At 40.3% G+C, this 72,089-nt stretch overlaps 1 protein-coding gene across 1 annotated transcript; it reads right to left on the reverse strand.

Annotated features, from left to right (window-relative positions):
• Positions 1 to 24,988: 24,988 nt before the first annotated feature.
• On the reverse strand, positions 24,989 to 59,223 carry Akr1d1 (aldo-keto reductase family 1 member D1). The gene is made up of 9 exons (XM_036182339.1): positions 59,131 to 59,223; positions 56,310 to 56,474; positions 52,710 to 52,826; positions 40,061 to 40,138; positions 34,268 to 34,390; positions 31,866 to 31,975; positions 30,929 to 31,094; positions 27,364 to 27,446; positions 24,989 to 25,031 (listed from the first exon to the last, which is right to left on the reverse strand). Exons 1-9 carry the CDS (start codon positions 59,221 to 59,223, stop codon positions 24,989 to 24,991), a joined length of 978 nt encoding a protein of 325 aa, XP_036038232.1.
• Positions 59,224 to 72,089: the final 12,866 nt, after the last annotated feature.

The raw sequence follows: 72,089 nt of genomic DNA on the forward strand, positions 1-72,089 counted from the left end.
TAAGGCCATGGTCACTAGAACTGCACTACGCAATCTGAGTATGCAAAAGGGCTTCAATGACAAATTTTGTTTTGGTGACATTACTATTCATTTCAAATATTTGAAGGAAGGAGAACCAGACCACCACATAGTTCCTAATGTAGAGAAAGAAAAAGAACTCCATTTGGTTGAAGAAGTTTCTACACTCCCTAAAGAAGAGCATTTTGTGGGACAGATGAGTTTGTCAGAAAATAAACATAGTTTCCAAGATACTCAGTTCCAAAACCCAACTTGGTGTGATTACTGTAAGAAAAAAGTCTGGACAAAAGCTGCTTCACAGTGTATGTTCTGTGCTTATGTTTGTCATAAAAAATGTCAAGAAAAGTGTCTAGCTGAGACGCCTCTTTGTGGAGCAACTGAGAGGAGACTAGACCGGACCCTGAAAAACCTCAGGCTGGAAGGACAGGAACCACTTGTGGGCCTTCCTCCTCGTGTTGAGATGGAAGCCAACAAGTCAGTTCATAAAACAACAGGTTTGACAAGGCACATTAGTCCTTGCTGCTGCAGGGGGCCATGTTAGATGTGGATGTCCCTAAACTTGCTGCTGCCAGAGGCCATGTTGATGTCTGTGGTTCCTGATGCCACCAGAGATCATGCTGGGGCTGTGATGATGTCCATGACCTATGCTGCTGTAGGAGGCTATGTTGAGGACCATGGTCCATGCAGCCACTAGAAACCAGGTGGAAGTCCATGGTCCATGCTGTTGCTGGCGGTCATAGGCAAAGAAGCTTCTGTTGCAGTGGTATGGATTACTCTAGACTCATAATTAAGAATGAGAGACATTGAAAGTTTCTCCAACAACCTCCCTCCCAACCAACCCCCCTCCAAAGAAGTAGTCTAGACAGGACGCCATTGAAGACAGTCCTTAAAATTGTGATAAAGATGTTCTTCACAGTTGATGACTTCCAGCAGGGGTGGAGTGGGGTGGGTTGTTTAAGGAGTTTGACCATGCTCCAACGAGTATATAGGCAAAACAAATTGTAATTGGTATATTTTAAAAAAGGCGGGGGGGGGGGGGGGGGGGAGGGTACAAGGGTGGGAAGTGGACCTGGGAGGAATGGGAATTGAGGATGATTAGGTACGTTGTATGAAATTCCCAAATAGTCAATAAAAATATTATGTTGGGGGAAAAATCATTACAAAATATCTTTCTAAAGTGAGGTTAGAGAAATGATACAGTGGTTCAGAGCACGTACTGCTCTTCCAGAGGACCCAAGTTTGGTTATAAGGACCCACACTCGACATCCAACAACTATATGTAAGCTCAGCTCCAGGGTATCCAACTTTCTCTTCTGGCTTCTTCAGGTACCTGCACTCATGCACACTCTCCTTCCCCCATGCAGACACATATAAACATCGGTATAAATAACTAAAAAATAATACAAATCTTTAAAAATACTTTTTAAAAAGACCCTTGCTGTAAAATAATCCTTTTGTACACTGTGAAGATTTGTTACTGTGACTGCTTTAATGAAGAAGCTGATTGGCCAGTAGCTGAACAGGATAAAGTTAGGCAGGAAAGCCAAACCGAGAATGCTGGGAAGAAGGGTGGAGTCAGGAGATTCCAGCCAGAGACAGAGGGAGCAGGAGATGGATGTGCCATGCTAATAAAGGTACCACTACATGGCAGAGCGTAAATAAAGAATATGGGATAACTTAAAATGTAAGAACTAGATCCACCCTGGAACTCCCATCTGGGCCAGAGGGGAGTGGCTGGGGTCACACCCAGAGAGGCCTGCACCTAGGTCCCAGCCCTGGGCACCAGCCATTCTAGGGAAGACCTGTCCAACTTGTCCCCAGGTTCTGGCCATAGGGAAGGACCCCCCAACCCCACCGGGAAGGTTCCCCCTCTCTAAGACCCTCCAGTGGATCCTACAACCTCCACGCCCTGCCCCCACACCCATCTGCCTGAGACCCCAGCCACTTCCAGAGACTTAGAAACCAGCCCCCAGCTTCCATCCTGCCCCAGAACTCCCATCTGGACCAGAGGTGAGTGCCTGGGATTATAGTCAGAGAGGCCCCCCGCCTCTAGGTCCCACCCCTGGGCACCAGCCATCCCGGGAAGACCTGCCCAACTTGGCCCCAGTTTCTGGCCATTAGGTGGGCCCTGTGGGAAGGTCCCCTTTTCCAAGACTGCAATCTCCACACCCTGACCCCACACACATCTGCTTGAGACCCCAGCTACTTCCTGAGACTCAGAGACCAGCCCCCCAGCTCCCATCCACCCCAGAATTCCCATCTGGACCAGAGCTTCCATCCTGCCCCAGAACTCCCATCTGGATAAGAGGAGCTCCCATCTGGACACGATAAGGAGATCCCAGCCACTTCCTGAGACTCAGAGACCAGCCCCCAGCTCCCATCTGCCCCAGCACTCCCATCTGGCCCAGCGCTCCCATCTGGCCCAGAGCTCCCATCTGGCCCAGAGCTTCCATCTGGACCAGAGAGAGGCTCCCTAAATCTGTCAGCTCTGTCTGGACCAAGTGCACTGATAAGACCAAGAACGAATCCACAAGGAGATGGCAGACGTCAAGGACAAGTACATGCAACAGAATAAAGAGCAATACAGCATCACCAGAACCTAGCCCTTCTCCAACAGCTAGACCTGAACATCACAGAATGGAAGAAGCAGAAGAAAACAACCTTATGAATAACATCATGAAGAGGCTAGAGCGTTATATAGAAGAAATTAAAAATGAAGTGGAGGAACAGACATACAAAAAATGGGAAGAACACTATAAAAAACTAGAGGAAAGGACAATTAAAGCAGAAGAAAACAATAAGTCCCTGAAAGAAAATTATGAAAAGGCAACAAAGGAGACGAGGGAAATAGTCCAAGACCTGAAAAGGGAAATAGAAAAAATGAAGAAGATGCAAACAGAGGGAATGATGAAAATAGAAAATCTGAGTAAATGGACAGGAACTTCAGATGCAAGTATAACCAACAGAATGCAAGAGATGGAAGAGAAGATCTCTGGTGTTGAAGAAATGGTAGAAGAAATAGATTCTTCAGTCAAAGAAAACACTAAAACCAATAAAGTCATGATCCAAAATGTCCAAGAAATTTGAGACACCATGAAAAAAACCAAACCTATGAATAATAGGGATAGAGGAAGGAGAAGAATACCAACTCAAAGGCACAGAAAGTATATTTAACAAGATCATAGAAGAAAACTTTCCCAACTTAAAGAAGAAAATGCCTATGAAGATACAAGAAGCCTATAGAACACCAAACAGACTAGACCCCCAAAAATGTCCCCTCGCCACATAATAATTAAACAACTAAACGTACAGAATAAAGAAAGAATATTAAGAGCAGCAAAGGAAAAAGGCCAAGTGACTTATAAAGGCAAACCCATCAGAATAACACCTGATTTCTCAATGGAGACTTTGAAAGCCAGAAGTACCTGGACAGATATAATGCAGACACTAAGAGACCATGGATGCCAGCCTAGACTAATATACCCAGCAAAGCTTTCAATCATCATAGATGGAGTGAACAAGACCTTCCAAGACAAAAGCAGATTTAAACAACACTTGTCCATGAACCCAGCCCTACAGAACACACTAGAAGGAAAATTCCAACCTAAGGAAGTCAGATACACCCTCAAAAACACAGGCAATAGATAACACCACAGCAGTGAACCCCAAAGAACAGAAGTACACACACAGTATCACCAAAAAATAAAAATAATAACAGGAATGAACAATCACTGGTCATTAATATCCCTTAATATCAATGGACTTAATTCACCTATAAAAAGACACAGACTAACAGAATGGACACAAAAACAGGACCCATCTTTCTGCTGCATACAAGAAACACACTTCAAATTTAAAGATAGATACTACCTAAGAATAAAAGGCTGGGAAAAGACTTTCCAATCAAATGGTCTTAAGAAGCAAGCTGGTGTAGCCATCCTAACATCCAGCAAAATAGACTTCAAACTAAAATCAATTAAAAGAGATGATGAAGGACATTACATACTCATCGCAGGAATGATCCACCAGGATGAAGTTTCAATTCTGAACATTTATGCCCCAAACAAGGGCACCCACATATGTAAAAGAAACATTAATAAAGCTCAAATCACATATAAAACCCCACACATTAATAGTGGGAGACTTCAACACCCCACTTTCACCTCAGGACAGATCAGCCAAGTTGAAACTTAACAGAGAAATAATGGACTTAGTTGATGTTATGACTCAAATGGACTTAATCGATTACCTACAGAACATTCCATCCTAACAAAAAAGAATATACCTTCTTCTCAGCACCCCATGGAACCTCCTCTAAAATCGACCACATGCTTGGCCACAAAGCAAATCTCAACAGATACAAAACAATCAGAATAACCTCCTGTGTTCTATCACACCACCATGGTTTAAAGTTAGATTCCAACAACAACAAAAACTACAGAAATCCTACAATCTCATGGAAACTGAATAATGCTCAACTGAATCACTGATGGGTTAAGGAATAAATAAAGAAAGAAATTAAAGACTTCCTAGAGATCAATGAAAATGAATACACCACATACCCAAACTTATGGGACACTATGAAAGCAGTGCGAAAGAGGGAAATTCATAGCACTAAATGCCCACATAAAGAAGTTGGAGAAATCTCACATTAGTGACTTAATAGCACACCTGAAAGCTCTAGAACAAGAAGAAGCAAAGTCTCCCAGGAGGAACAGATGCCAGGAAATTATTAAATTGAGAGCTGAAATCAATAAAATAGAAATAAAGAAAACAATACAAAAAATTAATGAAACAAAGAGTTGGTTCTTTGAGAAAATCAACAAAATAGACAAGCCCTTATCCAAACTAACTGAAAAACAGAGAGAGAGCATCCAAATTAACAAAATCAGAAATGAAAAGGGGGACATAACAACAGACAATGAGGAAATCCAGAGAATCATCAGGTCATACTTCAAAAACCTGTACTCCACAAAACTGGAAAATCTAAAAGAAATGGATAATTTTCTGGATAGGTACCACATACCTAAATTAAATCAAGACCAGGTAAACCATTTAAATAGTCCAATAACCCTTAAGGAAATAGAATCAGTCATTAAAAGTCTCCCAACCAAAAAAAGCCCTGGTCCTGATGGTTTCACTGCAGAATTCTACCAGATCTTCAAAGAAGACTTAATACCAATACTCTTTAAATTGTTCCACACAATAGAAGCAGAAGGTATATTACCAAACTCCTTCTATGAGGCTACAATTACCCTTATTCCTAAACCAAGCAAAGATGCAACAAAGAAAGAGAACTACAGACTGATCTCCCTTATGAACATTGATGCAAAAATACTCAATAAAATACTAGCAAACAGACTCCAAGAACACATCAAAACAATTATCCACCATAATCATCCAGGCTTCATCCCAGGGATGCAAGGGTGGTTCAACATACAAAAGTCCGTTAATGTAATACACCATATAAACAAACTCAAAGAAAAAAAACCCACATGATCATCTCACTAGACGCAGAAAAGACATTTGACAAAATCCAGCACCCCTTCATGATAAAGGTCTTGGAGCAATCAGGAATACAGGGAACATACCTAAACATAATAAAGGCAATTTACAGCAAGCCAACAGCCAACATCAAATTAAATGGAGAGAAACTCAAAGCAATACCACTAAAATCAGGAACAAGGCAAGGCTGTCCCTTCTCCCCATACTTATTCAATATAGTACTTGAAGTTCTAGCCAGAGCAATAAGACAACATAAGGTGATTAAGGGGATACAAATAGGAAAGGAAGAAGTCAAGCTTTCCCTATTTGCAGATGACATGAGAGTATACATGAGTGACCCCAAAAATTCAACCAAGGAACTGATACAGCTTATAAACACCTTCAGCAGCATAGCAGGATACAAAACCAACTAAAAAAAAATCAGTAGCCCTCCTATATACAATAGACAAACAGGCTGAGAAAGAAATCAGAGATACATCACCCTTTATAATAGCCACAAATGATATAAAATACTTTGGGGTTACTCTAACTAAGCATGTGAAGAACCCATATGACAAGAACTTTAAGTGCTTGTATTACAAAAAAGAAATTGAAGAAGATGTCAGAAAATGGAAAGATCTTCCATGCTCATGGATAGGCAGGATTAACATAGTAAAAATGGCAATCTTACCAAAAGCAATCTACAGATTCAATGCAATCCCCATCAAATTACCAACACAATTCTTCACAGACCTGGAAAGAATAATACTCAAGTTCATATGGAAAAACAAAAAACCCAGGATAGCCAAAAGAATCCTGTACAATAAAACAACCTCTGGAGGAATCACAATCCCTGACCTCAAGCTCTGCTATAGAGCTACCATAACAAAAACAGCTTGGTACTGGCATAAAAACCGACATGTGGACCAATGGAATCGAATTGAAGACCCTGACGTTAATCCACACACCTATGAACATATAATTTTGGACAAAGAAGCCAAAACTGTACAATGGAAAAAAGAAAGCATCTTCAACAAATGGTGCTGGCATAACTGGATGTCAATATGTAGAAGGCTGCAAATAGATCCATATCTGACACCATGCACAAAACTTAAGTACAAGTGGATCAAAGACCTCAACATAAATCGAGTTACTCTGAACCTGATAGAAGAGAAAGTAGGAAGTACTCTTGAACACATTGGCACCAGAGATCACTTTCTAAATATAACACCAGTAGCACAGACACTGAGAGAAACAATCAATCAATGGGACCTGTTGAAACTGAGAAGCTTTTGTAGAGCAAAGGACATGGTCAACAAGACAAAGCAATAGGAAAAGGTCTTCACCAACCCCACATCTGACAGAGGGCTGATCTCCAGAATATATAAAGAACTCAAGAAATTAGACATCAAAATGCCCAACAGTCCAATTAAGAAATGGGCTATAGAACTAAACAGAGAATTCTCAACAGAGGAAGCTCAAATGACTGAAAGACATTTAAGGAAATGCAAATCAAAATGACTCTGAGATACCACCTTACACCTGTCAGAATGGCTAAGATCAAAAACACAGAAGACAGCTTATGCTGGAGAGGATGTGGAGCAAGGGGAACTCTCCTCCACTGCTAGTAGGAATGCAAGCTTATACAGCCACTTTGGAAATCAATATGGCGCTTCCTTAGAAAATTTGGAATCCATCTCCCCCAAGACCTAGCTATACCACTCTTGGACATATACCCAAGGAATGCTCAATCATACCACAAGGGCATCTGCTCAGCTATGTTCATATCAGCATTGTTTGTAATAGCCAGAACCTGGAAACAACCTAGATGCCCTTTAACTGAAAATGGATAAAGAAAACATGGTACATATACACAATGGAGTACTACTCAGCAGAGAAGAACAATGACATCATGAGGTTTGCAGGCAAATGGATGGATCTAGAAAAAATCATCCTGAGTGAGGTAACCCAGACTCAGAAGGACGAACATGGTATGTACTCACTCATAGGAGGATACTAGATGTAAAACAAAGATGACTAGACTGCTATACAACTCCAGGGAGGCTACCTAGAAAATGGAACCCTAGGAAAGACACAGGGACCTCCCAATGACAGAGAAATGGATGAGGTCTACATGCAAACCTGGACGACAGTGGGAGTAATGAAGGGCAAGTTTCGAGGGAAAGAAAGCTTAGGAGAGCAGGAGATCCCAGCTGGATCAAGAACAGAAAGGGAGAACAAGGAATAACAGACCATGATAAATGAAGACCACATGAGAACAGGAAGAAGCAAAGTGCTAGAGGGGTCCCCAGAAACCCACAATGATACATCCAGTGTAGACTACTGGCAATGGTTGAGAGAAAGCCTGATCTGACCTAGTCTGGTGATCAGATGGCCAAACACCCTAACTGTTGTGCTGGAACTCTCATCCAATAACTGATGGAAGTGGATGCAGGGATCCTTGGCCAGGCCCCAGGTGGAGCTCCAGGAGTCCAATTGTCGAGAAAGAAGAGGGATTGTAAGAGTGTGAATTGTTGAGACCAAGATTGGAAAGGCATAGGAACAAATAGCCAAACTAGTGGAAACACATGAACTATGAACCAAAAGCTGTGGAGCCCCCAACTGTATCAGGCCCTCTGGATAAGTGAGACAATAGAATAGCTTGAACTGTTTGGGAGGCATCCAGGCAGTGGGACCCAGACCTGTCTTTAGTGCATGAGTTGGCTGTTTGGAACCTTGGTCTTACACAGGGACACTTTGCTCAGCCTGGAAGGAGGGGACTGGACCTGCCTATACTGAATCTATCAGGTTGAGCTGAATCCCCCGGGGAGTCTTGGCCCTGGAGGAGATGGGAATGGAGGGGAGGGAATGGGAGGAAGGTGAGGGTGGGTGCAGGAGGGGGAAGGACAGGGGAACCCATGGTTGATATGTAAAATTAAAACACAAATATAATTTTAAAAAAATGTAAGAACTAGTTAGTAATAAGCTTGAGCTATTGGCCAAGCATTTTAATTAATATTAAGCTTCTGAGTGATTATTTGAGTGTGGCTGTGGGACAGGAGAACTCTGCCTACAAATGGTACCCAACATCCAGGGCCACATACATCCACATAAAGCCTGAGAAAGCTTAAAAAAAAAAAAAGTTTGGGGGCTGGAGAGATGGCTCAGAGGTTCAGATCACTTGCTGTTCTAGAGGTCCTGAGTTAATTCCCAGCAGCCACATGGTGGCTCACAAAGATCTGGTGCCCTCTTCTGGCCTGCAAGGATACATGCAGGCAGAACACTGTATATATAATAAGTAAACAAATCTTTTTTAAAAAGTTCTAAACTCACAGAATCAGAGCCAGATGTTACTTTCCAGTCTTGCATCTCTCATACTGGCTGCAGTATAGACACGCAGCTCCTAGCAACTGCCAGCACACCGTGAGCTAAGCAACATGGTGGGTTCCTGCAGTCTCTCACAGAGGCTGTGGTATAGAGAGGCATCTCAACCATGTGCTGTATGGTTTAGGGTTTTTGCTCATGCAGACAGAAAAGGTTACAGATAGGCAGTAAAGACAGAGTCAGTCGGAAAAAAAGAACCTCTAAATGGGTTACAGTGTGTTTAAAAATATACATAGGCTTGGGAGAGAAAAGAAAAAGGGTAGAGAAACTCTGTAAAAAAGGAAAAGAGTAATAAAAATATAAGCAATGTAAAGATGGAAAATACACAGAGAGTCTGAACCCTATATATTATTGTATTGTCTTTGAATTTTTTGGCTGCTAAGAGACACTGGATTATGCAAACTGCTAGATTAAACCTATATATTTAAAAAATATCTTGACTTCAAAATTTAAATCAAAAGGTATGTTGCTTTGAGTGAGGTTATGCTTATTTCCACAGGAAATAAGAAGCTGTGGACTCATTCTGGGTTAAAGAAAACCAGGTTTGATCGAGGAAGACCCCCTGAAAACATAAGAAATAAACCTAAAAGAACTACAAGATACATGATGTATATTTTACCTGCTCAAACAATCATCCTTGGCTGGCTTATGTACAATGCAGTCTACACTTATATTAGTGCATGTATGTATGTTACCTTTAAAAGTTTATGTATTTCAAAGCAAGGGGACCAGACCAATGAAAATGGATGGTTCAAGTGATCTAGCTTCCAAAACAGCTTCAAGGCTGCTGGTTGAGATGGCCCAGCCTTATAGACTACTCCAGCTGAGACTTCATTATTATCCCAATTTTCTCAAGGTTCCCCCAAAGAAAACAGTGCCCACATATAACAGGAAGTAGTCTAAAGAGTGATGTCCACACTCCCAAAAGATTGGTTATGAATGTTTGTCATCATTTAAGGAAAGTTGGTTATAAATTGTTATTGGTCAAATTTAGGAAAGAAGCTGAACAAAGGAGATTAGATTCAAGGATCTCTTTCTGAAAAGAAAAAGTGTTGAGGTAGCGCCCACGCTACCACCACCCATTCACCATGTCCGAGCGAGGGGCTGTGGATGGAAAAACAGAGACAAAAGACAGCGGGTCATTCATGCCAGGGGATGCTGAATGCCATTTATTGAAAAAGGGAGGGGACCTTAAATACAGGTTTACAGCACAATGGAGGAACCCCGGAGGGCAGAAGTTTGCTACTGAATGTTCTACATTCTTGCATCTAAGCTGTTTACACCAAATGCAGGATATACAAACAAGGAACTTCCCTTAAGCATTCAGGAGGGTTGGAGACCGGCAGGGAATCAGCATAGGGGAGGACATCAAGGTCAAGGTCAGGCAAGCAGGGCAGCAGTTACCCAACTTGGGAGTTCCAGGGCACTACAAAAAAGTGGGGAATATAGAAATGATTGGATGAAAGGGTAGATTATTGAATCCACTTTTAAACTAAAAAAGCAACTAACTAGTTGTAAATATTTTACATTGGCTGGGTGGTGGTGGCACACACCTTTAATCCCAGCACTCAGGAGGCAGAGACAGGCAGATCTCTTGTGAGTTTGAGGCCAGCCTGGTCTACAGAGTGAGATCCAGGACAGGCACCAAAACTACAGAGAGAAAGCCTGTCTTGAAAAACCAAAAAAAATTTTTTTACATTGGTATGGATTTTGGTTTATTGATATAAATTTAAAGTTAATTTTGTTATACTGTATGTATGTTTCTACTATTATTTAGGGTATTGTGTTTATATAACTCATTTAAAAATGTAATATATATTAAGAAATACAGATTAATAGTCATCTATAATAGTCAAACTTATAGTCATGTGACGTATGTTTTCAAGGTCATACACAGATATATTTAGATAGATAGATAGATAGATAGATAGATAATCTTCAAACACTTCAAAGACCTACAAAATATGGCATTTAATATGTTTAATAACCCAAGGCTTTTAATAACAGTGAGATATGTCTGCTCCTGACAGCACCAATATACTTCAGAGATGATGATGGGCATCATAAAAACTTTGTATGGAATTTACTTTCTCTACAGCAAAAGCTAGCTATGTGGGCAAAAAAATGCCCTTGCCTCAATTGCTGACAGTTACTGTCCAAACTAGATCAGCATCACACAAGAAAGGCAACTGTTGAACTTTGTCAAGATAAGGTAGGACAGTCCTTCAAAATTCCTTGCTTCACAGGAAAGACTATCAGATATTCTAGGCCTGTAGGCCAGAGTTGGATGCCCCAACATTGCAGAGAAACTTTGGGTGGCTGTCCAGGCAGCCTGATGTCCCTGTCACTCGGTAACATTTCATCCTTCTGTGGTCTTTGATGGAGTTGAAGACTAGAGAGTTATAGTTCTCCTTAGTTATCATAGAAGGTAAATTAGGTAACTTTATTAGGTAATACTTAACTAGGTAAAATTTGAGACTCATAAAGATAAGATAAATAATAGAATATTTTCTCTAATTTTGTCAAATACGAATGGACTGGATATGTAACTGTAACTCTTACATAATATCTGTTTTTGTTGTATATAATCTTACTATGTTAAAGTTAAAATCTTCCTTTTTAATTTGACATAAGGGGGAAATGCTATGGAATAATCGTTTTGTACACTGTGAAGATTTGTTGCTGTGATTAGTTTAATAAAGAAGCTAACTGGTCAATAGCTGAACAGGATAAAGTTAGACAGGAAAGCCAAATTGAGAATGCTGGGAAGAAGAAGGACAGAGTCAGGAGTTGCCAGCCAGACACAAGAAGGAGCTGGAAATGAATGTGCCATGCTAATAAAGGTACTGCCACCTGGTAGAGCATAAATAAGGAATATGGGTTAACACAAAATGTAAGAGCTAGTTAGTAATAAGCCTGATCTGTTGGCTGAGCATTTGTAATTAATATTAAGCCTCTGAGTGATTATTTGAGAGTGGCTGTGGGACAGGGAAGCTCCACTTACAGGTCATATCTTGTAATGTTGCTTAGGCTGGCCTTAGATTTCTGGGTTCTAACAGAAGATCCTCCTGGTTCATCCTTCCAAGTAGCTGGGACTGTCGGCACATGTCAAGCACCTGGATTTTTACTATATATATTCCCTGGGATGTGAAGCCTGTCCATGCTGATTTCCATAATGTCTGGGCTGGTTCACATACTGCCCCCCCAACCATTTATTCTCATTTGTTTTGTTAATAACTGCCTTTAGGGAGATGGGGGTGGGAAGGAATTTAAATGCACTTTGGATTTGCATTTCTTTGATTGCCAGTGAGGCTGAACATTTTTCCAGTGTTTCTTGGTCATTTGTATTTTGTCTTTTGAGAACTGCCTGTTCATTTCATCAGCCCATTCTTTGAGTTCTTTTTCTAGCAATTATTTTTTGTCAGATGCATGGTTGACAAAGATTTTTCTACTGCTCTGTGGCTGTCTCTCCACTTGATTGATACCTGGCTCCTCTGCTATGCTGAAGCTTTCTAATTTCATGAGGTCCCATCTGTCAATTTTTGATGCTATTTCCTGAGCAACTGGATCTTACTCCCAAAGCCTTTGCCAGGGTCTCTATCTTGAAGTGCTTTTCATTATTCCCCCTGACAGTTTCAATGTCTCAGCTTAACATTAAGGTCTTTGATCCATCTTGAGTTGGTTTTTGTACAGAGACAGAGAAAGGGATCTAGTTTCATTCTTGTTCATGTGGATACTCCATTTTCCCAGCACCATTTGTTGAAAAAGTCGTCTTTTTTCTAATGTATACTTTGGAATCTTTGTGAAAAATCATTTGGCTGTAGCTCACATCTGAGTCCTCTGTTCCACTTGGTTCATCTGTGTATCTGTTTTTGTGTCAGTGTGTGCTGATTCATTACTATGGCTTTGTAGTATAATTTGAAGTCGGGTATGGTGATACTTACACCATGTTCATCCATCATGTGCATGTGGATGTGTGTGTGTGTGTGTGTGTGTGTGTGTGTGTGTGTGTGTGTGTATAGTTCATGTGCACATGTGCACATGTATGTGTTTGTATGTGTATGTAGGCCAGACTTGGACATCAGGTATCTTCCTCAGTTGCTCTCTACCTCATTTTCTCAGACAAAGTCTCTAAGCATGGAGTTCACAGGTCAGGTCAGCAGACTGGCCAGTGAGCTGCAGAGGTGCTGCTTCAGAGCAATAGAAACCCTAAGACAATGAGTTGCATACATTAGTATTTGAGTTTAGAGCAGATGGACAAATGAATCCCAACAGAAATTAGTTAATACAAGAAGGAAAAAGTTATAAAGCATTTCCTTAGAGCAAATTACTCTGATAAATAGCAGGCTGTTACCAAAAGACAGGGGAGGGGTGCAGAGAGATCACTTAATGTTAATGATGAAGATCTTAATGATGAAGATCTACTCCCCTCACCTCTGAATGCTTATTTCTTGAAATAACTATGCAAATTAAAAAGATCAAATCTATGTCGAATTTTTTTAAAAATGGCATTAGGAACCCAGGTCCTCAAGGACAAAAAGAAGGAATTGTATTGGCAAAGAAATGAAAGAAACACTGGGAAAATGTTCAGCCTCACTGGCAATCAAAGAAATGCAAATCCAAAGTGCATTTAAATTCCTTCCTACTCCCATCTCCCCAAAGGCAGTCATTAACAAAACAAATGAGAATAAATGGTTGGGAGGGGGGGCAGTATGTGAACCAGCCCAGACATTATGGAAATCAGCATGGACAAGCTTCATATCCCAAAGAATATATATAGTAAAAATCCAGGTGCTTGACATGTGCCGACAGTCCCAGCTACTTAGAAGGCTGAATCAGGGGGATCTTTTGTTTGAACCCACTATCAAAGTCAGTTAGTCTGTCAAGGGCTCATATTTCCTGAACTTCCTCTGTCCTCTACTCACTGATCAACCAGTCACCTCAGATGTGAAACTGAGCTCCCATCAGTGGGATGAGATGAAGTCACCACCTACATCAGGGATAAAAAAAGTCATTTAGGTTGAGTGTGCTGCTCAATAGCCAGGCTTAAGTTGTGGCACACCCTTTTTGCAAAAAGAAATTGTCTTGCTGAATTACTTCTACTTTGCTGCGTGTTCTTTTGTGTGACACTGATATTCTTTTCCAACAGATGGGCTGTTTACATTAAGCACTGTAGCAATGAGCCTCAGTGGACTGAGTTTTCAGTTACATACAATTAGCAGAAATCACAGTATGGGAATGAGTGCATTTTAACATCTTTTAAGAACTTGTGTTAGTAAAGTGTTGCAGCCTCTGCCTGACTGACATTTGGGGCTTACAATTCCTGTTGTAAGAACTGTCTGATAATTGAAAAAGTATTTAGCAATACTTTTGCCTCTACTTCCTAAGTGCTTGGTCCATTTCTATGTCCTCCAACCTCAGTTGTGACACCCTCACACATTGCTAAATGTCTTCTGCAGGAGGAAGGGACACAACTGCTCCTAGTTAGGAATAAGGGCAGTAAAGGAACGAAATCACTCACTCATTGTGGCTTCTCCAGTATCAGAGGTAAAAACTGATAACACATGATGATATGTTCCTTATATCCAACTTATTCAACTCAAGACTTTAGAACAAACTGCAAATTGTCCCAATCTCATGTTAAGAACTGCTTTGATCCATGATGTTATCTGAATTGAGCATGATTAAAAGTAGCCTATGGCCGGGTGGTGGTGGCGCACACCTTTAATCCCAGCACTCGGGAGGCAGAGCCAGGTGGATCTCTGTGAGTTGGAAGTCAGCCTGGGCTACGGAGTGAGATCCCAGAAAGACACAAAGCTACACAGAGAAACCCTGTCTCGAAAAACCAACCACCCCCCCCAAAAAAAAGTAGACTAAGAACTCAGGAAGATAAAACTCCTGATAGAAAAATAAAGATATTACAAATGAAAATAAAAATAATTTGCAAATAGCTAATATTTACTCTTTTGTTTATTTTTAGTGTGTGTGTGTGTGTGTGTGTGTGTGTGTGTGTATGTGTGTTTGTGTACGTTTATGCCACATGTGTACATATGCCTGAGGAAGCCAGAAGAAGGCATTGGATCTACAGGAATGGAAATTACAGGTGGTTGTGAGCTACCTGATGTGGGGTGCTGGGAACTGAACTCAAGTCCTCTGGAGGAGCAGTAAGTGCTCCTAGCCTCTGAGCCATTTCCCTAGCAATCTGTAAACATCTATTAGTCAAAGAATTAATTAAAATTGGAGTTTAGAAAATGCCTAGAAACAAAACTAAAAACATGTTGGAAAATCTTATTCATGAGAGTACTTAGGAAAAATTCACTATGTTCAGCATCTATATCACTAAGCAAGAAAAAGAAAAACAAGCTAAAAACATTGGTCAAAAGGACATTTAACCTAGGAAGTGAGGATACTATTGATAAGCAAAAGGAAACAGAGGAAAGATACTACAATAAGAAAAATAAATATTAATGAATGAAAACACAGAACAGGTTATATTTTTTCTTTTCTTTTGCAAATTTATTCTAAGTGAAATCCAGAAAGAAAACAAAGGAGAGCCAGGAATTTGATTAGCCACAAATTAATTGATAGCAAACAGTAAGGATAAGAATAGAAAGGGAAAAAATGGCTGTGATATAGAAAAATTAAGTCATTAGAGAGTAAGAATGGAAGTGCTGGGAATCAGATTTTTGTTGTGTTCACTGAGGTAGGCCAAGGAGTTAGCCAAGCACATAAATGAGCAAATACACTTTTCCTACACCATATAACGATAATATATTGTGAGAAAAATATGAATTTGCAAAATTGGTCTTTGATGGAAAAGAAAATGTACAGACTCCATACACACAGAGATAAAATTCTGAGTCAAACATACCTAACATGTTTTTACATTTATTATTATTATTATTTATTTATTTTGAATATGTGTTTGTATTTGCACATTTGTATCCATGTATGTGGGCCTTGCAGAGGTCAGAGGTCATCGTCAATGCCATTCCTGTCCTCAATTCTCCACCTTATTTTTGAGGCAGGGTCTCTTGCTAAATCTGGAACTTAATAATTCAGCTAGACTAGTGGTTGGCCAGCAGCCCCAAGGATCCCCTTGGTTTTACTTCCCCATCAGCAGGATTTGTACTGCAAGTTCATGGTGCTGTGGTAATGGAGATTGAATTCAAGTCCTCATGCTCATGTGGCAAGTGCTCTACTAGCTGAGCCATTTCCTCAGCCGTGGAAATGCTCATCTCTTGATCTGAGTGTCATGCATGGTATGATGTTTTGAAGAAAAATGGCTCCCAAAGGGAATGGCACTATTAGGAGTTGTGGCCTTGTTAGAGTAGGTATGGTCTTGTTAAGGATAGAAGGTCTTATAAGGATGGAAGAAAGGGGCCATGGAATTTGCCTCCTCAACTAATGAAAGCCACTGAGCCAGGCATGTGTCAGGGCTGTCCCTGAATGGAGGCCTAGAGAGCTCATTGCCTGAAGCTGTGAAGTTGAAGCTGAATTGCCTTGGAGACCTCAAGATGTTGCAGATGCCTTAGCCGTGGGGTACCTGCCAAGGAAAGCTGCTAGCAGGGAATGAAACCAGCTCAAGAGAAAGAAGTGTGTTGCAGTCAACAAAGCTGAAAGGAGTTGGAGATCTCAAGAGCATTTTGGCATCAAACATGGAGATGCAGAGTTTGGAGTTTGCCCACCTGGTTTTTAGTCTTGTCCTGGTCCAGCATTTCCTCACTATTCTCCTTTCCTTATGTTTTGGAATGGTAATGTATATCCTGTGCTGTGGTGATATATTGTGTACTCTAATAAAGCTTGCCTGAAGAGCAGAGGACAGAGCCAACCACTAGATTAGACATAGAGGCCAGACAGTGATGGCATACACCTTTAATCCTGTCATTTAGAAGGCAGAGATCTGTCTGGATCTCTGTGAGTTCAACGCCACACTGGAAACAGAGCCAGGCAGTGGCGACACATGCCTTTAATCCCAGCACTTGGAAGAACACATGTCTTTAATACTAGCAAGAGATGGCTAGGGGGGAAAGGTATACAAGGCGTGACGAAATAAGAGCTAAGGTAGTTCAGCTGAGACCCTTTCAGGTAAGAACTCAGAGACTTTCAGTCTGAGGATTTGTGGAAACAGGATTGGCTGAGGAGTTGGTGAGATGAGGTTACCTGTGGCTTGCTCTGTTTTTCTGATCTTTCAGCTTTCACCCCAATATCTGGCTCTGGATTTTTAATTAAAAGACCATCTAAGATTCTAACAACATCTGGTGTCCAACTTGTGGGGCATAAGTTCATGAAAAAGCCACTTGCCTGTGGCCTTGCAGGCCCCCAGTACAGCCCCAAGCTGCATGTGGTTGGAGTCTCCACCCCACATGGGCTGGAATCCCTATGCCACTGGCTAAGTTTTTGTTGCAGCTTCTCTGCAGCAAACTCTCCCAGGGTCAAGTTCCAAACACCCCAGAATTAGCTGCTTTCACATGTTCTCTGGGGCAGAAAGCTGGCTTTGAGGCTTCTTTCCTTTCCTGGTGGGTTCTGACTTTCCTTGGGTCCCCTCCTCAGAATGATGCCACACCATCATCTGAATAGTCCTTATCAGCAGATTTGGTGAATCAATTAAGATTTCTTAAAGGGAGGAATTAGTTAAAAGAATTTTTTTTTCTCCACATTAAAAAATGACAAATATTTTTACAATGGAGAGTGTTTGGCCTCTGTTTGATAATATGATTGATGTTCTGAAAATGGAATAATTAAATGAGGGGATAATTAATGTTGATGGGATACATGTAATGTCAATTATAAATATTGTTTGTTTTATCATTTAAAAAGTTGGTTAATGTGAGTGCTAAGATCAAAGTTTTAGAAAAACTTGTTAAAACAGATCATAGATAAATTCAGACCCAGACAGAGAAATTTAAGGTGAACCTTTCTTAGCATTGCATTATATGGTTAGAAAGAAAAAGCCAAACTTTATCTATCCAGTAACCTTACAGGAACTGCCAAATGCTGAAGAGCTGTGTAAAAGCTGACTGGACTCCTGTGCAAATGTTAGATTTGAGGAGATTCTGAGAAGTTATAGTGTCATATGGTATACATTCCTTGTTTAAGAAGCAGATGTTAAACTTGTGGTTAATTTGTAATAGAATTATCCTTCAAGACTGGAGAGATTTGGTTATAGTTGTCCTAGAAGCTAGTCCACAATTACAGTGGAGAACCTGGTAGAAAGTCAAGGCTAAGATCATTGAACAACCAAGTAGGGCTAGAGGTATGGAAATTTCCCAGGATCAACTTCTTGGAGAGGGATATTATGCTAATGTAGAAAGGCAATATATATATATATATATATATATATATATATATATATATATATATATATATATATGATGAACACACCCTAGCTTTATTCCAAATGGCACCCTTGAATGCTTGGGACAGAATGGGAGAAGTAGGAAAGAAAAGTCATTTACAAAAGTTATACCAGGTCAAAATAAGCCTTCACTGATTTCTTACAAAGGCTGTCTTCAGCAGTAAGTAGAATGATACCAAATTCAGAAGCTAGACAGATAATGCTAATGCACAATGCAAAAGGATAATTAGGCCATTAAAGGCAAGATCAGCACCTTTGGAGGAATGAATCCAATATACAATGAATATTGAATCTCATGACCATGATTATACTTGGATAGGAGAGGTGATTTCCAGAGGTTTGAAGAAGAACAGTAATGTCAGATGTTTCAAGTGTGGTAAATAAGGTCACCTAAAAAGAAACTGTAAACAGGATGTTCCCAGAAACAAAATTTTTTAAGGATAATCTCAACAGAACCCCCCTCCCTTCTAGATTATGCAGAAGGTGTCATAAAGGCAAACATTGAACTAATGACTGTAGATCAACAAGGGATAGACAAGGTAATCCTTTGCCTTTGCTGTGGGGAAAAACCCTAAGGGACCTCTCTCAGGCCCCCATGTCAAATTCTGTTTAGTCATTTCCTGTCATTGTAGAAGAAACTCCTTTTCAGAGCAATTAAAGAACCTACTGCCTATTGTATTAAAACAAACAAACACAAAAAAACCCCATACTGCTCTGGATTATAGAACAACTTTAGACAATAAAACAAAAATTTAAGTAGAAACCATAAATCAAAATTGATGAGATTAGAAAAGTTACGGTTGGGGAAAAGTTTTGTTTTTGTCTTTCAGGAAAATGAAGGCTAAGGAACCTGAAGAACACTGGACAAATGAGACATCTGAAGAAAAAGGACAAATCATCCAGAAAAATTGTCCCACAAAAAGGGTTTTCTGCATTGAATTATGACCATGTCTAACAGTGACTTTGAAGTCTCCCAAAATAATAATAATAATAATAATAATAATAATAATAATAATAATGAGTCCCCGCAACAATTCCATCAGGATAATACCATTAAGCTGACAAACATTACCTAAAGATTGGCATTGGACTACAAACTGTTCCGGACAATTTTGAGATGGCTAACTGAGATGATCCAGCCTCACAGATTATTTGAGCAAGGACTTGAGACAAGCCTTGCACTTTCCCATTGTGTAGAAACTGGGCAAATAATACAGCTAACTTTCCCAGGACTTGACAATTAACTCCAAAATTTTCTTTTCAGGATTCCCTAAAGATGCTTTCACCCCCACACATCAGGAAGAAATTTTAAGAACATAACATCCACATTCCCAGAGGTGGGGTGGGTGATTTTTGGTCATTCAATGGGTTATGGATAATTGTCATTGTTTAGGATGGTTGGTTACAAGTTGTTATTGTTAATGGTCAGGAAAAAGGCTAAACAAAGGAGATTAGATTTAGAGATCTTGTTTGAAAAACAAGAAAAAGGAAAGAAAAAGAGGCTATAGATAAAATAAAAGGTAGATTATTGAATCTACTCTGAAAAAAAAAGATACAGATGTTGGATAAAAGGTAGATTGTTGAATCTACTCTGAAAAGAAAAAAGAGAGAATATGGATATGATAAGATAAAAAGGTAGATTAGTGAATCCACTTTTAGAAAGCAACTACTTGTTTTAAATATTTTACATTGGATTAGATTTTTGCATATTGTACACAAATTTGAGATTATTTTTGTTAGAACATACTGTGCATACATTTCTCATCTTGTTCAAGGTATTCTACCTATGCAACTCATTTAACAACATAATAAAATTTCTAGTCCTTGAAAGTTATTATGACAAATTAATTAGGATATAAAGAAATGCAAGTTAGTAGTTAGTCATTACAATCAAATATATAGTCATATTAGTTATGTTTTCAAGGTCAAACAGATATAATTTGGATAGACAGGTCATCTTCAAACACTTCAGAGATCTACAGAATATGGCATTTAAGATGTTTTAATAACATAGATTCTTTTTTTTTTTTTTAAATGACAATGAGACATGTCTGATCCTGGCAGCACCAATCTACTTCAGAGAAGATGATGGGCATTGAAGAAACTCCTTACAGAGTTTACTTTCATTGTGGCAAGTTAGCCACTGGGCAAGAAAATTCCCTTACCTCAACTGCTGAAAGTATGCTGTCCAAAATGGACAAGTAGGACACAAAAGAAAGGACTGCTACACCTTCCCAAAACAAGGTAGGAAGGCCCTTTAGAAAAATCCTGCTTCACAGCTCCACAAATGAGTCTGTTAGAAATGCTAGGTCTGTATGCCAAAGTTTGAGACTGTTATATGAGACTATGGGGATTTTTGAAGTTGAACTGAATGCATTTTTGCATTTTTGATATGGCTACAAGACTTTGGGAGCCAAGGAGTGGAATGTGGTAGTTTGAAAGAAAATGGCCCCCAAGGGAGTAGCACTATTAGAAGATATGGCCTTGTTGGAGCAAGTGTAGTCTTGTTGGAGGAAGTGTGTCACTGTGGAGGTGGGCTTTGAGGTCTCATATATGCATGCTACCCTGTCCCATTATAATGACATGGACTAAACCTTTGAATATGTAAGCCACCCAATTAAATGTTTACCTTTATAAGAGTTACCATGGTCATGGTGTCTTTTCATAGAAGTAGAAACCCTAGCTAAGACATGTGGGTATGTAGAAATGTGAAAAATATGCCTGAGCTGCATGCTGCAAATTCATGGACTTCATGTACTTTGCTCTGTGTGTGGATATATCCCAGTACGCTGCACTCTAATATGGAGAATTGTATATGGTTTAACACAGAGGCAGAACTGTTGAGGGTTTTAGCATTACTCAGTTTTACTAAGTCCTTCTTTCCCATGAGTTTGTTTGATTGTTGCCTGTGAAGGTGTTTCATGCAGACTTCTAGACATTCTCAGGGCCTCTGCTTGGTGACCCTAAAAGTACTACTATATCCCTGCCCCAGCTGAACAAGAGAACAAGAGGATGGCTTCACTTTGAGATGTTAAGAAAAGTCATCTAGTATTTGAAAAAGAGTGAAAGGAAAAAATGAAAAGTGCTATGGGAGCAGCATGCAGCAGGCTTCCCCACAAGCTACCTGGTTCCCCAGGGAAACTCTTGTGTCTTTGTTAGCTATATGTGCATGTTCATGCATACATTCGTGTGTGTGTGTGTGTGTGTGTGTGTGTGTGTGTGTGTGTGTGAAGTTTGTTTGACTCTATTTTTTGAAGTGGAGTCTCATTTTACAGCCCAAGCTAGCCTCAAGCTCCCAAATGCTGGGATTACAGGTCTGGGCAATCATATCTAGCTAATATGTTAACTACTTGTGGTAAGGGATCCCCGATTCTACCCTCAGATTCCATGACTTATTACAGTAAGGCACAGAACTCAGGAAAGTAGTCATACTCATCGCTATGGCTAATGACAATTCAAGGTTATAATTAGCCAAAGTACAAGAAACACAGGCCAAAGTCTGTGGAAAATCAGGACTGTCTTCTATTGTTTTCTTCCAGTGGAATAGCATATGTGTGTGTGTGTGTGTGTGTGTGTGTGTGTGTGTGTGTGTAGTTTAATTGCCCCAAGCAATTATGTATGACAATTTTCTGCAGTACTGCCAACCAGGGAAATCCACCTGAGCTTTGAGGTCCAGAGTTCTTGGTCTGATCAGCCACTTAGGCATCAAGACTTGGTATGGCTAAGCCTGATGAGTCTCCAGACTCTGTAGGACAAAGTAAGACCATGTAGTTGAAAGTTCCCACATCATCATTTACTACCATAAACCATCCAGTGTGACCAATGACTCAGATATAACAACATACTTCTCAAGAATTGTATTTCAGTGTCCTCTTCCTTGAGTGGTTAAGGGACAGATTTGGCATGTGTGGATTGGGAACATCCCAAACCTCCAGAGTCAGTCACCCAAAAGAATGCTTTGCAGCTTTGTGAGGGCAGTGGCCTCTAGCTGAAGAGCTAGTGGTGATGACAGCAACAGTGCTGAAGGATCTTTATGCAGGGGTAAATGATTAAATATGGTAGGAAAAGTCACTCAAGTTTCACGGTTTTATAGTCCTTGAGAACATGGACCCACCTCCACCACTTCACCTTTCTTCCCACTTCTTCCTTTTTCCCTTAGACATTGAACCTAGAGATTCTCAAATGCTAGTCAAGCACTCAGTGATATCCCAGACCTCCTTTTACTTTCAGTTTTAAGATAAAATCTCACTAAGTTGCAGGCTGGCTTTGAACTTGTGTTCCTCCTGCCTCTGTCTACCCAACAGCTGAGACTATATGCCTGTGTGTGCCATTAGGCCTGGCTTCATGGTAGTTCTTCCATCACCTTGACTGATTCTGTCATTGATTATCTATTGAAATCATTGATATGTTTTCACTTTGTATTCATATGAGAATAATACTTCTAAATCTTTAAAAATTTAGCTTTGATTGTTTTCTGTTATTATTGTATGCAGCTGGTGACCTGTATGTTTAGGGCTGTATTGTTTGGTACAGGGACTCTGACATGATGGAAGCAGTCTGACCCCATCTTAATTAATCATAAATATCATGACCATTTTCAAATAATATCATGTTCTGAGTCACTGGAGTTTGAGATTTCAACATTAACTTTGGGTGGGGCAGGAGGAGACATACTTTATACCATAATAGAAATAGGAGAAGAATTGACATACAGATGTTCATGCCAGGTGATATTTCTTTCCAAACTTCCCTATTTTCTATCTCCAACTCTTTTTCCTCCATCTTTTCTATAATTAAGACAGAAGTTACCCTCTTTTGATTCAGGAATAAGTTCCTTGACAAATGGTGAGGACTCTTTTTTTTTTTTTTTTTAATATCTACCTCTTAGAAATGGTTTGGCAGATGTTAAGTCTAGCCCTGTCTCTACATGATATGCCCCCATGAAGAACCCCAAAGGGCTCTGACAACAGGGATGGGCTCAGATCTCTTATTCTGTACCCCTCTTCTCTTCTCAAAGCAAAAGCACAGCAAGAACTCAACCTCAGGCCCTTTCAATTTACTTTGATGAAGATGCTTCCTCCAACCTTAGGAACAGAATAGAGATCACATAGTAGAGCAAATCATCATACTTTATTAATCTTGTAAATAAAATATTTTTCAGAGAACAGCATTGTTAACATTCATAATGGGAAAAAATGATTCATATTTTTAACTCATAATTTCTCTTTGGGCCATTCAATTTTTTCTATCAATATTGGAAAAATATGATTTTTGAAGAATTCCCTCACCTTTTGAAAGTGATCTGATATAAACAAATACACTATATTTTTCTAGTTAAATTAAAAATAGATACAATTGTAATCATTTAATTTACTTTTTAAAATTTTATATATAATAAAATTATCCATGTTCTTTTAGAACTTGTAACTTCATCAAACTATATTCTTAAGTCTTTGTAAAAGCAGTTTTAAAAGACCTTATCTTCTAGTATTTCTCAAATTCTCCTTTAAAAATTCATTCATTTAAAATCACCATCTTTAGACCATTTTGAGATTAAAAAGCTTTCTTTGTATATGTTGGTTGTTTCTAGCCACTTTACATGATCGTTTTCTTGATGAATGTGGGCAAGAATGATTATAACTGAGTACAAGTATTGCTTACCAGTCATGTGGAAGCTCAGACCCTTAAAAATGTAATAGAGACCATGGGTTCAGAATTCAAGTCTGGTATCAAATGCTCAGCAAGTCTGTGGGCAGTCTGGATTACATGAAACCCAGTCTCAATTCCCCACCACCCTGAATAACAAAAAATTTAAGAAAGAATCAATACTTTCCATCTTTCAAGCACAGTAAAAGCTGAATGGGCATACTGGATGGAAACAAATGAGATAATAGAAAAATCATTATGGGGCTGGAGAGATGGCTCGGAGGTTCAGAGCACTGGTTGTTCTTCCTGAGGTCCTGAGTTCAATTCCCAGCAACCACATGGTGGCTCACAGCCATCAATAATGAGATCTGGTGCCCTCTTCTGGCCTGCAGATCTACAGGCAGGCATAACGTTGTATGCATAATAAATTAAAAAAGAAAAAGGAAAAAGAAAAATCATTATGGTTTTGCTAATTGTCCCCACCCCCACCCTCACTTGGGTCTCCAGCATGCCAGGCAAGCACTCCAGCATGACTCTACAACCCTCGCACAACCTACTGCATATTTATTCTTTAAGACTTTTCTAGACTTCTACTTATCTCTGTACTCAAGGTGCATTAATAATGGCATGTAAATTTCTGTCTTGGCTGTGTCTGTCTTGCAACCAATGGCCCAAACCTTTAGGAGGTCAAGGTCATGGTCAACACCTGGAAGTATGCCAGCTACAAACTTCTTTTCTGTCCAGCTAAAGTCTAAATAATACAGACTTCCTATAACATTTTCATATTCATGAGTTAGATTATATGCCACTTTTGAAGTAAAGTTTAATGTTTTCCATTAATGTTTCAACAACCTATAAGAAATTGACCTTAAAATACTAACAAAGCATTTTCAAAGAGCTTTTTAGATAGATTTAAATCTTTTTTTTCTTCATCAGAGCTAAGCTGAGTTCATACTTTACAAAAATTAAGCATGGTGTGTTTTATTCAACTTCTTCTGAGGATAGTAAGACCTCATATACTTTCATATTTGGAGAGGATTATCCGGCTCAAGCTCCTGAATAAGAGGGGGAAAAACTCTTTTGAAGAACTGTCGATGTTCAGTATTCATCATGAAATGGGTATTCAGGATGGTTACTCCACCTGCCAAGGCAATCCCCCAAGAGGGAGACAGTTTACTCTAATGGTGGCACAACTGTGTTAACCAACATCTTTTGATATGGTCATTCTCTTGCCCCTTTTGTTTCTACTCATTTACCCTTTGTTTCTCCATCTTCTTCCTTCTCATCACCCCTTAAGTCAGCACCTTTTCATGATGTGAGCATGCACATAATAGGCAAGGAAAGGTGGGTTGCAGCTACAACCAACCACAAATAACAAAGGTGAGAATGTCTATAACAGTTAGGAGTGCATGCATTTCTGTCATGGAACATAGCCAAGATTTAGCTCTCTGCAACTACCACAAAAATATAAGACAAACAGGACTCTCCAATGTCAGAGGTCAACAAATGAGCATTAGAGAAAAGTCATGGCCCAGGATCTCTCAAAGACACAGTTTTTTTTAAAATTAATAATCTTTGTATCACTTTGTTGATTTTCTAATTGTTTTCTGCAAGAATGAATCATATTTGCCCTAGTATTGTTAAAACTTGTATTTAGTATTTCAAATGTAAATCAAATAATGTTGTTAGTAAAAGAAAATCAATAGAATGGTAGATTCATCCCATATTATTATTTCTTCTTAACTTAATGATATTTTTAAGTAGAAATAACATACCTCCAAGAGCTATTGATTAATTTAAAGCTTAGTTTCCAGTAAGTTATTATGTGTATTTGTGTTTTCTCATATATTTTGAGGCTGGGTGGTATCTTTACATGCCAAGCAGTTGTCTTCCTTGAAAATTCACATCAAGGAGCTATTTTGTTATAGTAATCCAGAAAATCAATACCAGGTCATCCAGGATGCTTTCTAACTCACGAAGAGTAGTGAGATCAATTGTGTTCCAACTCTATGCATTATCTTAATGGGTGATGTCTAACTCCTTACTTAAAGAGAAGATCAAATGAAGAAAGTGACTGCCAACATGATTTGAGAAATCAGAAAGAATAATGGGAAAGGATGAACAAAATAAAATGTGTGCACACATATACGTGTTGGACTATCTGTGTATAAGCCACATCAGTTCTAGTTAAAAAGACCTGTAATGTTTGGTAATAGAAGGCTTCTTTGCCTTGACTTGAGCTTGACAACATCTTTACATGGTGTGAAAAGGTCTTATAGAAAAGGTAGCTGGGGATGAAGAGATGGTTCAGTGGTTAAGAGCACTGGCTGCTATTCCAGAGGATCCAGGTTCAATTCCCAGTGCCCACATGGCAGCTCACAACTGTCTGTAACTCCAGTTCCAGGAGATCTGACACCCTCACACCAAGGCACATAAAATAAAGTTAAATAAATTATTTTTTTTAAAAAGGTAGCTGATAGGTAGAGCTGAGGTCTCAATCATTTTTAAAATATTTATTTTATTTTTTTTATGTGTATGGGTGTTTTGGCTTCATGTATGTCTATGCATCACATTCATGCTTAGAACCTTGTGAAGCCAAAAGAGCGTGTCAGAGTCCTGAGAACTGGAGTCACAGTTATAAGTCACCATGTAGATGCTGGGAATTGAACCCAGGTCCTTTGGAAGAACAGCCAGTATTCTTTGCCACAGAGCCATCTCTCCAGTCCTATTTATTTATGTATTTATTTTTGAAGACAGGGTCTTCAGTATGTAGCCCTGGCTTGCCTGGAACTCATTAGGTAGACCCAGCTACCCTTGAACTCACAGAGATACCTTCTGAGGGCTGGGATTTAAGGTATGTACCACCACACCCGTTTTATTTATGTGTATGTGTGGGTGTGAATTTATGTGTACCATGTGCATGTAGGTACATTTGCAGGCCAGGAGAGGGCTTTGGATCCCTTGGAACTGGAGTTAGTGGTGATTGTAAGCTGCCTGATACAGGTGCTGGGAACTGAACCCAGGTACTCAAAAGAGCATCAAGTGTTCTTAATCACTAAGACATCTTTCCAACTCCAAAGCACTAAATCTTACAAGCAAGGAAGTATTTGACTAAAACTCTAGGTTTTGGGTCACAACCTGATATTCCTTCTGTACGATACAAGCAGGTCTAATAATTTTTTAAAAATAAATTTGCTCCAATTTGGGTATTGCTTTGATTTTTAGTTAGAAGTAAACAATGTTACTTCAGAATTTGTGTTGTTGTAGCAGGTGAAGTGTGAAGGGTTAATTCTCCTTTTCTCCATGTCATGCCTTTACCTAAGTGGCAGATGTTCACCCAGGTATGTCTACTATTCAGAACACACTGCTCATACCTCATTCGGGTGTTTCTATGAGCATAGGTGAGGTAGCAAAGAGCCTCATTGATTAACATGTGACAAGCACTACCTGATTAGTGATCTTAGGACACTTACATGAGCAACTCCACAAAGCGGACATTTTTATTCAAGGCGGCAATGTCCTTCATTTCTTCTTCAGTGAGAAAAAAGTCAAAGATCTGAAATAGTAGAAACAGAAGACAGGACATTTATGAAATGGGTCAAGTTTGGAACTAGGGAGTGGAGACATCAAGGGAGAACCTCAGGTTGGGCTTTCTGTAAGAGAACCAGCATCTCTGAAAGTGTCTGAGAGAGCTGGGCTCCTGTATGTGTGCATGTGTGGTACAGGAGAGGGGAGGTTGGGGGACAGGTTGCCTTTCTGCTCTGAACTTTGTCTTGGAAGCATTTCTGCTTGGGACCACTCAGACTTACTGAGCAGTATGCATTTAAAGCATTGAATGTTCTACATGTGAAGAATTCTTATTCTTTTCACATAAAATACTGGATTTTTTAAATTCTAGACTATTGCCATCTCACACACTAAAAAAAAAAAAAAAAAATATTTCCTAGTCTTTAAATTTGATTATTCTTTTAATACTATTACTGTTCCTGCTCCTGCTCCTGCTACTACTACTATGATATTTTGAGACAGGGTCTTGCTTTGCAACTCAAGCTGGTCTGGGACTTGCTAGCCTCTTGGGCCAGCCTCTACCTCATGATCCTCTTGCTTCAGCCTCCTGAGTATTGGGATCACAGGTGTGCTCCATTATTTCAGCTTCTCTCATCATCTTAAATATTTATTTTCAGTTTTGTTACAGTTTCTTTTCTATTTCTCACATTTATTTATTTAGTCCGTGTATATATGTGCATCAGTACACATGTGTCAAGGCTCACAAGTGGAGGTCAGAAGGTAACTTGCAGGAATTGGTTCTCTCTTTCTACCATGTGGCCTCTGGACTTAGCTGGTCAGTTCTTATTTATTTGTTTGTTTGTTTAGATAGGGTTACTCCACGAAGCCCTGGCAGTCCTGGAACTTGCTCTGTAGAGCAGACTGGCCTTGAACTTAGAGATTCCCTTGCCTTATTTTTTTTCTTCAGTTTTTTTAGACAGGGTTTCTCTGTATAACTGTCCTGGCTGTCCTGTAACTCACTCCATAGACCAGGCTGGCTTCAAACTCAGAGATCTACTTGCCTCTGTCTCCAAGTGCCAGGATTAAAGATGTGCACCACAATTGCTTGGCATTTTTTTCTAGATTGTATACTTTGTTTATATTCTAATTTTATAATTATTCTGTATTAGCATTTAATATTTTATTTTCACTTTCATTTTAATACTTAATCTGTTTATAACTTATAATTTTTAATTATGTAAATCTATGCTCTTTGTAAATAGATACTATGGAATAATAGACATGTATGGGATGAAAAGGAGGAGGTTCCTCTTCATTCACTATCCTATTTTATGTCTCTTTCCAGGTACTAAACATGTTAGAATAAAACACAGCATATAAATGTAGCAAACTACCTTCCTTGTATATTAGTGGTCCTTGTGATATGTTCTGTGGAAATATATAGGTAACCTTATTTTTATTCATTTACTTTTCCCAGAATATATTAAATATGCTTACTTAATTGCTCCTCCACAGATTATTTACAAGTATTCTTTTCAGAGAATTCTTTTCTTTGGTTATTTATTATCCAGACATTGAAGTTCATAAAATAATAGAAGGAATTAAAAAATTGAGGGGGGATGGAGAGATGGTTTAGTGGTTTAGAGCACTTGTTGCTCTTGCAGAGGACCCAGGTTCTATTCCCAGTACCCACATGGTGGCTTACAACCACCTATACCTCCAATTCTAGGGGATATGACAGCCTCTTCTGGTCTCTGCAGGCACCAGGCACTTCTGGTCTCTGCAGGCACCAGGCATGTACATAGTGCACATACATATATACACACAGGCAATACACTGATACATATAAAACAGAGTAACAAAATATAAAAAAAAAAAATAAATTTTGTAATTTTTGAATTACAAGAACCTAGTCCTAACAAACTATTAGCTCAAAAAGAGTCCCTCCACAGATTCACTCTTTGCTCACAGCAGGCCAGTCTGTACTCCGTGGCTCTACCATGGATCCTAGTAACAAAGTGAAGCAGGCCTTGTAAGGACACAGATTTCATGGAGTCACTAATGAGAGGAGATTTGAAGACTTATTTTAATTATAGGCACAATATTTCCCAAATAAGGACAAGGACAATTTAAAATTCTACAATGGCAGGTGTATATATTAAAGAAAAGAACAGCCAAGATTAAAATTCCCCTCTTTAGGATCATTCTATAAGAGTGTATGAAATATAGGAATCTGTGTTATATGTCACGTAAATTTGTCAAATGTCTTTTCAAAAGCCAGCACTGGTTCTGTTTCTTCTAGGATTCAGTGCACTAGGCAACTGGAACCTACATTTTGCTGTGACTCAAATAAGTCCATGTATTTTTATAAATTTTGGTTTTTAACTTCAAGATAAACTTCCAAATTCTCCCTTTCTATGTTGTTTCTAATCATTGTCCTTGTTCAAAGTGGCCTTTTTTTTATTTCATGGCACAAATTGTCTTATGTGAATGGAGATTGCATACTATGAAATTAAATCCTTAACTGCCAGGTAATCAATCGTACTGTAATCTAAGGTGGAGGTAGAGTTCAAAGGATCAAGAGTTCAGAGTCTGGCTGGAGAGATGGCTCAGAGGTTAAGAGCACTGACTGTTCTTCCAGAGGTCCTGAGTTCAATTCCCCAGCAACCACATGGTGGCTCACAACCATCTGTAATGAGATCTGGTGCCCTCTTCTGTATACATAATAAATAAATGAATCTTTATTTTAAAAAAAAGTTTATGAAGGGAAGGGAAGAGAGGGGAATGTGCTTAGGCCTATGGATCACACAGGAAGAGTGGGGGAAGGGTAAGTGGAATCTGTTTATAGATTCCCCCCTGCACATGTGCATATGGGCTTACATAGCTACACCACAAATACACATAGATTAAAAAAAAGAGTTCAAAGTTATCCTCAGCTACACTGATGGTTTGAGGCCAGCATGGACTACATGTGACCCTATCACAAAACCCAAACCAACAAACCAAACTCTAGTTATTGTTCTCAAGACCTGCATGTCATTGAGTTTCCCATCAAAATAAATGTTTCAAGAAAGAGAGAGTGTCAACTGGATGAAATGTGTTTGAAATCTCTGACCCCACAAGGACTGAGAATGAAGTACTGGAGTTACTCATGCAGAAGTCCCTGGTGACCCTGAGGACATAGTCTGCCAGGGGGAAATCTCAGTTTTAATGGGTCTAAGAAAATAGGGGAAGTGAGCTGAGAGCCAATTTCCCTTTCAAGAGGTTAACTGTAAACAGAAAGAGAGCAGTGGAGATGACCAGAGAAACTGAGTCTACATTGGCTTTAGGTTTATAAGAGTAGAAGTCCCTCTATTGTGGGAGTTACACAGACAGAGGAGTGTTTGATGCTCAGGACACAGAAGGGAAGTATGTGAGACTGACAACATGAAGGAGCTACTAGATGTAGGTCATCACACTTTCCAAGAACATTCTCTAGGAACGACAGCAGACACCACCATCCTTCCACATTTCCACAGGTAATTCTCTTACCTGAAAGTTTTCTTGGATCCTTTTCTGATTAAAGCTTTTAGGGATGACAACCATCCCTCGCTGGATGTTGAAACGCAACGCAATTTGAGCTGCTGTCTTGTTATACTTCTTCCCCAGTGAGAGTAAAAGTTCATCCTTTAACAAGGATGGAGAAGATACATTTACCCTTGGAAAAAAAAGAAAATATATGTCATCTTTAAATGAGAGGCTAGAGTTCATCAGTCACCCTGCTGTTGTCCCCATTCACTTGGTCCCTGCTAGGACATTCAAGTCACCTGTAGTTAATTGCTCTGGTGTAAGGAATTATGGAATGAAGAGTTCCCTTTAGCATGAGAATATCAAGAAAGGCAGGTGGGTGGGCTGATACAGAGGACAAATATATACACATATATAATATATATATAATATATATATATACATGCATACACACACACCAACTTCACTCTCTTCATGTGTGTAGATGTGAGGTGAAGAGTCTGACAGAGAGCTTCGTCTGAAGCAGACATATAGGGAAAGGCAAAAAGACTAAGTAGAAGAAAGTAGCTCAACTCTTGCTATCAGGGAAGACATTTTCTTAAAGCTCCTTGGAGTCCATCAAAGATATTGCCACTGTGGGCTGAACTGGACTGAATCCAACACCTCCAAAGCTTTCAGAACACAGTCACAGAAACCCTGTCTAACAATACTTCACCATTTACTGAGTTTCTTACATATCAGGTGGCAACAGGAAATGCCATACATTTAGTGAAATCACCAGGTAACCTCTCAGTGAGGAAGGTATCGTGAGCTTTCATTTGTTTCCGGAGGTCTTGACTTGAAAAAGCCATTTCTTGAAGATCCCACAGCCAGAGTCCTTCTGTTTAGCTAATCCCCTCTGGTTTTGTGCCCTGTCCACATGGAAGAAGATACTTCTTGAAGAGACTACAGCATTACTTACCAGGTTGGGTTCCGGCAGGTCCCCAAAGGGCTATATGCGACAATAACAATGTCATGCTGCTGGCAAAATTGCCAGAGTTTCGCTTGGGTGAAATATGGGTGGCACTCCACCTGTGTTGTTCCATTAGAGGGCAGAGAACAAAATTAAGGCCCATAATCAAATGCAGTTCTGCACAGCTTTTCTTTTTTTCTTTTTTTTTTTTTTTTGCTGAGACAGGGTTTCTCTGTGTAGTTTTGCGCCTTTCCTGGATCTTGCTCTGTAGACCAGGCTGGCCTCAAACTCACAAAGATCCACCTGCCTCTGCCTCCCAAGTGCTGGGATTAAAGGTGTGCACCACCATCACCGGCTAAGAAATACAGGCTTTCCACACCACACTCAGCTTTCTGCATAGCTTTTCAAAAGTTATTTAGAGGCTGGTGACATGGCTCTGTGGGCAAATCAATCCCTTAGATCCGCACAGTAGAAGGAGAGAAACAACTCCTGCACATTGTCCTCTGAGCTCCACACACATTGCGTGGCACATATGCATACACTATTAAGAAATGCAATGGAAAAAACTTAAACCCACAAATAAAATTGCTATCCAGAAAGGCTGAACCAGTACTCACTGATACTCTGTGTCCCTTGCTTAGAGGAACATTGTAAGACACATGAAACAAAAGTTTAATAGTTTTTTAAAAGATTTGTTTTGTTTTATGTGTATGAGTATTTTTGCCAGAATGTATGTGAGCACTCCTCAGGTTTACAGTACCATTCATAGTGGCCAGAAGACAGTGTTGGACTCCCTGGAACTGGATTTACAAATGGTTGTGAGCCACTGTGTGGGTGCTGGGAACCAAACCTCAGTCCTCTGCAAGAGCAATAAGTACTCATAACCACTGAGCCATTACTCCAGTACCAAGTCTGATATAGATGTGTTTACATGTAATAGAGCATCACATTTAAATCAAGCTTTCTCTAACAGTGAGTTGAACATTTCCCCCATGTCCTGGGAGTAGTTTTCTGTGAATTCCCATCTGTTTATTTTGCTAATTTTCCGTTGAATCTTAGAACTTTTTTTCCCCATCAAGTACTTTAGTTCATTTTTATTATTTTCTTTCCTTTTCTTTTTTTTTTTCTTTTTTTTTTTCTTTTTTTTCGAGACAGGGTCTCTCTGTGTAGTTTTGCGCCTTTCCTGGAACTCACTTGGTAGCCCAGGCTGGCCTCGAACTCACAGAGATCCGCCAGCCTCTGCCTCCCAAGTGCTGGGATTAAAGGCGTGCACCACCACTGCCCAGCCTATTATTCACTGTTAATTCATAAACATATGGATTCTTTTATTTTACTTAAAATACATCATTGTCTATTTCTGTTTGCCTTTTGTTTCTAGCAGTTTCCCCCATAATTTTAGGGACTTTGCCCAGGGCTTTGTACCTGCTAGATGAACATGTTACCTCTCAGCTACATTGATCCAACTTTTCCTTATGATTCTTCATAGCTTCCTTTTTAATCCATTGTTCCAGAAAACTAAATTCTTCTATTGTATTTACAAATGATTTCTGTCTTCTAACCTTGGCGAGTGCTGTGAGTCAAAGCCTACTTGTTTCTAGACAGACAGCCATTTTTCTCCAACTATTGGAAGTCTTGCCTTTGCCATTAGTTTGTGTTACTTCATTTTAGAGTAAGTTTTTTTTATTATATCTTTGCCAGCCTCTAAGTATTTGTTTTCTTCTACTAATTTGCATCTTGGTTCACATGCTACCCTTCTTATGTTATTTAGTTTTTAAGAGAGGGTATTGTTATTTGCTGGTCTCGAACTCCTGGCCTGAACAGATCTTCCTACCTCAGCTACCCAAGCTGTACATAATTTTAAATGTTCTATATTATGCCTTGATTTGGCAAATCTCATTTCCTTTCCATTACTTTTCTTCAAAAAAACCATTTTGTTTACATCTGCCTAGATTTGAGTTTTCAAAATGGCTTAATCTTATTTTTGTCTTGTTTCTTTGAGACAGGCTTCTGCCCTCTCTCCCAGGCTGGTCTCAAACTCTCCTACATCAGCCTCCCCAGGTGGACTCACCATGCCTGACTGGCTTTTTTTTTTTTTTTCTTTTGAGACAGAGTCTTACTCTGTTGCGTCAAGGCTGGCCTTGAACTGCTATGAGGCTTGGACTGGCCCCTAACTTGCTGCATCATGCAGGCTGGCTTTACATTCACCATCCTCCTGCCTTAGCCCCCAAATGCGGGACCTTTTTCTTAAGAGATACACATTGAAAGAAGTGAAATGATTGGCCTAGAGTCTTAGACTGTGATTTCTGTGGAGCACCCGGAAGACTGCCTATTGCAAAGTCCAGGAGGCTTGTTATCACTTAAAACTTTCCCTGGGTGCCTCTCCTCACACAGTGAAAGCCACTCTGTTGTACCTGGTTGGTAACTGGCTTGTACTTGAGTCCTGGCTTATTCAAGATGAGCTCCAGCTGCCTGCGGTTAAAATTAGATACCCCGAGGGATTTCACCAAGCCGGCATCTTTGCAAGCTTCCAGTGCCTGCAGGATAAGTGTCAACAGTCAACAAAGATGCTCTCATGAAGCAAGAATGAATGTGTACAGTGCACACCTACCACCCCCAAAGAGACACGTATTATAAAAACCCAAACAAAATAAATGCATTTTCACAAATTCTAATATATGCACATGCTAGTAAAATAATTCAGCCTATACATTTTTAAACACCTTCAGTGGAATGCCGAAAAATGTTTAACATCCAGCTATCCAGGAAAGGGAAAACAACAACAACCCAATTTGTGGCATTTGTCAATTCCTATGGTGTCACTTTATCACTAGGCTGTATTCAAGCTAGCTGAGTGACATCCCTGACCATGGAAGTAGAAAGAGATTTGCAGAGTCAGATTTTGCAAGCTGGCATGAGCTAGTTTCAGCACACCATTAAGAAGACAATCTCTCCCCCATCGACATGTCAGGCCCTCCTACTGCAATCTTGACATCATATTTTATGCATATACTTCAGCATTCCCTAATCTGGTCCACTGACAGGGGTGTATGTTAATGCATCACCACACAGTTTCTGTAACTATGTAACAATTCTAAGTTTAGTTTTTGATGGGGCTGGAGAGATGGCTCCTAGAAGACCCATAGTCATTGCCCAGCACCCATGTCACACAGCTCACAGCTTCTTGTCACTCCAGCCCTCTTCTGGCTTCTGCAGGCATGGCATATGCTCATGCAGGAACAAAGAAAAATCACTAAAAAAGTATTCTTTGAAAATTTCATATATATTTTTTCTTCATCGTATCTCCTCCTGTTCCTTTTTTCTAAGTTTTTTGAGGCATTACAGATATTTGTATTTTCATATAAATTTTAACAGTATTTTTTTTTATTTCAGTGAGTGTTTTTTTACTAGGATTGTATTGAATCTTCAGATGAGTTTGGGGAGAATTAACATCATAACATATTGAATATAACATATTGAATATTAAGAGTGGTAGTATATTTCTCTACTCGTTTAGATCTTTGATTTCTTTTAGTTATACACTATAGTTTTAATGTTGAAAGCTTATGTATGTTTTATCAAATTTCTATCTAAATATTTAATATTGCCTTTTCAAAGGTTCAGTTTCTAATTGTGTGAGGCTAGCATATGGATTGCATATAGTTGGTTTTATTCCTTTTTTGTCTTATGAATTATTTATGTGTTTCTCTATTCCTAAATATTTGATGTTTTCTCAGACATCTTTTTGTTCTTGCTTTCAGATTTCATTCCAGCTTAATAAGACCACACAGTTTGCACATTTAGAATACTTAAAAACACTGAACTGTTTTGTGGATGAGAAAACAGATCATTATGTCAGTTTCCACTGGGACTAGAGAAGTGGTGTTCTGTTTTGTGTGTTTCTTTTTTGTTTGTTTTGTTGTTTAAGAACTTATTTGTACCAGGCTTTTTTGGAAGGGAGCACCAACAAGCTCCCAAATCATGACACAGTGACTACTTGTTAGTTATAAATGCTCGGCCTAGCTTAGGCTTGTTTCTGGTTAGCTCTTTTCACTTAAATTGACCTGATTCTCTTTATCTGCCCTTTGCCTCGGGGCATTTTACTTTTCTTTCTGACTGTATACCTTACTCTCACTGCTTCTGTGTCTGCCAGCTGGAGGCTGCCTGGCTGGCCCCAGGTGCCTCCTTTGCTCTCGTCACTCTTCTTCTCTCATCCTTTCTTAGCCTAGATTTCTCCTCCTATTTATTCTCTCTCTCTCTGCCAGCCTGCCTATCCTTTTTCCTGCCTAGCTATTGGCCATTCAGCTTTTTATTAGACCAATCAGGTGCTTTAGGCAGGCAAGGAGAAGCAAATGCAGAACATCTTTTTATAATTAAACAAATGCAGCATAAACACATGTAACACATCTTTACACAGTAAAAGTAATATTCTGAAGCATAAGCAAATGTAACATATCTTTGCTGAGTTAAAATAATATTTCACAAGACTTATTCATTTCTATTTATGAGTATTGGTGTTTTGCCTGCACACATGTTTGAGCATTGCATGTGTGCAATGTCCACAGAGGCCAAAAGAATGCATCAGATCTTCTCGAACTGGAGTTATAGACAGTTGTGAGGTACCATATGGGTGCTGGGAACCAAACCTGGGTCCTCAGCAAGAGAAACAAGTGCTCTTCATCACTGAGCCATTTCTCCAGTCCCTCTGCTATATTTTGGTGGAGTGCTCTGTGAGTGTAAATTATGTCAAAAGGTTGACTGTGCATGAATCTCAGAAATTCTACAGATTTTATGTATGGCTAGTATCTTAGTCAGTAAGAGGTTTTGAAATCTTTAATCATAAACATGGATTTCTCACTTTCTCTTTTCTGTTGCTTTAGTGTAGGCTTCATGTCTAAACTTATTTTTAGAAGTTGAAATAGCCACCCAAATTTCTTTGGATTAAAGCTAATTTCATACATTTTTTCTATAGTTTTTTTTCTATTTACATACTTGTGTCTTTTTATTTAAAATTGTGTTTCACACACACACACACACACACACACACACACACACACACACAGAGTTTGTAATGGGACTTGAATTTTTGCATTTTGGCAAACTCTACCTTTACAATGAAGTGCTTACACTACCCATATTCTATGATTATTGACATCACGAAGATTTCCAGATGAGTATTCATTTTCTTTTTCGTCTGTTTATTTCCTTTCTTTTCCTGAATTATTTTCAATTGATTACTTTTTATTATTCTAGTTTATTCCCTTTACTGATGTATTTACTATATTCCAGGAGATTTAATCTTTTTTTTCCCCACCAAAGTATTTCTTCTTGATATTCTGAGATCTCGTTATAAACATTGTGGGAATGTGAAAGAAATGTGTTGCATTTTCTATTTGAGGGTTAAATAAGACAATGGAAACACAATTTTTAAAGACAACTGTAAAAATACCATTTAGCAAAAATCTCTTTCCAGGTCAGCATTTTCCTGAAATCAAAATATGTTCAAAGCTACATTCTGTGTAACATTGCATTCTGCTTATCAATTGCTCACTAACTTATATTTTTGGTTGTGAGCCTAGCCTTTAATGGCTGAGCCATCTCTCCAGCCCACTCACTAACTTTTAAGGCAGCCAACTGCATAAAAATGTGAGGCTGGGTCTGACCTCGTCCATTAGAAGAGGTTCAGGACCCTTTGAGTTGAGGCTAAAGTTGGTATGATTGCTTACTTGGTTTAGCACCAACACACCCCTCTGCAGTAGGAAATTTTTTTGCATTGATGAAATATCTGAGATTATGTGGTCATTTTCTTGAGACCCCAGACACATCCCCAGCACCATACCATGCAGGTATGGGCTTCCTTCTTCCTCTTTTGTACATTACAATCTGCTCAGTGTCTTTCTCTCTTCAAATATTGCCATTTTATCTACTTCCTCTTAGCTGGGAATTTTAACTTTAGTCTTTCTATTGCTTAACGTTCCCTTTCATATTGAAGTGTTTGCTTGTTTTTCCCTCTTCTTCATACTAGGGGATTTCCTCATTCTGAGTCTTAAATTTTAGACTCTTTCTAACTTCTGGCTGTTTCTAATATGTATTCTCATGTGTCTTATTGTGTTTTTAAATGTTTCCTTATTAGTATTTTTGCTTGTTTGCCTAAGTGCTATTCATGTAGCTGATATTTCTTTTCAATGTCTTCTTAATACAAAGCTTCTTGGAACCTGGCGGTGGTGGCACACGCCTTTAATCCCAGCACTTGGGAGGCAGAGGCAGATGGAAAGGCACAAAGCTACACAGAGAAACCCTGTCTTGAAAAACAAAACAAACAAAACAAAAACAAAAACAAAAACAAAAAAACTACAAAGTTTCTTGGTTTTCTGTTCTGTTTATGTTAGGATATATCATGGAGGTAAATTTTCTTCTGAAGCAAACATCTTACTACTTAGAGTCATGAACTCATTTTCTTTTCTAGGCTGCCCCTTAGAAGGGGGTGCCAGCCCCTCAAGCTCATCATAACAACAAAGCCAGTGTGGGGGGGCCCACAGAGACTCCATAGTGTGGCCTTATTTCATCTTGATCCAAAGTCAGAGAGTCCAAGCTTGTTTTGCCACAAGACTGCATAATAGGATGTTTTGGCCAAATGTGTGGTTACCAGGTGTCTTATACTTCAGGGCCTAATTACAGGATGTTTTGCTGTAAGGTGTGGCTACTAGATGTTTTGAGAATTAAGGAAGTGTTTACACTTGTCTGTACTTTGTCCTTGAGAGAGGAGGTCTTTTGCCTCTCCCCTTGCTGGTGAATAAAAAGCCCATGAGGAATAAACTCAGGTCAACCATTGTATTGACCCAGAGCCCTCCCCATGCTATTCTGTGTCTCTTTTTTTTTTCTTTTATGTCTCTATTTTTCATACCTATTATTTCTTAATTCTTACTCCTCCCTTCCAGGACTGTGCGATAGTCAGGTGGGACCCAGCACCAGTACATGACCTTTTGGACATAGGCTCCAGGTATCAAAAACCCCTCCTCTGGTGCATGAGCCGCGTTTTTGGAGCCCACTACCTATGGTGGGATACCTTGCACAGCCTTGATGCAGGGGGAGGGGCTTGGACCTGCCTCTATCGAATGTACCAGGCTCTGCTGACTCCCCATGGGAGGCCAGACCTTCTTGTAGGAAGGAACAGGGAATGGGTTGAGGGGGGGGAGGCTGGAGGGGCACAAGGAAAGAAGAGGGGGATCTGTGATCGATATGTAAAATGAATTTAAAAATTCTTAATTAAAAAAAAACCAAACCCTCCAGGCAGTTGAGTGATTCAGACCCTCAGCTGTTACCCCTAGGAGGAGATTACCCCCAGGAGGAAATAGAGATCCTACTCATCCTCACTTTCTTGTCAGGTAGTGGAGGGTGGGGGTCAGATACAGTAGGCAGAGGTGAGGTATGGTACAGGCCAGGTGCTGTGCAGGTGGAGGCAGGACAGGGTGCTGGTGGAAGTAAATTGTTACTTCATGGTAAGGCTTCTGCACTAACCCATCCCCAGACCAGCACAGTGCATCCCTTCCCTGAATGCATTCACAATAATTTTCTTGTGTTCCTCTACTTCCCGACTCCGGAACTCCCAGGGAAAGAGCTAGTAGCTGGTCCAGAAATGGAACTAAAATATTTAGTTTTGCATGGGCTATTTTGAGTTCATTTCTTCTAGATATCACATTAACTTTTAAAACTCAATGTTAAACTAGCGAGTTATTCCATTTATGTTTTAAAGTGCTATTTTAGTCTAACACATTCTCTATATTTCTCTTTCCATTTCAGGAAATTTTCTTATCTTCAATAAGAAAAATGAAGAATTTTTCACCATCAAGGGTGGTTGACATCGCTCAGTGGATGAAGGCACCTGCTGCCAAGCCAAATAACCTGAGGACAATCTTCAGGAACCACATGGTCCCACAGGGTATACATTGAACTCCATGGCATATGTGTGCACGTGCACACACACACACACACACACACACACACACACACACACACACGCACGCACACACACATACACTCACACACAGAGAGCACCCTCAGGTGGAGGTTACATCTATGTGTGTGGCTAGAAGTTCTGTTACTTCCTATTGAGTGTACAAGCTTTAGCTGTTAGGGCTTGTACAGTAGTACTAGGAGTCATAAGTAAAAATGTAGGTCTTTTACAACAGATGCCCACATGAACTCACCTCCCAAGTGGCACACAGATCTGATTTGTGGTATAACCATTGGCCATTTTCATCTTTAGGATGCATATCCTTTCCAGGCTGTAAAATGCAAAACATTTATTTATATCTAAGAATTAAAAATAGATCATTTAAGAAGCTGTCAGCATACCTACATATCATGGTCCTGCAAATCAAGCTTACCAATTTATATATTTTTCTAATAAATGTTATATTTACATATAATATTGTGATATCATATAAAACATATGTATATTTGCATTAAATTATATACCATATTACACATTATGATATCTTGTTAATAATGTATGTTATGTAATTATACAATCACAGAATATGATATTTTATAATTATAAGGTCCCTTTGAATGTCCCAGTAGGCAGGAAGATGATACAGGTTAGGTAAGAATGAAACTCCATTCAGCCTGACTTAGTTAGCCAGTGCTAAGCCAAACTTCTTGGAGTCTGACACTAGTTGGTTTATTTTAGCCATATTTAATCACAGAACATTTTTCCAGTCCCAAGTTATAATGAACTTAAGAAATGTTTACATTGAAACTCTTTACAAAGTACATCTGACTTCTCCCATAAAGATGGGTTCTGTTGATTCAGTAGCAATGGTCAATATTTAGTGGGGAAGAGTCTGGGATAAACAAAATATAGATTCTGGGGATACAAGTGAAGCCTGGCTCTATGGACAGCAAAGGATCACCAGGTTATAAACTACATCCAGCATTCTTTTCCAGCATTCCAGTAGGAAGACAGGTAAACATCTCCTTCTCTTGAAGCGATGAGTCTGCATGTTTAACTTTTTCTGGATTCTCTAGTGCTTATCTGTGTGTTCAAAGACTTCTTGCCCTTTATATATAATTGGTATGATATAGTTAATACTCTCTCTTTTATAGTTAACAGTTTCTCTTTTGTGGTGTTCTCCAGGTAGTCTCATTTGTCCAATGCACTTGACACATTATTTCCCTTGTCTTACCCGACATTTGTTTTGAGATGGAAGAATTTCTCAGTTGTTGACAATAGCCATGTGTGCTATTGAGGAAAGAATGTGGCTGAGACTGGGGACTTTCAGCATCACTGTCTATCCTATCTGAAATTCAAGGTAACCAAGTTCTTACTCTCTTAAGAAACCCAAATCATGATGTAAGATCATGATGTAAGAGTGAGGAGAAATTCTTCAGCTAAGTAAAGTATATTTCTCTGTATAAGACCACACTCGTCAATACAACAGTATGGATGGAGGGCTGCTTCATAAAGCCCTATCAGTCGATGAAGAGCTACAGGCAGGCAGAGGCTGCTGAGAGATGGAGATGTTTTTTGTTTGTTTGTTTAGTGATGAGATCCCAATCCTAAGTGGTCATCCCCAAACTCATGCAAAAAAGGGCAGTAATAATTGGATTCAGTAGGTTTCACACACACACACACACACACACACACACACACACACACACACACACAGGAATGTATAGTGATATTTTATTTTTATTGAAATGTGATTTTATTTGTATGTCAATAAAGTTGCTTTGAGGTCAGAGCAAGCCAGAGCAGAAGCTGAGCAGTAGTGGGGCACGACTTTAATCCCAGCACTTGGGAGGCAGAGCTAGGCAGATCTCTGTGTGTTCAAGGACACAGCCAGCATGGCAGACACTCACCTTTAATCTCAATACCAACCATAGAAGACCTGGAGGTCTGTACAAACAGGCAGTGATGAGGAGGTCATGTGGCTGGGTTAACAACCAATGAGAAAACAGAACAGAAAGTCTTTAAATAGACAGGATGCACAGAAGTAGGTCTCTTGCGGAGAGGAAGAACAGCAGAAGCAGTGAAGGGTAAGGTTTTCCGCTCTTGCTCTGACCTCGTGGTTTTTAACTCTGCAATCGGTTCTGTGTTTCTTATTTAACAAGCCAGTTACATATTCCTTTACCTACTCTGTTACCTAAAGGATGGCCTCTCACAGTTATCGATTTAAAAGACTGTTTCTTTTCAATACCCCTACAAGAAAAAGACAGAGAAAGATTTGCTTTCACGGTGCCTACTTACAATAATTCTCAACCGGTTAGAAGATTTCAATGGAGAGTCCTCCCACAGGGAATGTTGAATAGTTCAACCCTGTGCCAATATTTTATACAACAGCCTTTGGAAGTGATATGTAAAAAATTTCCTAAATCTATAATTTATCATTATATGGATGATATTTTACTAGCTGACTCAAGTGCAGATACTTTAGAAAGAATGTTTGAAGAAGTAAAGAAAATATTGCCTTGCTGGGGATTACAAATTGCTCCTGAAAAGATACAAAGAGGAGATTCTATTAATTATTTAGGATATAAAATAGAGCTACAAAAAATTAGACCTCAAAAGGTACAAATTAGGAGAGATCGCCTACAGACTCTTAATGACTTTCAAAGATTATTTGGGGACATTTCTCATCTACGAACTATTGTTGGGGTAAAAAATGATGAACTGAATAATTTGTTCAAAACCTTAGAAGGTGACAAGGACTTAAATAGTCCAAGAGAATTATCACCTGAAGCTGAGAAAGAATTGGCCTTGGTAGAAAAAAAAGTACATGAAGGACATGTAGATCGTATTGATCCAAAGCTGGATTGCATTTTGGTTATTTTACCTTCTAGGCATTCTCCTACAGGAATATTAATGCAGAGAGAAGATATTATATTGGAATGGATATTTTTACCAAATAAACAAAATAAGAAATTAAAAACTTATGTGGAAAAAAAATCTCTGACTTAATTTTGAAAGGAAAATTGAGACTTCGTCAATTAGCAGGAATAGACCCAGCAGAAATTGTTGTACCTTTAACTAAAGAGGACATTGAAAAATTATGGACAGAAAGTGAACCTTGGCAAAGAGCTTGCAGTAATTTTTTTTGGAGAAATTAACAGCAAATATCCTAAAAGCAATAGAATTGATGTTATAAAGAGAGCTGATTGGATCTTGCCTCGAATTGTACATGAAAAACCCATATCTGGAATTCGGACATTTTATACAGATGCCAACAAACAAGGAAAGGCAGGTTACAAATCAGAAAATTTAAGTAAAGTGGTTCAAAGTCCTTATAATTCAGTTCAAAAATCGGAATTGTATGCTATTCTGTTGGTATTAATGGATTTTTCAGAACCTCTCAATATAGTTACTGACTCTCAGTATGCTGAAAGAGTGGTATTACATATTGAGACTGTAGAATTTATCCCTGATGCTTCAGAATTAACTTCACTATTTATTCAATTACAAGATACAATCAGGGAAAGGAGTCATCCTTTATATATAACTCACATCTGATCCCATACTGGTCTGCCAGGCCCTCTAGCACAAGGTAATGATGAGATTGATAAATTATTGATAGGAAATGTGCTGGAGGCCTCAGAATTTCATAAGAAACATCATGTCAATAGTAAAGGTTTAAAAAAGGATTTTTCCATAACCTGGCAACAAGCCAAGGAAATTGTAAAGAAATGTCCTGCTTGTTCCTTCTATAATCAGACACCATTACCAGCAGGATGTAACCCAAAGGGTACTCAGAGGAATGAAATCTGGCAGATGGATGTGTTTCACTTTGCAGAATTTGGAAAATTGAAATATGTACACCATACTATTGATACTTATTCAGGATTTCAATGGGCAACTGCTTTGAGTTCTGAAAAAGCTGATTCTGTAATCATTCATTTGCTAGAAGTTATGGCCGTCATGTGTATACCTGCTCAAATTAAAACGGACAATGCTCCAGCATATGTCTCTATTAAAATGAAACAGTTTTTTGCTTATTATAATGTAAAGCATATTACAGGTATACCACATAATCCTACAGGCCAAGCAGTTATAGAAAGATCCAACAGAACTCTAAAGGAAATGATAAATAAACAGAAAGGGGTAACAAAAACCCCCAGAAATAGACTGCACAATGCTCTATTAACTTTGAATTTTCTCAATGCTAATGAGAAAGGAACAACAGCTGCAGAGAGACATTGGTTAATAGAAAAAACAACAGAATTAAATCAGCCTATATACTTCAAGGATGTGCTGACCTCAGAATGGAAACCAGGGTATGTGTTACGTTGGGGATGAGGTTTTGCTTTTGTTTCTGCAGGAGAAGATAATCTGTGGGTACCATCAAAACTGATAAAGGTTTGATTTGAACAAGAGAGACCTCTTAATTAGAAGAGGTGATAGTTCATCAACCAACATGACCATCCAGTTTAAACTCACTTATACCATTAATACATGCCTTTTCATTTAATCAGATGTAACTTGCCAAAAGGGGACCTCCCCAAAATTAGTCTTGGGGAAGGGTTTTTGTTTTTGTCTTTTAGGAGAATGAAGGTTAAGGAATCTGAAGAACACTGAACAAATGAGACAACTGAAGAAAAAGGACAAATCATCTGTTCTAGGAAAAAGAGTAAAAGGGCCTATTGGTATATCATCTACAAAATTTCATAAATCTTTCTAAATGTTTGTTTCTGCTCTTCTCTAAAAAATTAATACTCTTAGTCTTCTTGTAGTCCCAGTTCAATTAAAGCTTCAAGCTGATTTTGGAGTTGGAGAATGGCTCTCTCCTCCTTTAAACTCAAGCATGTTGTTAAAAGGAAAATGAAAACTCCCTGTATCATACCAGCAGAAAGAGCCATCTTCTGACATGGGACAGGAGAAAAACCAAATTAATTAAGGGACTATTCTATTACTAATCTCAATTCTTTGATTCTATTCTGATTCTTTAAACTTTTCTTAAAGTATGAATTTTATATCAAAATTTACAAGATATATATATATATTTTAAACTTTGTTAAGATAATAATGGTCATATAGAGTACTAATAAATTCTAGAGAAAAGGCTTCGATTAGCTGCCTATACATGTCTTTGTGTTCGAGTCTCTTTTCAGTTTTCTGCAGGAAATCACGGGCCAGGCCTAACTTCAACTGAAATCTCCAGGAAGAAGATGGGGCCCCACAATGACAATTCCACGTGGAAAATAATATCACTAAGCTGACAAACATCATCTACAGATCAGCTTTGGACTACAAAGTGCTTAGAGCAATTCTGAGATGGCTAGCTGAGATGATCCAGTTTCAAAGACTACTTGAATAAGGACTTGAGATAAACCCTGAACTTTGGCATTATGGTTTACAAAGAATATAGTTACCTTTCCTAGAATTTGTCAATTAACCAAAAATTTTTCTTTTCAGAATAAAGATAACTTCTCCCATACCCAGCAGGAAGCAATTTTAAGAATTCGACGCCCACATTCCCAAAGGGGTGGTGTGGGGTGGGTGGTTTTTTTGGTCTTTTTATGGGTATTCGGTCTGGGATAGTTTTCATTGTTTAGGAGGGTTGGTTACAAGTTGTTGTTAAGGGTTAGGAAAAGGGCTAGGCAAAAGGTGCTTGTTTAAAAAAAAGAAAAAGAAAAAGAAAAAGAAAAAGACAATTACTAGTTTTAAATACTTTACATTCAATTGGATTGTTTTATATTGTATACAAATTATTATTGAGATTGAGATTGTTAGAATATACCATACACGTATTTCTAATCTTGCTCGAGATATTGTATTTATACCATTCATTTAACAATGTAATGCAATTTGCTAATCCTTGAATGTTAGTATTACCAACTATTAGGATATATAGAAATGAAAATTAGTGGTTAGACATTACAATTGAACTTGTAGTCATATTAGGTGTGTTTTCAAGATCAAACAGATATATTTTAGATAGACAGGTCATCTTCAAACCCTTCAGAGATCTACAGAATATGGCATTTAAAAGGTTTTAATAACTTAAGAATTTTTCTTTTTTGTTATGACTATGAGACATGACGGCTCCTGGCAGTACCAATCTACTTCAGAGAAAATATGGGAATTGAAGAAACTGCATCTGGAGTTAACTTTCATTGTGGCAAAAGTTAGCCACTGGACAACAAAGTATCCTCTTACCAACTGCTGACAAACAGGACAGACAGGACATGAAACAAAGGACTACCAATTCTTGCCAAAACAAGTGTGGTTGTGGCTTTAACAAAAGGCATCTTCTGAAGCCAGGACAATATGGCACCATCCCTGAAGTGAGTGGCCTTTGCAATCTATAAAAGGTACGGTGCCCTTTTCTTCGAAGGCAGCTGAACAGGGAGTGGGCCAATGGCTTCTGATGTGCAATGGAACAGCAGAGGAAACAGTTATTCTTGAAGAATAACTAAGCTCACCCCTCTCAATAGTAGACTGGTGTTTAATAGAGGGATGTGGAGAAGAACAGGATGCCGAGATGAAGCCACATATACACAGCCAAGAAAAATGGACAGCTGAATTGAAGAAACATCAATAATTTCCAGAATTTAAAATCCTGAATCATGACATGACACTAATGGAATTCAGGTGTTTCTGGTACATGGACTGCTCTCACCAAATGTGAGGTCAAACTGTTGACCTTGTATACATCCTAGTTCACAAAAGAGTCTGTCAGATATGCTAAGCCTATAGGCTGAAGATGATGACCCAACACTGCGGAGAAACCTCAGGTGACTGTCCAGGTAGCTGGCTGTTTCTGTCAACTCACATTTTTTTTTTGGAAGCTGCTTGCATGCACTTCTTGTTTTTATTTTTTATTAGGTAATATTATTTCCTTCTTGGGTCTCTGAGGGAGTTGAAGATCAGTTAGTTATAGTTATAATTATCTTTGTTAAGGATTTCAGAAAAACTCACTAAGAGCTGTAAGTGTATAAATTTGAAAGACGTTATAAGACAGTTCCGTTAGCAATATAAGTTAGGATAAAAGGTGAATCAGGTACATTGGACTTACCAAAATAGGATAGATAATGGAATTATTTTCTCTGAATTTGTCAAATACAAATGGACTAGACATTGTTTAGGTATTTATTGTTTGTATATATGGTATATATAGTTATTGTACTTTTGTATATAGTTTTTCTTATATTAGTTATAACTTTTTCCTTTTTTTCTTTTTATTAAAATAGAAAAGGGGAAATATAGTGATATTTTATTTGTATTGAAATGTGATTTTATTTGTATGTCAATAAAGTTGCCTTGAGGTCAGAGCAAGCCAGAGCAGAAGCTGAGCAGTAGTGGGGCACGCCTTTAATCCCAGCACTTGGGAGGCAGAGCTAGGCGGATCTCTGTGTGTTCAAGGACACAGCCAGCATGGCAGACACTCACCTTTAATCTCAATACCAACCATAGAAGACCTGGAGGTCTGTACAAACAGGCAGTGATGAGGAGGTCATGTGGCTGGGTTTACAACCAATGAGAAAACAGAACAGAAAGTCTTTAAATAGACAGGATGCACAGAAGTAGGTCTCTTGCGGAGAGGAAGAACAGCAGAAGCAGTGAAGGGTAAGGTTTTCCGCTCTTGCTCTGACCTCGTGGTTTTTAACTCTGCAATTGGTTCTGTGTTTCTTATTTAACAAGCCGGTTACATCTACAGGAATGTATATAGATATGAATGAATATATATGTATATATATATATTGTCTGCACATGCACATATATGTAATGATGAGGTCATGGATTTGGGAACAGGTAGATTGGGGACATGGGAGGAGTTAGGGGTAGAAATAATGCAAATACAGTATACTCATATATGAAATCCTCCAAATAAAAATTTTTTAAACACTAAAAAAGAAAGAAAGAAGGAAAAGCTGGCTAGGACAGCTGTTAGGACCTAGGCACAGCATGAGACTCCAGTCCCTACCAGCCCACCAGTAGCTCTGTTTGTTTGTTTTTTTAATCTTATGACCTTTTGTTGCTGTTGTTTTGAGACACGATTTCTCTGTGTAGTCCTGTCTGTCCTAGAACTCCCTCTGTAGATCAGGCTAGCCTTGACCTCAAAGATCTGCCTGTCTGCCTCCTAAGTGCTGGAATTAAAGGTGTGTACCACCAGTGCCTGGCTTGATTACATTGTAATCAAAAAATTTTGTGTGGGTGTGTATGTACCTATGCCATGGCATTTCTGTGAAGGTCAGAGGACAATGTGGAAACTGACTCTTCCCTTCTACCATGTGAGGCTAAGGGATCAAACTTAGGTCATCAGGCCCGACTGCAGGGGCATGCACCCTCTCACTTTGGATTTCCCAGCCTCCATTACCTTGAGGCAGCAAACTTGTGTCCACCTTTAACCACTCAATCTCAGGTATTGTCATAACCACAAATGGGGAAGGGGATGAAGCAACTGCGAAATACCCATTTTATTCTTCAGTTTATTCTTAAATACTCCCTTCTAGCATGCTGCCTTTATGAGGCATCCTTTGGTAAAAGCAACTTCCCAGGTTGTGCCTGGAGACTCGGGAGAATTATGGGACAATGGTGGCTTTGTCAGCCATTTAAACAACCTTTTGTGGAGTCCTCTAAAAAAGACAAATGTATTCATTTGCTGTTAGGCTTTCAAGATGGCAAACCAAAGTGAGGTTTTGCTAAAGCTGAATCCTTCTGCTTTTGGATATAATGCAAGATGGCGGAAAGTCATAGCCGAGCCTTGTAGTGTTAATGAAGTTGGCACCACCCAAGGCAGGAAGGTTAAGAAACAGTGGGAAGTTAAATTGGTATAGGATGTCACTAACTGGCAGTGGCTGACTCACTTCTTCCCCCCTCTCCATTAGGAGTTCTCAAGAATGACTGCAGAATGTAGAGGGGCTGCAACAGCCTGAGGTCAGGAGGAACATTCTGGAACAGCCTGGACCCTGATCCTGTGCAGTGCTTCTTAAAACAGAGTGTCCTACAAGGTTTTAGCTCAGCTGCCGTATAGTCCCTGGGGGAATAAAAAACTGTTTTGAAGTTTCCCAGCTCCAGCTGTGCCTATAACAGGCATATGCAAATCAGCCTGCCATGAATGCTATGTTGCCACTGTCCCCTAAGGCCTATCTGTGAGCAATAAAATTGCTTCATTTAGAAAGAATGTCCTTTCCCTCCAGACTTGCACAAGTAGTGGAAACTGTCACTCAGGGTGCACTGGGTGTCACAGTACTGTACCAGTATCTGGTGTGCTGAACTTGTTTTGGGTTAAGGAATGTGATAGTTCTCTGAGCGTAAGCCCTTTGGCCACAGACACCATGCTCAGCAATGGCGTACCAGGGAGCACGTTATCTATCCTGCCTCCCCTTTTATATTATTTTGAGCCAGAGGCCAAGATAGAGGCCACTTAGCTGAGGGATGAGCTGATGGGAAGAACAAGGAGGTCACTGCACTCCAAGGTGGAAAAACACAGGCAGGACTAGATACAGGAACACTGGCCCTGTGAGGTTTCTAATTTTAATTGCTTGTGGAGCTGACCAAATGTGAATTTACTGAGAGCCTATCAAACTTAAGCTACATTGTCTTGTCAAATCCTCATCTGACTAAAAGCCTATGATTACCAATGCTGCTGCAAAGTCACCAAGCCCATACCGCCATTCAGAAGGGAAACTTTCTCCAAGTCCCTCACTGGCCTTGGCCTCAGAGGAGCGTCTCGGTGAACCTTGGCAGCGTGATTGATTATTTAAACTACTCCAACCACTATGACTCAACGTTCTTTGGGGCTGTGCCATCTTATTTACTCAGTGGACAACCAACCGGTTTTGTTTCTTTGTTTTAAAAAGATTTATTTTTGCTGGACATAGTGGCACATGCCTTTTAGTCCCAACACTTTGGGTTGGTGGCAAGGCAGAGGCAGGCAGATCTCTGAGTTCAAGGCCAGCCTGGTCAAAAGAGCAGAGTTCCAGGACAGCCAGGGCTACACAGAGAAACGGTCTCAAAAAGACAGAAAATTTAAAAAGAAGATAAAAAGGGTTATTTTATTTTTATTTGTGTGTGTGTGTATATATATACACACACACACACACACACACACACACACACACACACACACACGCACTCATGAGTGCATGTACCTGAGGAGGCCAGAAGAGGGTGCCAGGTACCAGGTGCCCTGCAGATGGAGTCACAGGTGGTTGTAAGCCACTGGACATAGGTGCTAGGAACCAAACTCAAGTCTTATACAAGAACAACAATCACTCTGAATCACTGACCTATAGCCCTAAGCCCCAGTTCTGTTTCCTAGTCTCTTTCATAACTAGAATTTAAATCATTTGTTCCTCAGCAACTGTGTATATTGTGTGAGAGCCAAAGTTACATTTTAAGTTTTAATTACGATGCCTAAGAAATCCATGAAACAAAACTGTCTCTGATCTGCAAGCCTCTTGCCCAAGGACAGATAGTTCCTGAAATGTTGGAGGCTATGGTTTAGGGGAGATGACAAGCCACATGTTTTTACTCCCCTGGACAAGTTTGTTGACCCATCTGCACCCAATGTGCTTGATTACATGTGGGTGAGAGGTTCACAACGTACAGGTACATCAGGATGTATGTATGTCTGCTTCTGATTGGACCTGATGGGAAATGCAATGAATTCTGGGTTTCCTTCTTAAGCTGCTGCAAACGGTAAGTTGGGGCTATTTTCCAGGAACCTGGGCATGGACCTGGCCAGAGCCCATCCACCTGGCCAGTATTTAAGTAAAGCTCATCTCAAATTTGGCTTTAAACTGTGGTAGGGGTCTTATTCTCAATTGGTGGGATTAACAATCTAGGTGTTAAATAAACAGTGTGTTTATACATGGAGAACTTTCCAGAAAGGACTAGACTTAAACTAGAGGAATAAATGATGTCTTGATACTCTGCCTTGTTTTTGGCTTCACAAATCTGACCCCTCTTTTGCTTGTCTCCTATTGGAAGGGCTGGGAGGTTGTAAGAGGAATCTTAAAAGATCTTACTAATTTAAAAACAAAAACAAACAAACAAACAAACAAACAAACAAAAAACCAGGAGCCAGATGATGGGGTGAAAACTGAGAGATCAGAGAAGCAGAAAGAAGCAAGCCACATTCTTACCACTAGGAAATCCTCAGTCAAAGAGAGAGCTACTTCCTGTATACTCACACCTATATCCTTTCTGTGTCCTGCCATCTTACTTCCTCTCTTCACCCAACTACATCACTTCCTCTTTCTGCCCAGCTCTATCACTTCCTGTCTTTCTGTACAGACCTCCAGACCTCCATGGTTAACTAGTGCTGGGAATTAAAGGCATGTGCCACCATGCCTGGCTTTGTTCCCAGAGTGACCTTGAGCTCACAGAGATCCAGATGAATCTTTACCTTCTGAATCCTAGGATTAAAGGCGTGTGCTACCATTGCCTGACTTCTATGTTTAATATAGTGCCTGACTTTTTCCTCTGATCTATAGATAAGCTTTATTGGGATGCACAAATAAAATATCACCATAAGGAGGCAAGAATGTTTTTCGTTGTATATAATATTTTGCTCTGTGATGCATGAAGGTATTTTTATGGCCATGGGTTTATACGATGGACATGTCCAGATTCTGGTTCAGTAAGATGTGGATTACAATGTTAGTTTGATGGAAAACTACTACAGTTGTTAAAATATGTGTAATAGAAACTGCAGTTGGTTAAGTGGTGTGGACTGCATGGTGACCATTGCTGCTTGACAAAGCTCCAGCGTTTCCACATTGCACACCACAGTTCTTCAGAACCTTACTGCTTTAATTTTAATAATTCTCATTATGTGTTATGGGAGTTCCCTTTTCCTTTTCCTTTGGGAGATTTTGTGTGGGCTTTGAAGGATGAAAATGTATAAACTGGCAGCCTCTTTCAACAAAATAGGAGCCATATAGCATGATGACTCTGCACACAGGAGTCCCCATTGTGCCCTCCTGATTACACCAAGAACAAGAAAGCTAGAGATTTGACCCCAAGGATGAAATGCCCACAATCCAGAATGGCAAGAGTTCAGTTAATAAGTATAGAGAAGTCAGAACTGTACGGTATAATGGAAAGAGGAAGACGTCAGGACCTTCCCTTTTGGGAGCGTGTGAGGGGAAGAGGCCCAGGCAGTGAAACTAAGACACAAAAGGACACAATTAGGGAACAGCTCAGTGCAAACGTTGCATGTTGCATTGTGCCCCTTGAGGAAGGAAAATTGCTCTTAAAGTGTAGTGGAGTGTCCGGTCCCAGAAGGAGTCCCTTTCCAAGGTCAGACATTTGGATAAGGGGCTCCTTTCCCTGGGGGGTGGACTTGAGGAAAGTTCCTGCTTGCTAAAAGGCGTCATTCTTATCTCTGACAGGAGGAACTTGTGGCCCTTCCATTGCTCTAAGAGGGCACCTGGTGGAGCTACTGAACCTTTGAGACAATAGAACATACTCCCTCACTTTTGTCTCAGCAAAAAAAAAAAAAAAGAATGCTTTAATGAAGTTAATGGCCACTTTGTCCCTGAATCATTGAGTCTGCTTTCAATCTTACCTGTGGCTAAACTATTGAGTATAAAGGTAGGGCCTTTTTTTTTTTCAATAAACGCAGCCATTCCATTCACCCCCAGATAGTGTCAGTCATGTGACATCTCCCTCCCCCTTCTCCCCCTGTGATCCCCACTTCCCCTGGCTGACTCCATACCTCCCTTTTTAGGACCTGAACCCAGCTGGAGTGGATCTCTGGCAGTTAAGAAACTTGGACCCAAACCCAAGTTGTTGGGGTTTTGTCAGGCAAGACCAGTATCTATGGTAGCGAACATTCTGTATTATTGTGAGCTACTGAAGAATGAACAATAAGGAATAGAGCTCTAACTCTAGGTACCTGAACTTACCTTAAAGGCCATGGGTATTTCAATGATGAAAAGGTCCACGTAATCCAGCTTGAGGCTCTTTAGCGTCCTTTCCAGGGCTGGGCGGACCAACTCTGGGATGTGATCTGTAGCCCACAGCTGGAAAGAAAATCAAGGAGGCTAGTGAAATAGTATCTACTTCCTTCCACATTCTCATGGTAGATCCCTCACACATGTCATCTGCTCCTTTCCTGCCACAGAAGCATGTTTATGCCTGAGCATAGGAAAGAGTCAGTACACCACTAGGACAGTCCTCTTCTTCAGTCTCTTTGGGTGTCACACCCCAGGGCAATCCTGGCAATTCTTGCTAAGATTTCACTCCACATTCAAAGTGTCAGACGGTGGGTGGGTTAAGGCCAGGTTATCATGCCAATGCCGAAAACACAGAGCGGTAATCAGATAAATTAGTACATCTTCTAGTGGCATAAATTGTGCTCCAAGGCTGTTTGGTGGGAGAACTGGGGAGAGGATTGACTTTTTAAACCCTATTTATTCCAGGAAATAAAATTGGAAAGTTAGAGTCCCCAGTTTTATTCTTGTCTTGAAAGCACAGGGGGGAAAAAAAACAGACATAATGGCACACACCTGTAATATTAGCTACTTGGTAGACTATGGCAAGAGGGTGCAGAGTGAGTTCCAAGTAAGATTAGGCAACTTGGCAAGACTGTCTCAAACTAAAGTTTAAAAAAGGGTTGGTTGGTGGGGGTGAAGTCAGGGGGAGGGGCTGGTGAGAGAGTTGTGCCAGCATAGGGCTGGACATACAAGCATGAGGACCCGAGCTCAATTCCCTGGCCCCATTTGAAACAACCAGTCTTGGTAGTGTTAATATGCTGATCCTGCCTCTTGGAACCACCCTATGCTCTGACATAGAAGTCTATTCTTAAGGGAAAACTTCACCGCTTCCCCTCTCTCTCCCACCTTCCTACCATGAAGTATACACTTTCAAACCCTTGGCCTGTCTCTCTGTCTCTGTCTCTGTCTCTCTCTGTCTCTCTCTCTCTGTCTCTCTCTCTCTCTGCCTTTTCATCTTTCTATTATAATAAACCATTTCCACATGGATGCAGTGTCTGGGTTGTGTATCTCCACCCGACGCCATACCCACATGGACTGGGCCTCCGGCCAGCCCACCACTGCATCTGGGGGTCCGGCTGCGTACAGTTCCTGACAGGTAGCACATGCACAAACGCCTTGCACAATCACGGCGCTGGAAAGGCAGAGATAAGTTGATCCTTGTGGCTTGCTGGCAGCCAGCCTAACTGAATCAGTGGTCCCCAGGTCTCAGTAAGACAAAAACCAAGATGGGTGGCTGCTGGCCTACATACACACACGCATACCACACACGCACACATACATGTACACATACCATTTAAAAAGTTGGGAATGCAGCTTAGTGAGTCAGTGCCTGACTTGCATGCACAAGGCCCTAGGTTCAAATCCTAGTGATGGTGGGGAGGGAGCATGGGATAGGAAAAAATGTAAAGGAGAGAGAGAATAATAGAAAAATGCTCCTGTTATCACTGTCAGCCCCATTGGCATTATCAATGCCATTCCATCCAAGTGAAAATTCTGTTTTCCATTTTAATTCACTTTTAACTTTTGATGTTAGGGATTGAGCCCGGGGCCTTGTGCACGCTAGGTAAACACTGTACCACTGAGCTACAGCATAATTCCTTTTTAACTTTGGATATGAAGGCTTGTTAAGTTATTTAGGCTGCTTTGAACTCTATTTGTAGCCCAGGAAGGCATCTTCCTGCCTCAGCCTCCTCAGTAGCTGAAATTATAGGCCCTGTTTAATGTTCTTTTGTTCAACACAGACATAAAATATTAGTTTTGTGCTAGGCAGTTTAAGTGCTTTGCAAATGCTAATTCATAAGTTTATGAAATGCTTGTCTTTATTATTCCCATCTTAAAGAGGGGAACCAAGGTTTGTAAATGTTAAATACCTCACAGCTGGACCATACAACTAGTTGTTGTATATATTCTCTTGCATTGTGTTATGGTAGGAAACATTTTCTGGTCTGGGCTATGAAAGCAATACAGACTCCATCTTAGGAAAGGGCCACCATCTCAGACCACCTGCTGTACTCAGTTCCAGGAAGGACCTCAGGAATGTGCCATGACAACTCGAACAGATACAGGGCAGTATCCTCCTGCGGACATCCTGTCTGAGGTTTACAGCCCTTGAAGCTATCTAGACAATCCTGCTGAGCAGTCCAGATAATCCTGCTAAGCAAGTTGAGGTTCCCTGCCAAAAGTCTAACCCAATGGTTTCAAATGTGGTTTTATGCCCAAAGTCTAGACCAATAATTAAAAAAAAAAAAAAAAATCACCCTGACCCATATCTCCTATCCAATCCTAAATTGCCAAAGCATGTAATTCCCAGCTTGTGCTTTTTTCTTCTAAAAACTCTCTATCCCTGGGCTCATAGCCACTGCTACATTTCCCTCTATCTGCTTGGCAGTGGCCCAAGTTGAACTTGATAATAAAAGGACCCTCATGTGCTTGCATTGGAAACTGGCTCCTTGGTGATCTCTGGGGGTTTTGCAAAATGGGGTACAACAGGCAATTGTCCTAGTCACTGTTCTATTGCTATAAAGAGACACCGTGACTAAGACAACCCTTATAAAAGGAAGTATTTAATTGGAGGCTTGCTTACAATTTCAAATCATCATCATAGCAAGCAGACAGACATGGCACTGGAGCAGTAGCTGAGAGCTTCACAGGCAGTAATCAAACAGTATTGGGCCTAGCTTGGGCTTTTGAAACCTCAAAGCTCATCCCTAGACACATTTTTTCTTCAGTAAGTATAGGATGATAAGTATTATGAAATCCCCCCCACCCCTGTAGTGGGCAACTCCACCAGTGCAATAAGCCAAATCAAGATGAATGAAAGTCCAGGTTTTAATCTGAGCAAAACCTGACCACCAGATGGTCTCAGGGAAAAGGGGAAACCATGTAGCAGGTCTACAGCCAGACCTTAAATACCCTGTAGAGGTGGTCTTGAGGAGCTCTGGGGGAGGAGCCGCAGTTTGGCAGGCTTTCTTTAGGTGGGGTTTGGAATGGGAGGAGCTGGAGATTGCCAACACATCCCTCCTCCAGCAAGGCTACACCTCCTAATCCATCCAAATAGATCATCAACTGGGGACTAAGCATACAGACGTATGAGCCTATGGGGTCATTCTTATCCATACCACCGCAAAAACCTAGCAGCAAAGTCTGCATTCATCCTCCACCTTACACCACTCTTGGGTGTTGGTTGATCTGCAGTGAAAACAGACCTTAATGGAACAAATTGACCAGCCTTTCCATGAACGCCGTTACACATGGCCTTTCTGTTTGTGTGTGATCATATTTCACTATGTGCGCCATATTATGTTAAATTGATGTACATGCATACACAGGTTTTTTTTTCAACAAATTAAAGGATTTCAAAGGATAATTTGACCACTCTTCCTTTTATTGTGTTCCAATGTTTGAGATCATATCTAGGCCCTTGTGCACACTAGGCAGGGGCTATCCTACTGAGCTGTACCCCCACCCTATGCCATGTTCACTGTATCTACATAGTAAGAGATGACTCACCTTTCCGCAGTAGAAAATCTCTTCCCTCTTCACCTTCCCTTCTGCTATCTTTTCTCTGATGGCCTCGCCAACTTCATGCTCATTTTTGTAGAGGTAGGCCCCATCAAAGTGCCGGTACCCTGTGTCAATGGCCATTTTCACTGCCAGATAGGTCTCTCTAGGGACCTTATTCGATAAAGAGGATAAGTGTGGGGAGAAGAGAAATGGGTTGTAAGTTCATGTGAAAAAGGACATCCCATAATACATTGTTTAGTAGCCCACATGACAGTTCTCAATTCCATGCTGTCACGATTGGAAGACCAAGGAGATAAAAGAAACTGTAGAGGACTGCCTTCTTCAGCACTCCATCTGCCCACCCAAGCTTGCCCTCGGCATTGTATCTTCAGAAATTTGATTTGATCAGTATTGCCAAAGCAGTGTTCAGAGTCTGAGGTCTGGACATATGATGGCATGGGTTCACATCTCAGCTCTGGAACTTGGCAGCCTAATCTGGGGCAATGTGTTCCATCTCCTTATGATGTTTCCCTATTGGTCAGAGGGCTTAACTGTAATGTGAGGATTACATTAGAAAATGCATGTAGTACAAAGCATGTTCAGAATTCCTGGCACATAGTTAAATGCTTGGGACACTTTCAGCTATTGTTTTTAAACTTTATATCTCTATACCCTCTGACGTGCACATCCCTCTCACAAACTTTTCCATTAGATTAGTAAGTACTGTTTGAACATGCATCGTATACTAAACATTATCATGAGTCTCTAGAGTTGAAGAAGCAATAGTCTTTTCTAATGGACATCTCAGGCCAGTGAGAAAGATTGCAGGGTGTTAGTAGTTATGATTCGGATAAGTGCTATAGAGTCAAAAACAAGGGGCTGTGTGTGAACACATGTAAATTGGGGTGTACTGAGAGGGAAGAGGTACTGTTTGATCTCCTTTGATTTGAGCCTTAAACATTTTGTAGAGGGGGCTGAGAAATGACTCAGCTGATAAACAGCATGCCATGCTAGCATGAGGGCCTGAGATTGGATATCCAGCACCCACATAAAAGCCGAGCATGATGGGGTGAGTCTGTATCTCCAGTGCTGGTTGAGAGGTAGAGACCGACATGTATATCCTTGGAGCTCACTGGTCCACTAGTGTAGAAGCTGGTGAGCTCTAGGTTCATTGGGAGACTCTGTCTCAAAAAATAAGGTGGAGAGCAGCTGAAAAGACACCCAATGCCAACCTTTGGCCTCACACACAGTTATACACACATGCATTTCCCTAACATATATACATGCATATCAAGTTCAGTAGCAGACAAATGAGCAAGTCCAAAGACAGGGTGATGATACAGGTAGAGAAACAGAGGACAGTATGTTCAAAGTTGTTGAGATGGGAGAGTTACTATGAAACTCAGATCATATTCCTTGCTTTGTTTGGGTCTGTATGTGTGCAAATGTGATATATACGTATGTAATATATATTTGTGTGTGTGAGCAAACTCACCTGTGGATGTGTATGTGAAGGGTAAAGGCCAGGGACTCTATGGTGCAATTGTGGAAAACAGAAGACAACATGTGGGGGTCAGCCCTCTCCTATCATGTTGGTCCTAGGGTTTGAACGCAGATTATCAGGGCAAGTCCCTTTACCCACTGAGCCAAACTTGCAAGCCCCATACTCTTCTATTGTTTCTATTCATTTGTTTTGCTTTGTTTGGAGACAAGGCCTCTCACTGATTCTGGAATTCTAGCCAATGAGGCATTGGGAAATCTGCCTGTTTTGCCCCAACAGCACTAGGGTTAGAGGCACCTGCCACTGTGCCTGGTTTTTTATTTGGGTGCCAGATGTCTGAAATCAGGTCCTCATGTTTGTGAAGCAGGTACTTTACCCTCTTGGCCATCTGCTGAGCCCTAGACCATGATTTGCATGTAGGGAGAGTGATAACGGCTGGGTGGCTGGACTGACAAGCCAGTTATCCTGTAAAGGCTTGGAGTGCAGGGTAAGGAACATGAAACTTGTAATTGATAGGGAATTGAAGTGTGGCATGACCACACGTGGGCTTCAGAAAGACCCTGATGCCGCTTCTCTGACACCATCACTTTGTGTCTGCTTCCCAGTCACCATGAAGTGACCAGTTTGGCTCCATCATGCTCTCCACCTTCAGAGTCTACATTACTATGAGATCAAAACCATGATGGCCCCAAACTTCCACGAGGGAAGGATTCTTCTGTGCAGACCTTTTTGTGCAGATTTTGATTCATCTCCTTTCTGTGTTTTCAGATATCAGGCACAGTTAGAGGACCAGACTCTACACTGCTTCTACAGTTGCTAAGGAGCCTATGTTTTCTCTTAGAGTTTAAATGCCCACATAGCAAGACAATTCTCTTTATACTGGAAGCTTCCATAGACTCATGCTTATAGGAGAGCCTAGCTTGCAGCCTGCAGGCCATGTCTGGATATGAGTGGCTATGAATGCATCTCTACTCAAACTCACAAACTTACTTAAAATGATGTGACTTTATTTTCAATCTTTTAAAGCATGATATAACTGCTTGGCAGGTATTCATTAAGTATTTTTTAGATTGAACTAAAAGTTCTTGGACAAAAATGAAAAGCAATTTATAAATCATAAACTCACAAGTCCCATGTCCCTCACTTTACTCTCGTTGTTAGCCTTCAGGATAAAGAAAAATTGATTTCTGTAACTGGAAAACATTAATCCATGAACTGATAGACTTTAAGCTTTGGTTTAAAATAAACAGTAGTCATTGGTAGTAGTCATTAGATCTTGCTTTTATTACTATGCACACACACCCCAACACACAAGTATGAACCTACCGGTCTAGGATCTGAGTAGGTACCAAGCCCAATGAGAGGAATGCTGTTCCCATCACTTAGAGGTATCCGATGGTTTGTAGCACTGTGGTTCATTATGGCGAAGGGAACTGGAGCTTCAGGTTTCTAGTAGTGATTCTAAATAGGACAGAGACATGCTATTTGAAAGTATCTCCTGGGGCCTATTGCAAAAAGAGCTGATCACTAGGAGGAGGAGCTTGACAGGGAAAGATCAACAAATAGATTTCTCAATATCCCACTCCTCCCCCAAGGTTCCTCTGGAAATCTGAAGCAGTGTTGTTTCTTTGAATTTCATCAGAGGCTTGCTGATAGTCAACCTGTTAATGGGTTATGCTTAGTGTTCTGAAAAGAAAATGTATCTATCTGGCTTCTGTCAGGAGAATTAGTTGGCAAATAACAGATCTATCTTCAACTTGCTTAAACTATAAAGAAACTAGCTCATATTGGGTGTGAGGTGTCAAGGCCAATTCTCTAGTCTGTAGTGGCAAGGGTACTATGTAGTCCCATCGTGAAATTGCAACCATTGTGCCTTCATTGAACCTAATTACCTCCCCAAACACCATCTCTACATATAGTAGTTGGTTTATCTGAGAGATATGCTTCCAAGGTACACAATAAATGCCTGAAACTGCACATACTAAGTACTGTTTCCTATACACACATATGTCACACTTTTGTCTTTTCACTTAAAGGAATCATTTTATAGTTTCTCTTTGGCATTTGAGTAACCAGAATCACTGATCTTATAATTTGGAGTCATGATAAATAAAAGTAAGATTTACTTGAACTTAAGATGCCTGAAGTGGCTACTAAGTAACAAATGGACCTGTGTAATTGGCCTTTTCCTTTCTATAACAAAATATCCAAGATGAATCAACCACTAAGGAAGAAGGGTTTATTTGGTTCATGGGTTTAGAGGTTTTGATCCCAGGTCACAGACTCTTACTTTGAACTTGTGGAAGCACAGTGTATCATAGTGGGAGCATGTAGCAGACTCCCCAAGGTGGCCAAAATAGCAAAGAGAGAGACCAGACTTCACTTCTGAAAAGTTTCAAGACAGAGTCAATACTCCCCTCCTTTCTTAGTTAGGATTTCTATTGCTATGAAAATATACCATGACATGGCAACTCTTATAAGAAAAAAGATTTAATTGGGGTGGCTTGCTTACAGACCAAAGGTTCAATCCATTATCATCATGGCAGGACATGGCAACATGCAGGCAGACATGGTGCTGGAGAGGTAGCTGCTACATGTTGATGTGCAGGCATCAGGAAGTAGACTGAGTATCACACTGAGAAAAACTTGAGCATATATGAGACCTCAGACATCTCTGCAATGACACATTTCCTCCAAGAAGGTCATACATACCTACTACAACAAGGCCACACCTCCTAATAATGCCATTCTATTTGGGGACCATTTTCTTTCAATCCACCACATTACACTCCCTAGTTCCCAAAGACTTATAGCCATATCATAATGTAAAAATGCATTCAGTCCAATTTCAAAAGTCCCCACAGTCTATCACAGTCTCAAACTTTAAAAGTCCAAAGTCTCTTCTGAGATTCATGCAATCTCTTAACTATAATCAACTGTAAAATCAAAATAAAAAAGCAGATTACATACTTCCAACATATAATGGTACAGGATATACCAAAACATAGGGATGGGAGCATGGTGAGGAAACACTGGACCAAAGCCAGACAAAAAACTAGCTTGGCAAACTCCAAACTTTATATCTCCATGCCTGATGCCAAAACTCTCTTCAGATCTCCAATTCCTTTCAGCTTTGTTGACTGCAACACACTTCTTTCTCTTGGGCTAGTTCCACTCCTTGTTAGCAGCTTTTCTTGGCAAATATCCCATAGCTATGGCATCTCCAACATCTTGGGCTCTCCAAGGCAATCCAGGCTTCAACTTCACAGCTTCAGGCAATGGCCTCTCTAGGCCTCCATGCAGGGACACCCCTGACACATGCCTGGCCTCAGCAGTTTTCCTTAGGTGTGGAAACAAATCCATAACCCATTTCTTTTATCCCTGACACTAAAGCCAGAATTACATGGTTGAAACTGCCAAGTTCTGGTCTTGCTGGAGCTAGAACATGGTTTAATTACATCTTGTTTACTTACATCTTCATCGGCTTTTCTGTTTTCCATAGTTTTCTTCCATGCCTAATCTTGGCTGTTCTGGATCTTGCTTTATAGATCAGGCTGGCCTCAAACTCAGTGCTGGGATTAAAGGCATCTACTACCACACCACTCTAAGATTTTGCTTAATTCGTTTCCACAAGTTGGAAATTTAGCTGGGTGGGATCTTGCCCTGAGGTCACCACTCCCTTTATTCTGTTTCTTAATCTGTTTATCTCCTTGAACACAGGATTTAGCTCCATTCTATTCCACTTCCTGGTGCCCCTTTTCTCAACCTGTACATTTTGTATTTTTATTTGCTTAGCTTGCTCCTTTTCATTATAAATCTTCATCAGAGTTAACACTAATAACCACATGACAGAGTCTATATTAGGCTGTTTTGGGATTTCCTCTGCCAACAGAATTAATCCGGAACTCTTCACTTTAGCCTCAGGCAGACTTTTCAGATAAGAGCAAAAAGCAGCTGCATTCTTCACCAAACATCACAAGAACTATCTGTAGGTCACATATCAATATTCTTCTCGTCTGAAACATCTTGAGCTAGCCCCCCACATTTCAAATCACATTCAACACCACTGTCTTCCATGCTCCCACAATATGGCCCATTAAGCAGTGCTTAAAGCATTCCACTGCATTCCTAACCCAAATTACCAAAGTCCAAATTCCTCCAAACAAAAACATGGTCTGGCCTATCACAGCAAAATCCCAGTCCCTGGGTATCAACTTCTGTTTCTATTGCTATGAAGAGACACCATGACTATAGCAACTCTTATAAAGAAAACATTTCACTTGGGTGGCTCTTTTATAGTTCAGAGGTTCAGTCTTATCATCACGGAAGGACATGGCAGATGCAGGCAGACATGGTGCTGGAGAGGTAGCTGCTACATGTTGATGTGCAGGTATCAGGAAGTAGACTAACTATCACACTGAGCAAAGCTTGAGTGTATATGAGACGCCAAAGCCACCTCCACAATGACACACTTCCTCCAACAAGGCCATACCTACTCCAATAAAGCCACACCTCCCAACAGTGCCACTCCCTTTGGGAGCCATTTTCTTTCAAAGTACCACACATATCCCCAAGAGAGAAATAAGCCAGTCATAAAGAGACCAAAGCAGTACTCATACACAGCAAGGCACAAACTCAGTCTTGTAACTCCATGTCTGTCAATTGGTGTGATACCAAGAGGTTAGACATCTGCACCTCTACGGCCTTGCTGGTTCCAGACCACACAGCAACTCTCTCAAGCTGTCTGGTTACATCTTTCCTTGACAGACTACTACCACATCAGCTAAATATTCTTACTTGGGCTCTCCCCCATTGTGTATTCATGGGTGAGTAGCCATACACACACTTACTTAATGAGAGTGCTTCTCCAGCAAAGCACAGGGATGTCTATTAATTGGCAGTTAGCTTTTAACCCTACCTACATGGAAGAATCACTTCATGTACTTAAAAAAACATATTCTTATGTTCAGGCACCATTCACTGATTTAATTACCTAAAATAAGCACTACTTACATTCAATTGGACAATTGCTTATGAATCATACTTTCTCAGCAGCTCCAAGTTAACAACTGAAATAATTACAACAAAAGGCTTATTTTTCAGTTTACTTATGTATCTTACATGTCCTCTCTAATTTAATTTTCAAAACAATTTCATATGGTGGAATGTACTGGGTCTTTGGTATCTACTCCAAACTATGGAACATGACCTCTTTGGAAACAAAGTCTTTGCGTTCACCATTAGCTAAGATCAGTTCATACTGGGGTGGGCTTTAATCCAGTGACTGGTGGCCTTAGAAGGTGAGAAAACAGAGCACAAGGGAGGAATGTCACATGCTGGGCACTGGAGTAGAGCTTTGGTATAACATTAACTATTCATTCACAGTATCTGGCAATGTTTGACCGATCAACACTCAAGACAACTTGTCCTTTTTTCTTTCTTCCAGAAGACGAACTCCCCAGGCGTCAGGGAGTAGAAAGGCTGCCTCCGTGGCTACCTTGGAAGACCCACTTGTGCCTGTTGGATGACCTGGTTGACAGTCCTTTGTCTTCAGCACTTGTTGCCTGGTGAAGTCTGGGGTTCGAATGGGAGGGTCTGTTTGTGGCAGGGCATGTTGTTACAGATAGGAGAATTGGAGGGAGCTGTATTGCAAAGGATGATGGATACCTCACTTAGACTCAGGATTTCTAGAGTCTCCGAAACTCAGATTTTTCAGAATTCCCTTATTATTGCGTCTTTTCTCCCCTGAGGATTGAAGAAGAGTAATGAAGGTTCTGACACAAAACCTTCAAGATTCTTTGATAACAGCCTGGCAAGAAAAGGTTTGGATCCATCCTAAATAAAGAGTAATGGGGAAAAAAAGCTTACTAGAAAATATTGATTATACCTACAGTTTCTTTTTTGTGTGTTGTATACCTGGCAAGTAGAGTTGGGGACATCTGTCTTCAGAAGTAGTAACTTGACATGTATGCCAAGAGTCAGTGTGGCACAATGTATCCCAGCTTCCTGGCTTCAGTGCAGTATGAAGTATACAGTTATCAATTATTTTAAGAATTTGATTAGTAAAAGGATTTGCAGGACCCAGTTTGAACTCATGGGACCACACTATTACAGGTAATGAATAAAGTAGCAACAGGAGGTGGCAATGCACTGGTCGGCTCTAGCAATCTCAGAGTCAGGCTCTCTCAGGTAATGTGACATATTCACTTCTCCATCAGGTTGTTGAACCCACCACAGGCTGGCCTGCATAAATATCTTGGTGCCTGGAAGCCCAAAACTTGCACCAGCTAGGTGACATGGGCTTATTTTAGTATGTGACCTGCCTTAGCTCCTCCAAGTTCCACTCAAAGTCTGGGCAAATTATAAATATAGCTACTACTCTTAAATAGTCCTGACAGATTAATTAGTATGTGCTACCATGAAACAACTCACAGACCAATGGTAACATACCATTGTCTACCTTTAGTTAGTAGAAGATCAATACCATGGTCCAGGCCAAATTCCAGAGATTAAACATTAGGTCAACTCAGCCCCATACTGTAAATAGAAACTAGTCAAAAGTACATATAGGTTACAGGTCATTTCTTAGCATAGGTAAATAATCAAGAGGCCTTTTGTCCACAGATTCAAGGTATGATGGACAATGATATGGAAAGCAGAAATAATCAGTGTATCCAGGCTCTTCTTTTTGCTTCATAAAGTATATTATAATTTCCCTCTGATTGAAAGGAGGAGGGAGGCTGAGGTTAGAAGGCTTGCCACAAGTTCATGGTCAGCTTGGATAACATCTAAAGTACGGAGCCAGGCAGGGTTACACAGCAAAGACTTGTCTCAAAAAAGCAAAGCAATACAAAACAAACACTACACCCAATGAGCAATCAAATAAATGTGTTGGATAGGTAGCTAATTAGACATTAGTAATCTAGAAGGTCATCGAGGATGGACTTCCACATCACAATCCGCTTTGGGTTTCATATCCAATGTCTCTTTCAACACATTGATTTGAAGGAAGAAAAAGTATAATAACTGTTGCAAGCTGTGACAGGCTTAGGGCCTAGACACAGCTTCTGTGACAGGCTTACTGGCAGGCAACACCCAGATCTAGGAAAAGACTTCAGCTGATAACACCCAGATATCCACCCAGGGATGAGGAAACACCTGACATCCCAAACATTCCAACCATTAGATAGGTGGCCAGATGTCCCTGAGTCTAGCACACACCTATTTCTGTTTTACAGATACCTTTAGACCATTGTCAGCCAATCAGGGTCCTGGACCCTGGAAATACCCCTCACCCCAACCTCTGCTATGATAAAAACTCTGTCCCACCTGAGCTCGGGGCTCTCTGTGATATGAATTCACAACATGCCCCCACGGCTGGGCATGCTCGGCAGACCTAGACACTTCCGCCTGGCTATTTCCAGTTCAAAATAGCCATTTCCGGGTCAAAACGTCTCGTGTGACCAGGACCCCATGGCTTTGTGTGGTTGCGTAAAGCGTGAGTGCACAGCCATGTGATCTATGCGCATGTGTGGAGGAGCCACATGGGTTCGTGTACGAAGGCGCAGACCACCCTTTATAAGCCGTCGCCATGTTCCCTGGCCTCACTTTCCCTTGACCACGTGTGTTTTCCACAGGCCTGTTCACGTCTCTTTCTTTCCTATCTTAATAAAAACTCTTGTTAGTGGATCTTGTCGTGTTCAAGACATTTCCTCACAGGGTAAGAGCGCCGCCAAATAACTAACACTCTGCTCTCACCACTGTGTAGGACAGACAGAGAGACCAAGCTCTGGAGCTTGAAATAAAGGCTCTTTGCTTTTACATGAGTTATTCGGTCTCTGTGGAGGTCTTTTGGGGGTGGTCTTTTGGGGGTCCCCGTGATCAGGGCATAACACAAGCCATAGTAAAATGTAATGGAATTCAGCTACTATCACAAAAGCTACTACTTGGAAACATCAAGGACTTTTGAAGGCCAAACCATGGCTTAAGAGGTGAGCCAGGCAGCAGTGGCACACGCCTTTAATCCAAGCACTTGGGAGGCAGAGACAGTCGGATCTCTGTGAGCTCGAGGTAAGCCTGGGCTACAGAGCAAGATCTAGGACAGGCACCAAAACTACACAGAAAAACTCTGTTTCGAAAAATTTGAAAAAATAAAAAAGAGAAGTCTTGGTGATATTTTAGCTTTTGTATATATATATATATTAGCCAATTCCTGCAATGATTTCCTCGTATACTATATATGCTTCCAAGAACTCCTAACCGTGTACTTTATCTGAAATACCTATCCAAGGCCAAATGATCTCCTGAATTAAGGTATTTTAGCACAGACCCTCCTTTCTTATACAGTCTTAGTGGTATTTATACTAACATTACAGACTCCTAACATTTACCTAACCACCTCTAGGAATGTAGTTGAACACACAAATTCCCTTTTTCTGATATATTAACTGATTTAGCCCTCAGTTGACCTCCTCCTTTACCACTCCCCTTTTGGGTTATAAAAGAAAGCCTCATAGTCACTGCCTGGGGAAAACTCTTGTCTGCCTTTATGACCCTGTAAGAACTCAAGCCTGGTGACCTTGCTTTGGCTAGAGCACTGCTATTGCTTGGTTTTATAACTGTAAACCTGGAGACCTAGAAGAAGATGGAAGATGAAGAGGAGACAGATGAGTGAGACCAAGGTGCGGCAGAACTAAGATGAGAGAATTAAGCTAGAACTTAGAAGGGACAGTAGAGAGAAACCAGGCAAGAAAGGAGCCCGGCACGAGAACAGACCTGAAGATGTGTAGACAGGATTTTATCCCGGAGGAATAAAGTAGACGGACAAAACAGCTCAGTGTACATAGATTCTTTTCCCGAAAATAAATCGAAGCTTCTCTTTTGGGTCCCTGGGAAGAAGATTATTGAGGCTGGACCATAATAATTTTTGAGACCTGGCATCCAGCGTGGGACCTGAACCCAACAACCCTGTGATTAAGAAACAATTGTCCCTCCTTATCACCTGAAAGGGTAGATATAAACACAAAAAGGGAGGCAGGTGCACATAGCACGGCTTTGTCGAGTGTCATTAAAGACATGCTACTTCCTCTTGGTAAAGCATGGTTCTTTTTATACATTTATTTTCATTTTTTTCTTTCTTTAATCCTTTTGCAGTCAACATTCTTACATAATTTGTGGTCAAAAGATTGAAATCTAGTTGTGGGGGAGGGAAGAGAGGGGGACCTGTGGTTGGTATGTAAAATCAATAAGAAAATTTATTAATAAAAAAATTACTAAGAGAAAAAAAAAGAAACAATCTGAATTGTTTCTCTGACCCTGGGTGAAAACATGACTTTTTGAACAGTCTGAAGATTTTAAGATTGCTGTCTGATAGGAAGCTTTCTGATAAGATATAAAGATTAACCCCAGTGGACCAGCCAAGCATCTGGGTATAAAAATGCCTCCCTGGAAAAGTACCTGTTGATAGTTATTTAGTTATTTAGGCACTCTTACCCCGCGAGGAACACGTCCCAAACACGACAAATCCACAGAAGAGCTGTTTATTAATGTAGGATAGGAAGAGATGTGACAGGCCTGTGTGAAGCACACACGTGAGTGAGGAGAGGAGAGGAGAGAGGAGAGGAGAGAGAGAGAGAAGAGAGAGAGAAGAGAAGAGAGGAGAGGAGAGAGAAGAGAGAGAAGAGAGACCTGTGCAACATGGCGCCGGCTTTTTAAAGAGTGAGCCGCGCATGCTTACAGGACCGCATGTGGCTACTCCATGCATGCGCCTAGATTACATGGCTGCGTGCGCTTTACGCAACCATGTAAAGCCACGGAGTCCTAGTCATGCAAGATGTTCTGACCTGGAAATGGCTATTTTGAACCAGAAATAACTAGGCGGTCCGCTGGGAAAGCCCAACCGTGTGGACATGTTGTGATTTCCTATCACCTGTCCCAGAGATTTTGAAAAATGTTATTAAGCCTGGCTAAACATGGAGGTCATCACAACAGTCCTTTTGACTGTGTCCTTTCTCACCCACAAGTGTTTTCCTTCCCAGTCATCTTGCCGGGCACTGTCCACTTCTACCCTGTGTATTTATCTCCACAACGGCCCCTTTAGCCATTTCCTACTCTTCCCTTTCGGGTGCCTCATTTTATTCTGTAATATCTCTGTCTTCTTTTGCACTAGCTTTATGTCTCATTTGAGTTCATTATTCAAATGGAAATATGCACATACTATCTTTTTTTTTTTTTTTTTGAGATCTTGTGTACCACAGGTTGGCCTCTAACCGCAGGCTCAAATGATCCTCCTGTGTAGCAGGAATCTTCTTCTTCTTCTTCTTTTTTTAAGATTCATTTATTTATTATACATACATTGTTCTGTCTGAATGTGTCCTTGCAGGCCAGAAGAGGGCACCATATCTCATTACAGGTGGTTGTGAGCCACCATGTGGTTGCTGGGAATTGAACTCAGGACCTCTGGAAGAGCAGTCAGTGCTCTTAACCACTAACCCATCTTTCCAGCCCCTTGGAGTACTTTAAAAATATGATTAACCTCAATAATCAAGTTGATTATTGAGATTTTGGTTTTCTATTAAATGTAGTTATGACATTTTAATCCAAAAGCTTTTTAATATTAATTGGATTTCTAATTTTTTAGAAAATTTCCTTAAATATCAAGTTGGATGAAAGTACCATTGGAAGTACCATGGTTGCTTGGTGTCTTAGGGTTTCTATTGCTGTGAAAAGACACCATGACCATATATTTTAATTGGGGTGGCTCACTTATAGTTCCAGAGGTTCAGTCTGTTGTGATCATAAAGGGGAGCATGGCAGCATGATGCTGGAGCTGAGAGTGCTACATCTTGTAGGCAACAGGAAGTCAACTGACAGTCACAGTGAGTGAAGCTTGAGAAAAAGAGAACTCAAAGCCCGCCCCCACAGTGACACACTCCCTCCAACAAGGCCACACCTCCTAACAGTGCCACCCCCTTTGGGGAGGGAGTATTTTCTCTCAAACCAGCATACTTAGGTATTATTGTCATATATTTAAAAGAGAATATTAAGATTAATATTAAGATTCACTAAATGTTTTAACTGAGTTTTGGAAATCACACTTATGCTACATGTATTGTTTTGCCATGGCTGAGTGATAAACACTGGCAAATTAGTGTTGAAGCCGAGTGGCCACACCCTGCTGATTCTAGGAGGTGGGTGACTTGCTTGCAAGGTGGAATGATGCTCAGAGGTTTAGAGATTTCTTTCTTTAATTCTTTTTAGTCTACTATGTTATATGATTTGTGGTTAAAAGACTGAGATATGAATGGTATCTTTTGTGTTGGGTAGAGGCAGGACTTTCTGAACTCCCAGGAAGATAAACCCCAGTGGGCCAGTCAATCATCTGGGCATAAAAGACTTGTCAATCAACCTGGGAGAAAAAAAAATAGCCTCGGAAAGAGGTATATCCTGAGACTTTGGAAAATAGTCTGACGCCTACCTACGCATGCAAATCAGCACAACAGTCCCTTTGGCTGTGTCCACTCTCACCTCATGAGTGTTTTCTACTGCAGTGATCACTCTATTACTTGCTCTGACCCCACATAATCCTCCACAATATCCTTTTTGGTCATTGTCCACTCACACCTTTGCCTCATTTTGTTTGGCCAGCCTTCTTCACCACACAGTCTGAATTCTTTCAGTGTCTGAATTCCTTCAGTGAAGAATACAGGTCTTGGTGACCAGAGTGAGGCCAGGGCAAGAGCTTATCTACATGCACAAGCAGACTAAACTCTCAACCTTACTGGAGCTGGAGAGATGGCTCAGCTGGTCAAGTGGTTGCTCTGCAAGCATGAGGACCCAGGTTTGTACCCCAGAACCCATGTAAGAACAACCAGGCACATGGTGGTAATGCTGGCATCGAGGAGGTAGAGGCAGGAGAGTCCCTGCAGCTCACTGGCCAGCAGGGAGCACCAGAACCAAGGAGATCCTATCTCAGGTAAGGTGGAGAGTGATTGAGGAAGTCTATCAACCTCTGGCAAACACACACACACACACACACACACACACACACACACACACTTGGAAAAAATACTTCTTTTAATAATATTCCTGGTGTTCTTTATATCAGTAGCTCTGTCAAAAGTTTGGAGATGGAAAATCTCCAGATTAAACCAAACTAAACCCCAGGCATCTGCTGTGGATATCGCTCTATGTAAATAAAGTTCTGATTGGCCAATAGCCAGGCAGGAAATATAGACGGGACAAGAAAAAAGAGAATTCTGGGAAGGAGAAGGCTGGGGGAGACACCGCCAGCCGCCGCCATGAAAAGCAACATGTAAAGACACTGGTAAGCCACAAGCCATATGGCAAAGTATAGACTAACAGAAACGGGTTAATTAAAGATAAAAAAAATAGATAACAAAAAGCCTGCCACAGCCATATAGTTTATAAACAATGTAAGTTTCTATGTGCTTTCTTGGTTGGGTCTGAATGACTATGGGACTGGCGGATAAGAGAGATTTGTCCTGACTGGGCCAGGCAGGAAAACTTAACTACAAATGGCGCCCAACGTGTTTGCAAGAGTTTCCACCTAAAACCTGAAAAAAAGATTCTAAGACGGAGCTAAAAACAGCTTCCTAATTGTCTCTCTCAAGTTAGCGGCAGCCTGCGGATTTCAGCTACTATGGCGGGTTCCTGGCGTGTGCGTCTGACCTTCAGTGTGGCGGGAATGAGGAGTCTACAAGCGGCACTTTACTCTGCTGTGTGGTAGATATAGCCTTTGCTAGTTAAAAACAACAACAACAAAAGGTTTCTGGTCTATGCACTGCTTTGATAGAACTGCTTCTGATAGTTGATGGTACACATGACTCCAGACCCAGAGCTGGTGGTAAACTATATCATTGCCATGTTGGGAAGCTGAGGTGGGCAGAGCCAGCAGCCACAGCAGCATTTCAGTCTTACAAAGATGGATATTACACAGAGAATCTGGTTTGTGTTGTCTTTGGGATTTTTAACCACAGAAAAAGATTTGATCATAAAAGCTGTTGAGTTAAACAAATATGTAAATTTTAAAGGTACCTTGACTTCAAAATTTAGATATAGGGATATGTTGCTTTGGAAAGGAGTCTCTGCTTTTGTTTCCACAGAAAGCCAGAGGCTATGGATTTGTTCCAGATTAAGATACATCAGGTTTGATCAGCCAAGACCACCTGAAAGGTCTCCGATGACACAATGGCCCAGATGATCTGACATCCAGAATGGTTTCAAGGCAACTGGCTCGGAGGTTCACCCTAATGGACTACTCCATTATCCTAAAATTTTCTTTGTGTTCCCATAAGATACAGCGCCCCCCTCCAGCAGGAAGTAGTAAGAAAAACTACGCCCACATTCCCAAAATTATCAAGCTGGCTTTAGAGATGGAATTGGCTCACTCCTTCTCTAAACCCAGACATATTGCTAAAAAAAAAAGGTTAAGAGATTCTTATGTCCCAAATCAGAAGAGCCCTCTCGTGTGGGACAGAGAAAAACCAATATTTTTCTTTAAAGCAGGTTGATTATAAATGCAATCTCTTTCTAAAGAAGAAAAGGGGATATGTTATAGATATAATAGGATGAAAGGGTAGATTAGGGAACTTACTTCTAACGAGCAACAACTTGTTTAAAATGTTTTACATTGGTTTAGATTTTAGTCTATTGATATAAACTTAGTTAATTTTGTTATATTGTATGTATATTTCTACTCTTGTTTAAGGTATTATGTTTATATAGCTCATTTAAAATTGTAATGGATAATTAAAAATAGATTGATAATTAGTCATCTATGATAATCATACTCATAGCCATGTTACTTAAGTCTTCTACATATACATAGAGAGATATTTCAGATAGATAGGTAATCTTCAAATACTTCAAAGACCTACAGAATATGGCATTTAAAATACTTTTAAAATTTAGACTTTCTGAACAATGAGACATGTCTGCTCCTGGCAGCACCAATTTACTTGAGAGAGGAGGATGGACATTGAAGACACTTCATATCTTATCTTCACCTTTGCAAAAATAGCTATTTGAGCAAGAAACTGTTCTTGCCTGGACTGCTTGATCGACTGGACATGCAGGACCCATAGAAAGGTGACCACTAAACTTTGCTTGACAGCACGGTCCTTCAGGTTCCTGCTTCACAGAGAAAACTGCCAGACATTCTACAGGACACTGAGAAAAGTGACCAAAAGACTCTAGCCCTGTGGGCTGAAGACAAATGCCCCAACTTTACAAAGGAACATTAGGTGACTGTCCAGGCTGCCAGC

This window comes from Onychomys torridus, chromosome 3 (genome assembly GCF_903995425.1).
Source record: "Onychomys torridus chromosome 3, mOncTor1.1, whole genome shotgun sequence".
NCBI classification, from domain to species: domain Eukaryota; kingdom Metazoa; phylum Chordata; class Mammalia; order Rodentia; family Cricetidae; genus Onychomys; species Onychomys torridus.

Bases quoted from the DNA above. Each gene is read 5' to 3' on its own strand.
- Akr1d1 (XM_036182339.1), bottom strand. From the start codon at position 59,223: ATGAACCACAGTGCTACAAACCATCGGATACCTCTAAGTGATGGGAAC. The intron at 31,976-34,267 runs GTACAACAGAGT...GGAACAACACAG, and splicing joins ACAAGCCAGTTACCAACCAG to GTGGAGTGCCACCCATATTT. The intron at 27,447-30,928 runs GTAAGAGAATTA...CTACTATTTCAG, and splicing joins GGATCCAAGAAAACTTTCAG to ATCTTTGACTTTTTTCTCAC.